A 52,466-nucleotide genomic window follows, 5' to 3' on the forward strand; every position below is an offset into this window, starting at 1 on the left:
GATTGAACTTTCGGACATCGATTTACATCATATTATGATGACTGATAGCTAGACATTCAATTACCATTTTCACTAGATACATTTTATAATATAAAAAAAGAACCAGGCATGCGACGGGACACGGTATGAGATTGTTCATATTATACTATATTGGTATCATAACCTACTATTCACACATAGTCCGCGATCCGACGCAGTCGGAATGCCTACGTGGTGGGTGGGTTTAATGGCGTTTAATTCGATTTTTCCCAATGATAACTGACAACTCGACTTGAATGCTCAAAATATGTTATTTGACTTTATACTTATTATCCTACAATACAACATTAGACTTTCGACGTCGGAGGCGCAGGCGGATTGTATTGTCAGATCTAGATTTAGGATACAGATTTAGTTACGTGATGTGATGATTGATAGCTAGACACTCAACTACCATTTTCGCTAAATACATTGTATATATATAAAAAGACAGGGCATGCAATGGGAAACGGTATTACACCAGTTTAGAACTGATAGCTAGACACTTAATTAACATTTTCGTATTTATTTACTCGACTTCAGTACTTTTCCTACTTTTTTAGTGTATCATTTCTTTTCTAGACACCCGATTAAAATTTCCGATCGAATTCCTGATAACACGATTTTCACCCGACCCCCTCGAAGGCGCCAAAGGCGGCTTCCATCAGCCCAGAAATCGAGGCACACCGACCCCCTCGAAGGTTAGGTTAGGACTCCCTCGGCTCTTTCCAAACCACCGGATTTTAGGTTAACTAAAATAGTGACTACTAGACTTTTTACGATATTTTCTTTACAGTCCCGTCTTCGATCTAGGGTACTCACTTAGACCGAATATCACTTAGACCGAATTTCACTTAGACCGAATTTCACTTAGACCTAATTTCACTTAGACCTAATTTCACTTAGACCGAATTTCACAGCAGAGCGAGGCACATCTAGTAAAAAATAATTCAACAATGCTAAAATATTATTATTATTATTGTTTATTTAATTAATAGAATACAATTTTAAACATTATAAACATACCATTTTTTAAATACTTTATACAATGTACAACTTGAACAACTAAATGTTAAAAATTGTTATACAGTGTACATAATATTATATATATATTCTATAATTTATTGTTTAGGTCATGTAAATATCTGTTTGATTTTGTTTTTATTAACATTATACCGTGTTATATAGTAAATAAAAAAAAAATCCAACAATGTTAAAATATTATTATTGTTTATTTAAATAATAGAATACAATCTTAAACATTATAAACATACCATTTTTTAATGCAAATACTTTATACAATGTACATTGTTGAGGATTAAAATCCATATGAAAAATACAACATGGTAGTGTTTCTCCGTTCAATTGACTAAGCCGTGGACATTCTAATTTTTCAATGTTGAAGACGGTAGCGTGCGGCATGAACTCTTCGATAGTTTTTTGTTTCTGCAAACCTTTGACGTAAATTCTATCAAATGTTAATGATTGAAATATTTTCTGTATTTCTCCATACTCGATATCGCCGTATTCCAATGATAAACCGTGTTGCAGCCGTTCAAGCCAACTTTTTACGCTTCGACTTTTTGTGTCTTGTTTTAAAGATGTATGTTTAAATATAAAGTGTTGATGGGTCCATGTTTCAGTGTCTGCTATAGACATTTATTTAATAAAATACTTGTTGTTGACTCCGAGAATGCAATGAATGTCCAAAATAGCCGAAGACATATTGTTAAGCTGACTCACCGTATGGAATATTGAAAAATAATTTCGTGGTACCAAGCACATTCACTTCTGAACACCGACTGAAATTATTTTTTAATTTCATTCTTATTTATCCATGAATTATGAGAATTGTTTAACCCTATCCATTTAACATATATCTGATTCCCCTTCTTTCGTATAATTTTTTCGATTAAATAATCATTAGGAAAATTTGTTTTAGATATTTCTTCTGTGTAAAAACAACCGGCTATTGGTTCATCATGATAATCGTGTAACTGATAAGTGGGTGGTTCTGTTTTGTTTATTTTTACTATTGTGAATATTTCTGTTGACCAATTAGGTAAAAATCCTTTTGTAAAAACTCCTTTCTGAGTGCTTATTCGAACTTTATCTCCAACATGAAATTTTACTTTCCTATTAACGATTGTGCGTTGTTTCAAAGTCACTAGTGCAGGATTTTCTTCCGCCTGGACTGGTGTCATCCCGATCGTTTTATGTTTTGAATTGTTGTAATTATCTATCAGAATGGGTAAAATAGATAACCATTTATGTGAACCCTGAGCAGTAAACTCTCTATACATGTTTGTTTTTAAAGTTCGGTTAAACCTTTCTACAAAACAAGCTTTCGTCGTTGAATATGTTCTATACTTTTTTATATTATGCTTTGTCATTAACATGTCAAATTTCAAGTTGTAAAATTATTTTCCATTATCTACCTGCAGCAGTTTAGGCGATCTACTTATAAGTATTTTTGACATGGCACCGGTCACTTCACAAGCCGTTTTTGTTTTTAATGGAATAGCCCAGGCGAATTTCGTGAAGCAGTCAATCACACAGAGAATATACTTGTATCCATTGTTTTTCTTTGAAAGTGGTATCATCTCGACCAAGTCTGCCTGCCATAAATCGTTTTTTCCGTACACATTTACTGTTCGTCTAGTATAATTTTTCCTAGCCGGTCTGTGAAGTTCGATTGCTATATCACGTTTAGACATTAGGTATTTTCTTTGTTATACCGGATTCATAGAGTTCTTCAAAAATAGATAATATTTCGTTTGAAACTCCGGTGTTTCCCGCAGATTGAGAGGCTAAAAAAAGTCTTAATCTATCAACCAACTCATTCGGATCATTCTAATATACTAAATTATGCGTTTGTAATTGCACACCGGTCCCCGAGGAAAATAGCTTACAAATAATTTGTTTATACTTTGCACCACCTTGCTTAATTTTTGTACCGTCCAGCGTTAAATGTGCCGATGTTTGAATAAGAATTGATTTATATGTATTTAAATCACTATCAGTATATTGCATTGGATATCTAGAAAACAATAACTCAACAAGCCCCGGTGTTAGCTGATAAGATGAATCATTGATAATTATTTCATTGGTTTTAAATTTTACTTCTTCATGACCTAATTTAATAACACCATCAGATTTTTTTCTTAGACCATATATTTTATCTTTCCCACATTCTTCTAATGACCGGTAAGTTCCCGTCCGATTATCGGTAGCTAAATCTTCAATTGCATTCGAAATGTCATTACCATTACCTGCTTCGGAAGTTTGTGGTGTTGGCGATTGGTTATGTAATTTGTTCAGAGGTTCGATTATTGGTTTAAATGTTTGTGATACATTAGATTGAATATCGGCATCACCTCTTTTTAATGCTTCAAATTTACGTTTAATGTTTTCCTTAGCAATAACTAATTCGTTCAACACTGTACTATCGTCTTCCATGGTTAATATCGTACTATAGTGTTTTATATAACGACAAACGTGTCAAAACCGTGTCGATACCGTCCGTTGTCACGTTCACAGTCCTTACTTATTACGACGAAATTGAATCTCCCCTTACTCCAACACAAAGTACAAAACTCTTTAAACTCGGGATAATTCATATCACCAGAGCAGTGTTCCATGTAAACGAGTTTTAAATTAGTCTCATCTTGCTTGAATAATATTATCATGTTGCTATTATCTCGAATAAGTTTTGGTATGCGTGCGAATGATTGCGCCAGATAGAACATATCAATGTTGTTATGTCTACAGCGCGTGTAGTAAGAACGTACAATATTCTGATTTTCACATAAAATATCGTCAAATATAAAAACAGAATCTGGTAATGCTTTTTCTGGGGGGATAACCTCATCGTTTTCATGAAAAGTGAATAACTGTACTCCGTCCACATCTTTTAAAATTTCACAAAGTATTTTATATTTAGGTTGATCGAGTGTTTTCGAGTATACATAAACGTTATGAAATCGTATACCATTGATATTAGTCAATAAGGCATAAATTAAATTCGTTTTACCACACCCAGAAGGACCAACAACTAAAGCACGACAGGTATTTGGTAAAAGCGCTCCATGTCTTGATTCACGAGTCGTAGGTGGGTCAATATTTTCCACTGTAAGTTTTATTTGTTGATCGACAAACTTCATTATAATATAATGATTATGTATAAATAGCTGTGTAATCTTTGTAATCTGACCATTACACGATGTCACCCGTTCGAAGAAACAACAAGAATAAAGGCGGAGGTATAATAGACACTCTTATAAATAAATTACCATTTGAACTTCATTTACCAGGTAATTATAAACTCTACCATACACACACACACACACACACACACACACACACACACACACACACACACACACACACACACACACACACACACACAACCTAACAATATCACTTTACAAGTTTATAGTTTTTATTTATCATTTTAGGTTATCAGTACTGCGGTCCGGGGACAAAATTGAGAAAACGGTTGGATCGTGGTGATAAAGGTATCAATCCTTTAGATTCGGCGTGTAAAGAACACGATATCGCTTATGATCACAACAAATCTTTGACAGATCGTCAAAAAGCAGATTATATATTAGAAAATAGGGCTTGGAATAGATTCAAGTCAAAAGACTCAAATTTAAAAGAAAAGGCTGCAGCGTGGTTAGTCACAACGGGCATGAAGGCAAAACGTAAAATTGGTGCAGGGTGTGGATTCAAAGCTTTATAGAGGCTTTTTATAGGCGGCTAAAAATGTACTCAAAAAAAATATTAATGAAAAAAACCTGATGAAATTAACAAAAAAATGTGTTGCGGCAGCTAAAAAAATATTCCGTAAAAACGGCAAGAAATCTCGAGTACCTCGTGTTATACCTATACTGAAAACTGGTGGTATGTTACAGTTGATACCAATTTTTGCTGGCTTATCTGCACTCGGAGCGCTAACAGGTGGCATTTCTAACGTTGTAAAAACCGTTAGTGAATTTAATAGAAATGAACCTTCACATTTGGGCAGAGGATTATATCTCGCACCTAATAAAGGCGGCACGTATAAATTGGAGAAAGGAAAACGACTATATCTCGCTCCACACGGAGGTGGTTCGTATAAAAGAAAGGGTACCCGTAAATCTTTAAAAAAAACTCCAAAATGGCAAAAAAACTAATTTCTACGTTACCCAAAAGAGCGCTGTATGATTACGAAATTATAAAACATGCGCGCATAATGAATCAGCGGTTATCAATTTGGACATTGAAAAAAGTACAGGAACTCATTGGGTAGCGTATAAAACAATTGGAAAACAAGTTACATACTACGACAGTTTTGGTAATCTACCGCCTCCACTAGAACTACAGTCGTGCCTCAGTGGATGTAACATACAGTATAATTACACTAGGCATCCACGTTATAACACATTTAATTGCGGGCATTTGTGTTTGAATTTTTTATCATGTACACGATAACATTAAATGGTAATTCCAGTGAAATGTCATGTGATATTTTTCCACCGTTAGAAGTAAAAAATACATCGCAGCTGTGTCTTTTAAGTCTGCAAACACATAATTCTATACCAAACGTAGAACCGGATTGTAATACGATTGGATTTCGCAATTCGCTCGGAAAATGTATAAATGTAACTATCGTTGGATCATATGAAATAATTAATTTGGAGTCAACGATTCAAAAACTCTTACCAAATCATGTTACTTTGTTTCAACTCAAGGCTGATGGCAGCACATTAAAATGTTCAATGGCGTGTAGTCATGATATTGATTTCACGATTGAACATAATATATCCAAAATATTAGGTTTTGAAAATAAAGTTTACTCTGAAAACACAAAGCATGAATCTGAACGGATAGCTAACATAATGAAAGTTAACTGTATAAAAATAGATTGCAATCTAATTTCTGGTTCATTCAGTAATGGTATACCGAGCCAGACGACACACGAGTTTTTCCCTTCTTCGCCGCCTGGACATAAAATCATTGAAGTTCCAAAACATTTAGTTTTCTACCGGCTTAATTCCACGTCTATAAGTAAAGTAAATATAGTGCTAAGAGATCAAGATAATAACTTAATCAATTTAAGAGGGGAGCCAATCACAATTCGTTTACAAATTAAACATAAAGATGGCTATTAAGTTCAACAGATATATAAAAAGAAATGTTATCACTTATCAAGAAAATCAATAGTTCTACTAGCAAGATTAATACGTCAAGACGTACACCGATTGTAAAGAAACTAACCAAAAACAATCTATCATTTCTACGCTCTTTAAAAGTTCTATAATCATGGATGAAATGTATTTGGACGTAGCTGGTGGATATGAAGAAGATTGCAAAATAACTCAAATGCAGTACCACTCTTTCCTTCCGTATTCGACTACAGCTTTATCCAATAACGATGAAATTAGAATATCTATTCAAAATATGGACGCTTACTCTTTGCCTTGCGAGAGCTATCTTTACATTGAAGGTAAATTAAATATATCTGCAGATATTACAGCAGAGAAGGGTGAATTCAACTTTACAAATAATGGCTTAGCGTTTTTATTTTCTGAAATCCGATATGAAATTAACGGAGTGGAAATACAAAAATTAAAATCTCCTGGAATATCTTCGAGTCTTAAAGGTTTTTGCTCGCACACTCCGAGCGAATTGAACAATCTACAAAATGCTGCTTGGGACGTAGATATGGATGCCAGTGAAAATAAACATTTCATGTTAAATAACAAATTCGCTGGTTGTATCCCGCTCAAACACTTGTTTGGATTTTGTGAAGATTATAAAAAAATACTACTCAACTGTAATCAACAAATAATTTTAAACAGATCATCTACATATTTTGATGCGTTGTATGTTTTGACGACAACTCCTAATGAAAAACTTAAAAAGTAGCCATTGAATTAAATAAAATTATCTGGAAGATGCCCATCATCAGAGTTAGTGATAAAGAAAAAATAAAACTGTTAAAAGTATTAGACTCTCGTAAACCAGTTGCGTGTGCGTTCAGAAATTGGGACTTGTGCGAGTATCCAGTTCTCCCTCAGAACACTTCTCATTCGTGGACGGTAAAATCAAGCAGTTTGTTGGAGAAACCTAGATTTGCATTAATCGGACTTCAAACCAATCGAAAAAATAATTTATTTAATCCATCAGGACGATTCGATCACTGCTATTTGAAAAACCTAAAAGTACATTTAAACTCTGAAGTATATCCATATGAAGATTTTCGTGCAGATTTCACAAACAATGTTACTGCTATATTGTACAAGACATATGCTGAATTCCAGAAATCGTACTACGAGAGAGAGTATAGTGACCCTTTACTTCCTAAAAATATTTTTCAACAATTTGTACCTATCGAAGTCGTGGATTTATCACGACAGAATGACAACGTAAAATCATCGACTATAGATTTACGAATTGAATTCGAAACAGACAAGGCCATTCCAGCAAAAACGGCAGCTTATTGTCTCATTTTACACGATCAAATTATAACTTATAACCCGTTTAATGGTGATGTAAGGAAATTGTAAATAGTTTGTAAAAATAAAAAACTTTTTTTAAAGAAAAATTATGATGTTCTTTTTATTTAATTATTCGCCATATTAAAATGTAATTATAAACATTTTTTTTTTTGATTGTATTACAATAAAATATTACATAATAAATTATTTCAAATAACTTAATCTACGGCTTGCCTTTGCCCTTTCACGCGCTACAAATGCTCTTGTCCTCGGTCTGTTGACTTCAGCCTAAAAAAAAAAAATGTTGTTTAAGTATACAAAATTATGTAAAATATATTAGTATTACCTCAGTTTCGGGTGAAGAAGATAACCAGCCCCTTACCAATTGTTTGAGTGCTTTAATCTTTAAATCTGCTATTAAGCAAGTACCTTGGACTGAAATACTCTCTTTCAATTTCTTGTCCTCAATGTGCTCCAGATAATCCTCAACATCGCTTATTTTTGTATCTTTGGGTAACGCCATTTCCTTTCCCAGAAACATTGAAATCTTACAGGCCTGAAGCAATGAAGCGGACCGAACATACATATTTTTCATCTGAATAACTTCTTCCATGGCATCGCTCAATTGTAAAATCTTTTTAACATTCTCCTTAGTCGACTGCACATTCTGGTCTTGCTGCAAGCATTTGATTGACAGAATGTTGACACCGTTGAATTCCTCTATTGACATCAATTTAAACTCCTTTAACAGTAAGTGCGATGGAAGTCTAAAGTTTACGTTGTTAAGAAGTGTATTTATGGATTGAAACAATTCAACACTTATTTTCACGCACTGAGAGTTACTTGTAATACAAACAACACAATTAAACAAAAGTTCCGGATCTAAGACAATATGTAAATAAACATTGCTATCAATAAAGAATGTGTTACAATCGATCAGATTATTAGCCTATATGTAACACTGAAGGTTAAACGCAGAAATTGTTACTTAATGTTACTTGTCAACTTGAAGAGCGGGTTACGACTGACTTGTCATATGGTCGTGTCATCCTTTTTATGCAGTGCTATCGAGCGCTTGTTTAGAGCGGGGATGATTCCCTACTCTTAAGTCAGGGTGGGAGTAAAAACTCATATGATATAAAACAGGGTTATGGAAGGAAACATAGTCTGGGTATTGATAACGTATTGAATAACAAATATTATGATATAAGGAATATTTATTATTATTATTATTATTATTATTATCATTAACAAGATTTTATTAATAATTATGGGTGGTGGCCCCCCAGGGACCCAGTTACTACTACTTACACATAATACAATAATTGTACGCTACTAAGGCGACGACAAAAAGCAGCGACACTGCGTGCGCGGTGTAGTGGTGATAATACCGTATCACCACATTACTCCCCCTCGGCGAAAAGAAAAAATTTTCAAACGGAATTAAGCGCGTAGGAATGGTCGGTGATCGGGTCTTCGCACGTGATGAATGCTGGTTTGAGACAGTCGATGGAAATCCAGGCTGTCGAATTGTCGCGTTTCACCTTGAAAGTTTTTTCGCGGCGTTCCAAAACGGCGAAAGGTCCCTCGTATCGCGGTTGGAGCGACGGCCTGACAGCGTCGATCCTTATGAAGACGTGGCTTACTTGGTTCAGGTCGGCGGGCACGAACGTAGCACGTCGTGCGTTGTGGTTGGTACCGGGTGGATAACGCAGTTGGCTCATCGATTTGCGAAGCAATGTCACCAGGTCGGGAACCCGCGGTTCGGGAGGCACGTGGTGGAACAACTCGCCCGGGAGTCGGAGTGTCGTACCGTACACCAACTCTACTGGGGTGTGCTCGAAACCGGCCTTGATCGTGTTACGAAGCGCGAGAAGCACGATGGGGAGCTTACTAGAGCAATCCGTTGACTCGTGTGCGATAAGGCAGACTTGAGCGTTCGTTGGAAATGGAACGTGCTCTGATACTTATATATAAATTACTACATACCATAGCCAACAATAACCTAAACATTGGGGGTGTAACAGACATTTTCATGATAGGGGTATAAAAATATAACTATAATCGGATTCTAAAAGTGAGCAGGAGATTAAGTACGGATTTTTTTAATATATTAATAAAAATCATCAACGGCGACGGAGCGGCGTGAGAATGCCGGACGCAGCGACAATAGTACATTATAAAAAATTATACTATATGTGGCGGCATCGTTCAGGGTCAAAGACGGATCATCGCACGTATGCTTGTCACCCGGTATCAAATATTATAGGCACACAATTACCATCCGATAGAATGATAGGAATATCGTTTGACGCACGACGTTGCACGGATAACGTAATGCGTGGGAAGAAGCGGATGCAGGTGCAGATGACCAACAGGGACCTGAAGGTACCACGGGAGTCCCTGGATGATATATAAGGGGGCCCAGATTAGGCACATTGAAGACGTGATCCATCAGAGTTAGAGTGAGCACCTTCATGTCACCCAGATCAATAGTTTTGTCATTTGGACTTAGAATATTTTTCACAAGTTTAATTTATTTAATTTTTTTAATTATTTGGACTTAGAATAATTTTCAATAAAAAACACTTAGAATTATTTCAAGAGTCTTTATTTTTTACAACAACCTATCCGTTACTCCATTATTCTACTGCTTGTACGTGGCACATTACAAATTTGGCGCAGTCAGTAGGATTTTTTCAAATTTTTTTTTAAATAAAATATTTATATTTATTAAATAGTTGTTCGTTTTTTTGATACAAGTTTGAATAACCAGTTGAATACTTCAGGGGTTTGCAACGTCTTTTAAAAGTTGATTCACAGTCTATTTTTGAAGTTTTAAATAATTTTGTAAAAAATATTGGTGTATTTTGGAAAAAAGTCATTTCTGTATGTTTTGATGGAGCTGCTAACATGTCTAGTTGTCATAATGGTGTTCAAATGAAGTGTAAAGACAAAAATGAAAATATATTTTATGTACATTGCTATGCACATTGCCTGAATTTAGTCTTAGTTGACTCAATTGGAAGAAAAATGCAGTACCTATTGTTTGATTTTTTTGGTACAGTACAACCAATTTTATTCTTTCCTAGAAGGGTCTTGTATGAGGCATGTTGTATTAGAAAAATTTGCAACCAAAATAATATAAAACTATGCTCACTTAAATCCTTGTCGATAAGTAGATGGGCATGCAGATATGAAGCTGTATCAGCTGTCAAGTCCAATTATTCTGCTTGAATACTTGCTCTCGAAGAAATATATAAAGAGACAACTGTACCAGAAGCTAGAGCTAAAGCTCGTGGTATTTAAATGCAAATGAAATCATTTGATTTTATTTTTTCATTAAATATGATGCACTCAATTCTTATGATAATTGTGAAAGTAAGTAGTAGCTGTCAGTCAATAAGTAATAATCTTTTAACAGCGGTATCCTTAGTGACATCACTAAAAGCAAACATTCAAAAGTTCAGAACTGAAGAGGAATTATTTAATAATATATATCAAGATACAGTTCAACTTTGCTCACAAAATAATATAATAATTCCTGAAGTGATAAAACAAAAAATATCTTGTTTTTTGTATAATAATAAAACTCAAACATTTCATCAGACAAAAGAACATGAAATTAAGATAAATTGTTATTATGTAGCATTAAATGACATGATAAATGGACTAAATACTCGATTTTCCCACGAAACATTAGGTATTATTTCAGCAGTAGGTAATACTCTTCGACTGATTCCTACAGATAATGATATACAATTACTTCAAGAAAAATTTAAAGTAAATTCTGATTGTCTTAAAACAGAAATAAAATTACTAAAAGAACTTCCAGATACTCATCAAAAGACTTCTTCTGAATCTATAGAAAATTGGATAGAATGGTTATTTAAGTTAGATAGACTAAATATATTTACTTATTTTTTTGATATTTTTAGTTATTCTAGTCACTAGCTGTTCTAGTGAGAGATCATTCTCAAAACTTTCGTTAGTGAAGTCAAAGTAACGGAATACAAAGAAAAAGGATAGACTAGATTCTTTACTGTTATTATTTGTAGAGCAAGATATATTAACTCAAATTGATTACAATGATGTCATTGAATAATTTAAAATATTAGTTCCAGGGAAAACACATTTAGTATTGTAATAATAATATAATATAAGTAATAATATGACGTATTGACATACTGTGTAAAATAAATGAAATTTTTTTATTAATCAAATAAATAATATGTATTGACTTATTCTATATAATTTTCAGCAACACCTACCATTCAATCCTGCGCACGCCTATGGTCGTGTAAAACAATTATATTATAATTTATGTAATGCAACTTTAGCAAATAAAACACCAGAAGAGGCGAGAATTTTAAGTCAAACTCTGAAGGATCAGGCCTTGGCGATTTACAAAACTTTGATTATAAGCAAAATTTTAACCGTGGTCAGAATAGACAAAATCCGAATAATTATAATAATTTTAATCGTAATAATAATATGCAATATAATAATAATTATTCTAACTCTATAGCTTATTATAGCTCTATAGATGTACCAACTTGGTCTACAGAATATTATTTTAATTTGCCAGATATAATATTTGATGACTCGCAATCAGGTGTTTGCAATGAAATAAAAAAAATGGTTGATATTACTCCTTTAAAAATAATTTTATAACTTTTTCCAGAAGATTTATTTGAACTTATTGTTTTTCAAACAAACTTATATGCTACTCAACATAATAAACCATATAAACCTATATCTGTTGAAGAAATAAAAATATTTTTTGGAATAAATATTGTTATGGCTATGAAGAAATTACCTAGTTATCGAGATTATTGGTCGACATCTTCCGATTTGCATGACTATTATATTTTTCCTTTTATGCAAATGAATAGATTTGGGTGGCTTTTAGGACATTTACATTTAAATGACAACAGTGTGCAACCAAAAAAAGGCGATCTTCATTATGACAAATTATATAAAATTCGACCATTATTGAATAGATTATCTCAGACATTTTCTGAGTATTCACACCAAAATGTTGCCGTAAACGAATCAATGGTTACATTTAAAGGTAGATCTATGATCAAACAATATATGAGAGATAAACCAATCAAGAAGGGTTTTAAAATTTGGATGCTTTGTGATAGTTCATCGTTTAATTTAAAATGTCAAGTTTATACCAGAAAATTTGACGTAATAGGTGCGGAAAAAGGTCTTAGGGCCTGAGTTGTCATGGATATGGTAGAAAATTTACCTGGAAAAAATCATATTGTCTTTATGGATAATTTTTTTACAAGTTACGATTTATTTAAAATTTTAAAAGACAATTTAATATATGCTGTTGGAACTGTAAATGCATTGAGAAAAAATCTACCCAAACTAAAAGATGATAAATTAATTTTACGTGGTGAATCTGATTGGAAAATATCCAATAATGGTATTGTTATGTATAAATGGAAAGATAATAAGTGTATTCATCTTTTATCCTCTTTACATAGTCCTAAAGATACTGGAAATGTAAATAGAAAATCTAAAGATGGAATTCAAAAGCTTGTCCTTGTCCAAAAGTGTTGATAGATTACAATAAAAATATGAACTTCGTGGATAATTTTGATCGTTTGAACAGTGATTATAAGCTTGACAAAAAAGTATGAAATGGTATTTACGATTAATTTTTCATTTTGTTGAATCTGCAATAACTAACTCATTTATTATATATATAGAAATTGAAAATATGACAAAGTTTATCAATAAAGATTTTCATAGAAGTATCTACAATGGTTTATTGGCTAACAAAAATATAAACATTGAAAATCAATCCTCACTGGCAACACTAAAAGCTCGACCTTCAGTAGTTTCATAAAAAAAAAACCAATTGTTATGGAAAGTGAACGTTTTGAATCATCAGCACATTGTAATAAACCGACGTTTTTAGTATAAAAACGTAGTTCTAAAGTCCAGTGGCCTAGAACTATATCACGCCACTTCATAGACGTAGATCATCCTATTCTCCATCACGGCATGTTCCATATAAATATGAGTCCTCATCATAGATTTAATTAGAGTTAGTTAAGAGTCAGTTAGACTTAGTCAGTGTTGTCACTTGCTCTCCGGTAGTTAAGTATTTGTGCTTACGCTAACGAAAGCCTTTTCATTTATCGTTTTAACAAGTTAATAAACGTATCAATTATCTTATTAATCTATTGCTAACTTATATACCTCATCTCTCCAACCTACGACGGAACGTGCATTCGTCGTAAAAGAAGCGTGTAGCAACCATCACTGGTTACTACATAAAATTTGGTGTCAGGTGTGGGGTCATACTTCATCAAACGAAATTTTTTTGAGTCAAATCAAAAAATAAGTACTTTGAGAGTTTGAGACCCACCGATGAAACCACGTTCACGACAGGAAGGAGAACAGAGAGCATTCAAGCAAGCGGTCTAGTCCAGGGAAGACAGAAATCAAATTCCAGAAGGACGGAAGTCAACTTTTCAAACGATCCACGGTTAAAGATGCAAGCTCTGTAAGTCATTTGAATAATATATTGTTATAGTATATTGTATGTCTGACAGAGATACCACAAATTGGCAAGTAGTATCATGTAACCCGGAAACATTTAAAATAAAAATGGTTAACCCAGAAAAATTAAATTTACAAGGGGCAACCGCATTGGTTCCTGCTTTCTCGGGAGGAACAGAGTCCGATTTAATTTCTTTCGTGGCTAAATGCGAGTTCATTTTTAACAATATTTCCGATGCTATTAAACCTAATATATTAGAAGCGATACTGGCACAATTAACGGGTAAAGCATTATCGGCCGTGAGGTATAAAAAAATTACTACCTGGGATGAATTAAAAAAATTATTTAAAACCGTTTTTGGATCGGCACATTCAGTATCTTACTTACAAGTACAATTAAGTCAAATGCGTCAGAAAGCAAAAGAATCAGTTAAAGATTTTTCTATTAGAATTGAAAAAACAGCCCATGAATTAATGAACGCGTTAACGGTAGGTAGGGACGCACCGGAATCAGAAATAATAGCGCAAACAGTGCGAGCTCACGCACTAAGCGTATTCATAGCGGGTATCCCACAAACTATCGGTTTATTATTAAAAGCGCGTAACATACAAGGGTTCGAAGAAGCCGTTTTAATTGCAATGGAAGAGGAAACAACAACAGAATTTTATAATAGCATAAACGGGTATAACAAAACACCGAATTATAAAAATAATAAGTTTGATAAAAAAAACACTAGAGATAAAAGCACGATTAAATGCCATCGTTGTGAGAAATTTGGTCATTATGCTAATGAATGTAGAACAAGCGAGCATAAATTAGCTACTTTCAGGAATCCGAATAATGGACAAAGTCCAAAGACCGAATTTAAACGTTAATATTCTAGTAAATTCTGTAAATATTGTAGAAAAGCGAATCACGATATAAGTGAGTGCCGTAAATTAAAACGTAACGAACAAGATAAAACCGTAGAAAGAAATGGTCAGGAAAATCACGATAGGTCTATCAGTGAAATACAATCGGGAAGTAACGTTCGTATTATAACACCAATAACACAGGAACATATTACGTGTTTTTCGGATAAATTTGTTAAAAACGAAATTAAATTTTTAATTGATAGTGGTTCGGAAATGAACATTATAAAAATTTCAAGTTTAAAAGGGCACATAATCGTGAATGAAAAAGATAAAAAAAAGATTAAGGGCATTAATGCAAGTCCAGTAGAAACAGTAGGATCAGTGGTAATTCCAATTTACATTAACAAACAACTTTTTACAGTTAAATTCGATATTGTATACGATGATTTTCCAATACCTGAAGCAGGTATAATAGGCATAACATTTTTGAAATTAAACAAAGTCGTCTTAGATTGGGATAAGGACATATTAATAATACCAGAAAAAAAAGAAATCGATAATAACGCGTTAATTATTCCACCGCGAAGTAACTGCGTTTTACAAATTAGAGCGGCCGAACAAATTAAACACGAATTTATTACGATAAAGAAATACGAGATTAACGAGGACGTAATTATAGCTAATAGTATCAGTCCGGTAAAAGGCGATAAAATTATAAGTAATATAGTAAATATATCGGAGTAACCATTTATTATCGATCAATTAACCACGAGTAATCTAAAGTGGGAACCTTTTAATGATTGTGTTTTTATTGCTAGCGAAGAAAAATACGCGGATAGTAAAATTAGGAAAATTAAGGAAACTATTAAAACGGAACACCTTAACAACGAGGAACGTGATAGTATAATAGACCTTTGTAGCCGTTTTTCTGATTTATTTTTCTTTGATGGTGATCAATTAGGTGCTACTGATATAGTTACGCATAAAATTAACACTCCTAGGTGCGTTAAACCGATAAATATACGTCCATATAGGTTACCACATGCATATCAAGATGAAATAGAGAAACAAATAAAATAAATGAAGGAAGCTAATATTATACGTGACTCGGTATCACCGTTTAATTTTCCTTTGGTAGTAGTTAAAAAGAAAAAAGATGCAGAGGGGAAACAAAAAATGCAAGTATGCGTAGATTTTCGGAAACTTAACGAGGTCACTGAAAACGAAGCGTATGGGTAACCAAATATTCTGGATATATTGGAATCATTAGGTTCATCAAAATACTTTTCGACTTTAGACCTTGCGAGCGGTTATCATCAAATAATGGTAGATAAGGGGGACACGCATAAAACAGCTTTTTCTAAAAAATCAGGTCATTACGAATTTTTGAGATTACCATTTGGGTTTAGTTCAGCGCCTGCAACGTTTACACGGGCCATGAAAGCAATTTTAATGGGTTTAGAGGAGTTATGTACGGCGTATCTAGATGACATCGTCGTCCATGGATCAAGTTTACGCGACCACCAAAATAAATTAGAACAAGTATTCACACGTCTGAGATCGCATAAACTTAAGTTACAGACAGCGAAATGTGCATTCTTACCAGTGCCGCAACTAGGCATTGTGGGGCCCTAGTGCAAATTTTATTACGGGGGCCCTCTTAAAAGGATTTTGTCATAACTTAATTTTATTATCGTAATAATTTATATGTATAATTTTTCTAAAAATATTTTTACTTTTATTAGAGAAAATTCTTAATAGAGAAGTCAATTTTTTTGTTTTCTTTATTATTGTTTTTAAACATTAAACCTTCATTAAAGTAGAGTAAGCATTAATAAATTACTTACTTTTGTGATTTAAACTTAATTTTTAAGCATTAACGCTGACACACTGTGATGACTAAAGAATGTCATAAATTGTTATCATAAAAACATTAAATATTTAAGCAAGTATATAAAATATTATATTTATAACTTATAAGATGTGTCTATAATCTATATACACACATTCACAATATAAGCTAAATATTAAATACTAAATATGAACAACCTTGCTGACAGAAAAAACATTATATTTGAAATTTTTATTTATAAGAATTATTATTATTATTAATTCTTATTTCTAGATTGGTAAATGACTACATAAATTGTGTAAAAATGTTTAGTTCTATACATTGTTTATGTCCTTAAGGCCTAAACGACAAACCAGGAATACTTATACCTTTAACAATCACTTGCACAGAACGAACTATACAAAAAATGCATCATTAAGTTAGCTAATAATATCCAGATTAATTTTTTAAAACTTTCACACTATTGAGTATTTTTGTAATTATATTACTAGATATTATCAGTAGTCACATTGTTGTTTCTATTTCTCAAATTATTATAATATTATTATTTATTTATTGTTTCTCCTTTTGATTTATTCATGTACTCATTATAATTATTTTTAATCTCAATTATTAATACACATATTATAAAATATTGAGCTTTAGCCTGTTTAAATAAAAATAAATAAATAAGTAGAGAGTTATAAGTACAACTTACTTAAAACTTCATAATATATGGTACTCATCAAATAAAATTCTCTTTTTTATATCAGTGGAAAAGGTAGGTACACATAATAATAAACATAAAACTATAAAACTATTGTAGTAAACCCAATGCACTGGTGTTATACTATATTAGATTACATTATATTTAATTGGGATAGATTATTAAATTATGGGAAATGTGTATTAATACACCTGCATTATAAGCAATAGGCCAGAGATCAGAAAAACATAGTTTTTCTGTCGATTGAATAATAATTATATAATTATATGATATTATTATGATGATATCATTATATGATGGTTATATAATTATATAATGATGATTATGTAAATCATCATATCACTCTAAAATAGAATACTAGTCCCCTGTACGTCATTGAGAACTCATATAAATACGAGTAGAGTATTTAGAAGTATTTAGAAAGGTAGTACTATTCAAGAAGGTAGTTAACTCCAATGTAAGACTATTGCTTTGTGGACTTTGTCACAGCCACATCGCCGCGAGTTTACGGTCATTCCCAGTACTTGTAATTTTTACATAGCAGCAAGCTATTTTACTTTTGTTTTATGTCATTATTTAATGTTTCATGTTGTTTAACTTAATAAAACATTTACTTTATTTCAATTAAAACAACAAGTGTTTTAATTTTCAACACCTACCTTTCTCACAACAACTCAAGCTCAACCACAGAACGTGCTACGTCGTTTAAATAATTAATTTGTACGAAGTCGCAGTGTCCTGCACAGCGATCACTACACTATTTAATACACAAAAAACCAAAATTTTCTTTAAAATATAATTAATTTTAAATTACAAATAATTAATAAATAATTACTATTTCAAAAAGTTCTTTTTTCGAGCTTTTTTGTTGGCGAAATCAATTACTTGATTTATATTCAAATCTTGAGTTCTATTACGTTCAATATATAGTATACTGATATTTGTAAGTCTTTCTTGTGCCATTGAGTTCCTCAAATAATTTTTTATAATTTTGAGCTTGGAAAAAGAACGCTCTGCTGATGCTACTGTGACGGGTAATGATGTAAAAATTACACAAGCAGTTAAAACATCTTTGAACAGAGATCCTAAATCATTTTCTAATATACATTTTGCTAGTTCTTTAATAGTTTTGATTTTTGAAAGTGAATCAGTTAATAATTCTTTTATTGATAATACTTGTCTTGTAAAATCGGAACTTATATCTTTTTCATAAAATATAATAAAGTCATATGTTGCCTTAACAAGATTTTCTTCACTGAATTGTAACATATTTTGTGGTTGTAAAAAGTTAAACTTATCAACAACCTTTTGTAAACCTAGAAAACGATATTTAAGTTGTACTAAAGCTGTATCAATTACAGGTAAAAATACTTTAACTTTGAGATTTTCTTGTGCTATATCATGTCGTTTATCTCCATCTAAATCACCAAAAAACGTTTTAGAAAATACTTTTCGTTTTGTAATGTTATTGACTGGTATGCCCCAACTATTACACAAGTCTGTGGCTGAATTAACAAGACACTCGTACTTATCTCTTAGATTTTCAATGGATGTAACAGCTGATTGTAAATATTGACATGCAATATGAAGATTTTTTTCAATTGATTGCATTTTCTTGGAAACTATATAAAAAGGTCTTAAAATTTGTTCCCATATAAAAAGAATTAATACAAATTCAAAAGATTCAAGTTTTTTTTTCAGACCTTTAGCTCTATTATTTTCTTCTTTTTTATCACTAGTTAAAATTATACTTGTTAATGATTTTAATACATCTTTGTATCGAAACTTTAGGGCAAAAACTGCATTATGTCTCGACTCCCATCGGGTGGTACTCACTTTCTTTAATACAATTTTTGCAACATCATCGCCTAAAGCCAAAGTTGCCCATCTAGGAGAACTACTGCTAAAAAATAAAAACAAATCTTGAATAATGTTAAAAAAATTTAACATTTTTGGTGTACTTTTTGCCATATCGGATAACACAAGATTCAAATTGTGAGTAGCACAGTGTACAAATGACGCCTTAGGAATTATGTCTGAAATTCTTTTTTGAACACCTGAGAAACAACCACTCATTACAGAGGCACTATCATAACCTTGGCCCCTGCATTTACTTATATCCAAGTTGTGAGTATTTAAGACTGCTTTAATTAAATTAACATGTCCTTCAGCATCATGTTTATCTAAGGGATAAAATCCTAAAAATGATTCTTTGATTTCTAACTTAGATTCTTTATAATCAACAATTGTGTACCGAAAAATAAAACTAACTTGGTCAATCTTGGTTATATCTTGCGTAGAATCAATTATGATAGAGAAACATTGAGCTGATCTGATTTCTTCACATATTAACTGTTGCAAGTTAGTAGCTAATATTTCAATTAATTCGTTTTGAATTTTCCAACTCAAATATTTAACTCGTGATTGTTCAGTGAGTAGTAAGCCATTTAACACAGGATCAAACTCAGCAAGAAGTCTAACAGCCCGAATAAAATTTCCTTCAGATGGATTAGTTTCAGACAATTTTCTTTCATTGCCTCGAAGGGCAGTGTTTCCAGCTGTTAAAAATAAAATTATTTTTATTAAACGAGTTAAAATGTTCCTCCATTTCTGAGCTTCTTTAGATATTAAAATTTCTGTTGATTGATCAATCGTTAAATTTTTTGACCAAATTGTACGTAATTTAACAGCTTCAATATGCTGAATAGATGATTCGTGTTTATTAATTTTCAATGTTAAATGTTGCCAGTCATCAATTCCGTTTATCCAATTAGATTTGAAATAAGAATGTTTTCTATCCGCAAACAACCAACACGATTCACACTATACTTTGTCAAGTATAATAGAATAACAGAGCCAGCCTCGGGGTATTTTTTGGCCAGACAAATTTGTAGTAAAATAATATTCGACAGAAAATTTTCGGCTTTTGCTGTCTTCACTGTCTTTAAAATTCGTGATACTAAGCGGAAATTTGATTTTTGGTTTGCAAGGACCAAACGAAATTATTTGTCTTTTTAAATTGGAATTTTTAATAATATCAGGAAACTTTCCACGATCAGTTGGAAATTCACAATTCAAATCCAAAGAAAAATCATCAGAAATACCTATAATGGTAAATTAAATATAAAGAATAAATTATTGTTTTAATATAATACTAATTGCCTAATTACAAATTTTAAATTAATGGGAAAAATCTATTTGACACCTTAATTTTCAACATTTAAAAAATAATATAAAAAAAATTCTTGATATAAATCAGAAGTTGATGAAAATAGTAAAATTGATCAGACTAGAGAGTACGATTAAGATTTCTTAGTATTTGCATTTGATCAACTCTAAAATGTAATAAAAATAGTTTTAAATTTATGAATATAAATAGGTAGTGGTGGGTAAAATAGGTTAGGTTACAGAAAACTGAAGGCATTAAAAATATAAAACAGTTTACAGTTAGTTTAATTAACAATTAGCAAGATACAAAATCAAATATTATGTTATAAATAAAAACATACCTAACCCACTGTGCAAAAGGAGTCACACAACTTCTGTGAGAAGTTAGATTTTGGTCACATTATCAATTTCTTAATATAACATGGCATGGTTATCTATGCGAAACAGATTAATGATTCTAATATAATATTTCAGCATTGAGAAGTTACCATAAGATTTCTATGTAACTTTAAAATGTATACTTCGCCGCGAAGTTTTATTTTAGTCGCATTATTAACATCTCAAAAACATATAGCATGAACATCTCTTAGAAGTTCAATGACAAAACTTATATAGTGTAACATCATTGAAACGTTACTTTAAGATTTCTATACAACTTTTAAATTAATACTTCTCTGCGAAGTTTTATTTTAGTTGCATTATTAACATCTCAAAAACATATAGCATAGGTTTCTCTTAGAAGTCTAAATTATATATATATTTAGTTCTGAAATTATAGTGATAAATAATAACTACCATGAGCAGTTAAAAACCAACTACTATACGTTGATCCATAAAATACCAACAAACGAGACAACGGTTGGTAAAATATATACGCCGAACTCGCGCGCGTGTGACGCGGCCCGTGAGTTGTATTTGTTTGGGTTCTAATTATAGTTATATTTTTATATTTCCCCATGTTTTAATATTATATTATCGTAATATTGTATTATCACATTATATTGTGTGTCGGACTCGGACAGCACTACAGCAGTCAGGATAAGTTGTACAGTTTTGTTAAGTCGTGCATTTTCTATGGTGCAGAGTGCAGACGCGTACGTTACAGTCGCACGGTACTACGCACGCAACTCTTTCACAGTTTCGCTGTAATAAATTATAATTAACCTATTTTTCAATAATAATCATACGATGCAGCAAAACAATAATAATACTACTCCATCAAATAATTACAACCAAGCAACTCTTGTAAACCATCAGCAGTTACAGCAGCTGCAGGCTTCATCATCAAATCTAACAAATAAAATGGTAAGTATGAATATACCTAACGTATTTATGCGTATTAATAAATATAATAACAAATATCACCGTATTATATTATAATATGTATTAGGTACATATTATAGCATAATGTCAAAATAAACTATATAATTCCATTTTGTCATGCATCATGCGTTATAATATATACACAGACCTACACTAAAGCATGGCATTTGTTGTCTACGTCTTACAAGTTTGTAACATACCAAATTTTACGGCTTTACGCTCAGCAGATCACGTTTAGCCCCGTAAGTTTAAAATTGATGGTGATTTCATAAAATTTAAAGGTACCTAACCTAAGATTATTATATCTGCAATGTCATAAGCTTTTTGTTATACCTAGGTACTTGAATTTTAAAACGAGTTATGAGTACCTATTTTAAGATGTACAAACAATTTACAATTTTAAAATAGGTACTCTAACTCGCTCTGAAATAAAAATATAGATACCTACCCAATAAAAAGTTTATGAGATTGTCTAGATAATAATCTTACTTTAAAATTGTATAATGAATTAATTCACTTAAATTTGTAAAATAACAGAGCTTAACGTGATCTACTTTGAGTACAATTTATTGCTAGTGAGGTATGCGCATGACAAAATAAAACAAAATAAAATATTTTGTCATGGGTAGGTATGCGTTTGTAAGACAGAAAATGCAAGCGGGTGTAGCGCCCTCTCAGGCGATAAAGCTTTTAGCATGGTATCTAATAATATATGTATATTATATTATATATATTTACATCTATTATAGCAGGTGCATAACCAGGATTTTTATATTATGATAATTAAATACATGTATAGGTAGGTATAGTACTTAATCTATTTATAATCTTAAATTTTAAATATTAATTTATACTTTAAGAGATAGCATAAAGGGTAAATAATTAATTTTCTGAGTAAGATTATAAAGCAGCATGTACTTAAATGTTAAAAATTAATAATATATATTATATAAATATATATAATACTAAATATATATTTAGTTAAAAATTCCATGTGCCTGATATTTAAAGTTACTAGGTAAAATGGGTAAATGTAATAGGTATATTTTATTGTTTTTTTTTTTTTTAATAATTATAAAAATGTAATCTATATTATTTTCAGTGGAATGTCATAATATTTTTAAAAACAAAGGAGTGTTCTGTTGTTCCTAATAACTGGTTATTTAAAAGAGATAATGGTGATATTATATGCAAATGGCCTAAACAAAAAATGACAAGTGCATTAATCAACAAATGTGGAAACCCATCTAATGATTGGTTGGATTACGATGTGAAAATGATTGGTCTACCATATTATGGTGATATTTCTTATTTTACTTTTTATTTTTCCACATCCAACCCTTGATGGATGATGGTATAAGGGGAGGAAAAGTAGAATATACTACATATTATATTAATATTTTTTCATATAACTATTAAAAATACATATTTATTCCTACCTATAACCATTATAAATGTAAAACCTATATATTTTTAATAGACTCTATTAGCAAGGCCAAAGAACGTGAACAGTTATTAGTAGATGAATCTATGTCTGAGTCTGAACCAATTAACCCAATAAATTTAGGAAGAGGAAAAAGAAAGAAAGTAGCAAAAAAACTATTTTCAAGTTTTTCAAATTATGATGGAAATGAGTCTCCTGTAGCTAGTACTGACGGTAGTATACATACAAAAATTAATGTTTTTAATTTTTATACTCAAAAATTGAATTTTTCAACTGACATCTCTTAAATAATTAATTATTTTTATAGATTCCAGTAGTGATGAGTTATCCCCAATAAAAATATTATCTCCTAAAAAACGGATTATTCAGGAAATACAAAATACACCAACAAATATGTCTAGTTCTTTAAATTTAACAAAGTATATGTCAGGTTAGTATTATTTTCTGATTTAATATAATTTATTGTAGCATAATAAATATATATTTTTATAACATGTCTTTGACTTAGAAACAATATAAGTATATTATAAATACTTAAAATACTTTTATATTTTAGATGCTTTTGAATCATTAAACGGTTGCAACTATCCTGCTATAAATAATGGTATGTACATATGTATATATGTTCATAAAAAAATTTTCTATAGATTTAAATTAATTTAAAATTATATTTTTTTATATATCAGCACTTGATGGCACATCATTGTGTATGGAAAGTCCTCAAAATGGAATTATGAACCATATTGAACTCGAAATGAATCAAAATTCTGATCAAAATGCTACAAATATTATTAATATTTGTGATTTAGATAAATACACAAATAATACAGTTTGTACACAAGCAAATAATTGTAATAATATTGATGAGAACACAACACTAAACCATGAAAAACAAATGCATCAAATTCTTGAAACTGTCTTATCTATTAATATGTATGTAAAAAGAATAGATTCTAGACTGTCTAAAATGGAAAAAATAATTACTGAAAAAGCTGTACAAGAAACACAACCAATTGATGATGAATTTGTTTGTTTATTTCCCCTTACATTAATTGATGATTTAACTAATATTGAACTAAAAATCGCCAATAATGAAGATTTTAGTAATAAAATGGTTGGAATTATAATTATTTATTATTATTATTATTGATAAATATAGTAGTTTCAATTTTAATTTCAGAAATCTTATATGATGGTTATTGGAGGAACTGATTCAAAGAATTTGGTTAAAAGGTTATTATAAAGGATATTTTCAAATGAATTAGCAAAGAGATGTTCATGGACAGGGTTTGGTAGAGATCATCACACAAAAGAACATAACTTTAAACTAAAAGATTTAAAACTGATGAGATATATGTTGGGTAATTTATATTAACCTACATAAACATAATATGTTGGGTTTATTACTGGTATTTTAATATAATTTATTTGTTTTCATTAGATATTGCTAGAGCTAAATTTAATTGTACTGAAAGTGACTTTGAGAAGTTTATAAAAGATTGGTTCAGACATGGTACTCAGCGTCACAAAAGAGATATGGACAGGCTTTCTCAACCTCATCAATAAATTGCTATGAAAACAAAAAGTATAATTATAAAACAAAATGTGTATATTATAATAATACATTAAATATAAATGTTTTATAATGTGTTACAGAATCCAGATGTATATATAGTTTACAGTACCTACAGCTGTTACAAATTTATTACTTCAATAATTATATTCCTTTTATGCTATTTCTTAAATGTAAGATGTACTTTAATTCAATATTCAATTTAGTCTTAGTGTTAACTATTTAATATAATAGATACCTTTTTTTTTTTAATAAAGACTTAATATTTTTTTTTCCAGAAAATTGAGCGAAAAAAACGCTGTACATTGGATTCAATGTCTCAGAGACATTTTCAACGTTTTGTTAAGTCCAAAGTTAGTGACACAAGAAAAACGGATAATTTAAGTATATTGCATTCTTCAAGTTCAACAGATTCATCTTTAACATATAAATCAGTTCAACAAGTTCAAGAAAATGCCTCAACTTCAGAAATAAATACTAGTAATGATAATATTTTAATTAATACATTTTTTCCACCAGATAATAATATTATCTTACCAATTGATATTGATCTCAATTTTGATGAAAACCATATTATGTCAAATAAAAAAAAAAACCCTAACAACTAAATTATCTGAATTAGCTGCAAAATACAATGTTTCTCACAATTGTATGAATGACATACTATCAATATTTCGGTCAGAAGGCCATGATGTTCCAAAAGATGTAAGAACGTTATTAAATACTCCTAAAAAATATAATATTATATCAGTAGATCCAGGTTCATATATTCATCTCGGTATAGACTTTATGTTTAGATCGATTCTCAAGACTTATAAGAATTGTTTCAACAATGCAGAAGTTATGATTGAATTAGGCTTAAACATTGATGGTCTTCCGATTGCTAAAGCTTCAAAAAGTGTATTTTGGCCAATTTTATTGTCTATTGTTAATATACCTTGTATGTCAAAACTAGTTATTCCTATTGGTATTTATTACAGTAATAAAAAAAAACCCCATTCTATAGAAACTTTTTTAACACCTTTTATTGATGAACTTCAACTAATTTTAAATGATGGTATTCAAATAGAAAAAATACATTTTTGTTTTACGTTAGTTCAAGTGATTTGCGATGCACCGGCGAAAGCCTTTATATTAAACGTTAAAGGTCACAATGCTTATTTTGGCTGTAATATGTGCACTGAAGAGGGTTCTTATGAAGGTCGAATGACATATTTGGGAGTGAATTCGTCATTGCGAACAGATAATAGTTTTCGTCTAAAAATTGATGATGATTATCATAAAGGGTTTTCACCTTTGGAACGCTTACCAATTGATATGGTATCAACTGTTACATTAGATTACATGCATGTTGTCTGTCTTGGAGTGGTAAAAAAACTTATTAAGTTTTGGGTTAAGGGAAAGAAACCAAATAGAATTGTCCAAATAAATTTAGATGATATAAATTCTAGTATCGAAAATGTACGACAATATATTCCTTCTGATTTTGTTCGTTTGCCTAGACCTTTAGTTGATTTTGATTACTGGAAAGCAACTGAATTCCGTACATTTGTTCTGTACACAGGGCCAATAGTTTTAAAAGGCAAGTTAAAAAAATCCTTATATTCCCATTTCATGCTATTGCACTGTGCTATTCGACTTTTAATAAGTCACAATACTTGTTATTTATTTAATGATGAAGCAAAAGTATTATTAACTAAATTTGTTATTGATTATCCTATTCATTATGGTGCTGAGTTTGTGAACTATAATGTTCATAATTTGATTCATTTACCTGATTGTGTAAAATTGCACGGACCTCTTGATAATTTCAGTGCCTTCAAATTTGAAAACTTTTTGCAAGACATAAAAAAAAACTAAAGAATTCGAGGTTTCCTTTACAAGAAGCTTGTAATCGAATTATTGAACAACAAAATATAAATAATTCTCAAGTTATCATATCACTAGATAGTCCTCCAATTTTTAAAAATGAAATTCCAATGCAACAATCAGTATTTAATCCTTTTTTTACATATTATAAGGAAGTAAAAGTAAATAGCAGTGTATTCAATTGTAATAAAGTAAAAGACAAATATATTATGTTAACTTGTAAAACAATTTCCGAAATAAAACAAATTATAAAAACTTCCGACGAACAATTATTGTTTAATATTTGTAAATTTAATCATATTTCTCCATTGTATTTAACCCCTGTAGACTCGAATAAAACTACTATGTTTTTTGTAAATACTCTTAATGTATCTGAATCTGTTAATATTAACTTGTCTGATATAGCATTCAAATGTTTTTTTATCAAAATATCAGAATCTAAAGCTATTGCTATGACATTATTACACTCCTTTGGGTAATGTAGTTATTAACAGTATGCTAACAATAAATCATTAAAATATAATAAGTACATTCATTCATATGTGTTACAAAATATTTTTAATATTGGTATCTTTTATTATTTTGATTAGTGTATATAACATACATTGTTAGGTATTTGTTTTTTTCTTTCTAATTTTAGTTGTTATTTATTATAGGATTCATTTACTGGATTATTCTGTTATTTTTAATTTAAACATTATTAATAGCTAATGGATGACATTTTACAATTTTTATATTATATGATCATTTTGTAGTTTTTGAGTATTTACTCATTATAATTTATAAGCACACCTTATACCTATTGTATGATTTTTTTTTTTTTTTACTACTATTATTTTGTATAACACATCTTTTGAATTATAAAGTATTATATATTGTAACAAGATAGTTCAATATAGTATTCTACTAAATATATTAATTATGCTATAAGATTTAGATAAGATTAATACAGCTAATGGATGACATTATACAATTTTTATTTTATATGATCAATTTGTAGTTTTTGAGTATTTACTCATTATAATTTATAAGTATACCTATTGTATGATTTTTTTTTTTTTTGAATTATATAGTATTATATATTGTAACAAGATGGTTCAATATAGTATTCTTCTAAATATATTAATTATGCTATAAGATTTACATAAGATTAATACAGCTAATGGATGACATTTTACAATTTTTATTTTATATGATCAATTTGTAGTTTTTGAGTATTTACTCATTATGAGTATACCCATTGTATGATTTTTTTTTTAACTACATACTATTATTTTGTATAACGCATCTTTTGAATTATCTAGTAGTATATATTGTAATGATAGTTAAATCATTATACTTAAATATTAATTATATTACAAGATTTATACATTTTAATAAAAAATTGTTCTTAGCTGATTAAACCTGTTTTTTCTTTTAATATACCTATTCAAAACTGAAAAAGTATAAGTATTAAGAATGACTTGTAATATAAATATAGATATTAGGTATGCATAATATCAACAGATAAGTTGAAAAGTGTCTATTTATAGATGTTACAATGTGTTGTTGTAAGGAAATAAAAATTATAAGTCCAAGGGAAGTTGCATTTTGAACTTCCCTTTAACAAAACTATTACATTTCTATAGAATGTAAATAAAATAACAAGATTATAGAAGTTACAATGAGTAGTTGGAGGGAAGTTCAGATTAAACCTCACATTTTAACTCTCGGTAACTTGGCATTAGCATTGCCAGCATGGTCTCTCGGAGGTCTCTGGGATAAATTTTAAACTTCACAACATTATGCATAACTTCTATGTGATAAACCTGAGATGTATTTTTGCACAGTGGGAAGTTATAAAAGTCCTCTATTTTCTAAACACATAAATATTATTAATGTTTTGGTACAGGTATATATCCACTAAAATACATTATGTTAAATAAAATTAAAGTAAGTTTAAAATGAAAAACAAAGTTTATTAAATAATAATTTAATAATATATACCTAAACAAATAAACATATGTAAATATATGTTGTTATATATTAACTGTTTTTTATAAGAAAAGGTGTTTTAAATTAAAGAATATTACCCAAATTAAATTGAATCTTTGATATACAAAGATATTGATCAGTAAATTATTTAGCTAAAATATTTAAAGGTAACATATTTACTATTTTGTTATAAATAATAATATAAAATATAACTTACCCAAATTCAATGATTTTACATTATTAATTTCATTTTTTTGGGATGATAAAACTATTTTATTTATAGATGTATCTACTTCTGCTTCATCTGTTACATTTTCATTTGTAACCACAAATGATTCATTTTCTAAAAACATTAACATTGATAAATATTTATACTGATTTTTTAACACTCAAATTCTGTTAATATATAACTTACCAAAATTCAATGATTTTACATTATTAATTTCATTTTTTTGAGATGATAATATTATGTTATTAATTATAGATGTACCTGCTTCAGCTTCATCTCTTACATTTTCATTTGTAACCACAAATGTTTCATTTTTTAAAAACATTAACATTGATAAATATTTTTACTGATTAACACTCAAATTCTTTTTACATTTTAAATCAAATAATTATAATTTATATCTATCCATGCATTTTTGCTTTGCATGATTTAGTTTAAAAAAATGTCATATCTCAACCTATCCAAACACTAATAGTTTTGGAGTTATGACTACATAAATAGGTAGGTACCTAATTAAAATTACACGCCATACCTAACATATTACCTATACTATACCTATACCGTATTTAGAAATTTTAGGCACCTAGTTATTAAAGATTATAGAAAAATTATTGAGAATTTCGAAAAATACTTTCAAAGATACTTATTTTAATTTTTAATCCATATTTACCTGAAGTTACTGATGTTTTTCGAAGAAATTTAGTCATTGAACCTCGCATTAAATCCAAACTGGCGGTTCTTTGTTCTTTTGCCTTGCGTTTAGCAAAACCACTTTCATATACTCTTCGTGACGACATAATAATTATTTATTTAAAATTATCATATGATAATCAAATAATTTATAACTTTACAAGTAATAAAGCACAACCACAGAGACGATAAGCTCAATGCACAACTTACTGTAAAACTCAATAGATTTTAAGAGGAGACTCAACACTCAACAGTCGATACTCGAGACGGTAAATACTGAAACTAAACAGTAAACACTTACACATAGTCACATAATACTGGAATATTAATATTTTATATTATACATAAATGCGGGTGCCATGCCAGTGAAAATACTGGAAATCCCATTTATAACCTATATTCGTCATAATGCCATATCGCACACAAAAATATTATAATATAATACTTCATTGAATATTAGAATGTGTATTGTAGCCATAAGCCAGTGTAAGTGTGTAACCAGCTGTAGGCTGTAATATATTATTGTACTTGTATGTATGTCATTTTTGTTATCGATAGAAATAATATCGGGTTTTCTAAAAATAATTCAATATTAACATCAAATAGTCTTATCTCTTTCCCACCGACCACTACGTAAACCATTGAGGCACCACTGCTAGCTGGATCAGACAATTAAAATAATATAAAAATATAAAATCTTGTTATAACACTTATAACAACGTACTACGACTACGTACAACAATATAGATTGTAGACACACAAATACGCAATACTGAAAATCAAATGTAATATTTTGTATGATCGTAATAGTGTAATTATGTACATGAAATGAGAATTTTTTTAATTTTTTTTTTTAGACTTCTATAAATTTGGGGGCCCCAATTAATTATAAACTGAGGCCTCTTGGTGGTGCTGAGCACCCCTGGTCCTCCCGCTAGTTGCGGCACTGATCGTGCATAATATATCTAATGTACATTGTGCGAAAATTATATTTTTAATATCAGAATTTTGATATAGTGAAGTTATCATAGAAATATATAAACACATACATTGATTTTCAGTTATCTTTATAATATCGTATGAATATTACCTATCGAATGTACAAAAAATTATATAAACTGAATATCAAATATATATCAATATATCGCATTTGCTATATGGGGTAAAACCAATACATTCCTCGCTTCTCTCAGAAACTAATTAAAGAAATTATTTTTATGTTGTTATGTACCTACCTGTTTTATCATATAAATCACCTACTGACAAGTCATCAGGTAAATCATTTTTCAGGAAGTCGAATAAATTTGTTGAGAATTGATCAATCATTCCTTTGGATGATTTTCCACCAGGAAAAAATAATTCTTAAGCTAGACCAACCACATCAGACTTGTAGAATGATTTTTGTACTCGCACTTTTCTGGTACCACCACCATTAACAGTTCTCACCTAGGAATATTTTACTTATAACTAGGTAGTAGGTATGCATTGAAAAACATATTATATTAGAATTTCCATGGTAAAATAGTTCTTTAAAAAATATTTGAAAATAATATGTATGTTGAAACACAAAAGTATTATGATTTATGGAGAATTAAATTTAAGAATCTTAAGAATAATTTATAAGAAGTACTGATTATGATATTTTTTGGGTAAATAAAAAGAAATAACAAAAATTACTTGAAAAAATAATCATGCATTTTTCATTGTTATAATGGGTACCTGTTTATACGCAAACATTTGATAATTAAGCCATTCAATTTCAACATATCTCACTGTCGATCTATTTTTCAAGACTAAGCTATGTTAAAGAAATAACATATTCTTTTTTAAAAAAATTCATTAAAAATACTTGACATTATTTGATATTAAATAATAAACTTACCTTTTATTTAGAGTTTCTGTTTTTGACTCATGTTGCGTGCCAGTATCAGATTTGAATCCAAATGGTTAATTTGAATGAAAGTTAAACTTAATAACGTAATATGTTTTATTGCATACAAACAAAATACATGTAACAAATAAATAAGTGGCTGAGTGACGTGAAAGTGCTCAGTTGTTGATAGCTTTGGTACATCTGCCGTTGCTGGTCTTCGGGCTCCCTTATATATTGTGGTGCGTCTCTTGTTTACGTCGTGTTGTCGCCTTCTGGGTAAAACCAGGCGTCCTTGTTGTTGTTGTTGCAAATTCGGACACGAATTTGAGAATGTGCAATAACATCTCAAATGCATCATTAGTGCACTGTAATTATTGGTGCGCTTACTATCCCGACACGTGTCATGGTCATAGTAGCATCCGCATTACCCTTGACACGAGGCATGGTCATACTAACTTAGCCTTGTAATCTCGTAGATATCTTATAGATATCTCGTAGCCCATAACACCTCCCCACAAAAAAAAAGGTTTATGTCTGCAAGACAGAAATCTTTACAATTTTTCTTAAATGCACTCAGTTACACTTACAATTTCAGTTTTACATTGGTAACTTAATAATAATATTAGTTATATCAAATTTTAAATAAATAAGAATACAATATAAAGTATGTTAGTACAGTATATATTATTAATATATATATTTTTTAATATTTAAATCTCCTTCACCTTGATTAATACAATTAAAATAATAAAATAAATTTGTGAATAATTAATTAATATTACACACGAACGTTACGTTCTACCCACATACCAAATTAAATGACTGAATAACTAAACTTAAACATAGGATATAACAGTATTTATATTCTAAAAATGTTTTATTAAATTCTCGTATTGTTGCTTTTTTAACACATAGTTGAATATACACTTGGTATATTCCACGTCATCCAATCTCGGATCATGTGCATACGTAGTCTTATGTTTTTTTATACATATTCTATCATGCGTTTCTACTAAATTCAACAATCTTCCTGTTTTATCAAATTTCCCTATATCTATTTCAAAAATAATCTCCCTATTGCTCAATTTCTCAAACTGAATAAAAAAATTCTTATTAAAATACTTATCATAACATGTAATGTTTAACATTGGATAATTTAAATTTAACCTTTGTAAAATTGTTTTATCCGAATGCCCATTCCACACTACTATTATATTATTTTCCTTATTCCCTTGTTTGATATAATGATCAATATACTCTCTCGTTAGATTATTTCTTGTTGAATTTATACTCTGTTGTAACTGATCTAAACACGCATCTCGTAACTCCGTTTTACACACAAATATTCTTTTTATCTCTTTAACTGCTACTTGCAACTCTTTCTCAATCATAGGTCTAGCTTTTTCGTCAATTGGTAGTAATAAAGGTCTACCTTCTAACTTACTAACCTCAAATCCCTCCAAGCTATTTGACATAGCACCAGAGATAACTACTATACTCGTTCGTTTTACCATTGAAAATTCAAAGTCCATGATTATGAATTTATGTGTTTCTTTTCTGAATAATATAAACAATTCAATATTAGTTAATTATATCCTATGTTACATTTTATATATATTTATTGACTATTATATTATACTTATTTTTATATTATTTGTTATTATTTATTATTTTTTTTTTTTACGAATAATAATGAATTATTAATATTAATATTAATATTAACGTGGTGATGGTGGTGCGCTAAATGGTACTTCATCATATATTTCTGAAGCAAAATTTCCCCTTCTTACATTTCGTATTTGTGATCTATAGTTAGCCAATCTTCTTGGTATATCAATTACTTGGCGATTGCTAACGTATCTACATTTTAATAGTATGTATATGGCTATTATTAATATAATAGATAGTATAGCCAAAATTATTGTAACATACAAAAGATTTGAATGTATGAACTGGTGTTTTTGACTTTGTTCTCTAATAACTTCTTCGTCTATCATTTGCTGAATCTCATCAAGTGATTTTGACACACTGTGCAGATCTGTTAATTGTATTTTTGATATATTATTCCATACATCGCTCAATTTATATTTATGTATATGTTCAGGTATTTTATTAAATATATTTTGTATTTTAGTATTAGGTACAAAATCTTTATAATTTGTACTCGAAATATCTTCTATAGGAGTCAACACTGCGTCACATGTGAATACTTGACAATTTAAGTCTAATATAGTTATTGCACCTGAAACCTTAACTTCTTGAACAAAAGATTCCGGTAAATCTGTGCAACTTATTGTCAAAGTATCATCTCCAGCATGTATCCGTGTGTTTTTGTTAAGAATTCTGTGGTAAATGTTTCTAAGTAATGGAAATTTGTTGATACTACATCCCGTTTGTAATGCATCCGGTGTTTTAAATATTTGCATTTCACATGGTGTATTATCATTGTTATCTAACATTGGCTGTGTAGCCTTGCATATTCTGTATATTGCTGTTTCAATGCAATCTTTTATCTCTTTTTCCGTGTAGGTAGTAAATTGTTTTCTATCCTTAGTTATTGCAACGTAAGTATATGTATTTGTGGAAATATACCATGAGTCAACTCCATCTTCAACAAATTTTATTGGTATAGGTATTATATTACATAATGAAAGTTCTACGTCGACAACCAATGGTATTCTTGTAATAAATACCAATTGTTCATTTTCATAGTATACGCTTATTTTTGTTATTTTTAAAAATTCACTTAATTCTGACGCTTCTGTTCCCATAGGTATAGCATATTGTTTTTTAATTGTTCGTTCTGCTGTTTTCAATGTTGATGCAAGTTCTTGTGGTGTCATAAGACTTGGATGTATTAACCCCTCTCTTGCAGCTGTTATTATCTGTTCCAACGTTGAGGTTTCATACGCATACTGATTAGTTATTATAGTGTATAGATTATGGACTTCGTCAGCCAATAGTAAATCTAATACGTCATCAGTTATATTCTGTAATTGCATCATTCTCTCATGTAATTTTTGTTCTTTAGTTGATATTTCTTTATATAGTGCCTCTGTTTGATTTAGTGAACTAGCAATCTTTTTAACTGCTGTTTTTACTACCGTTGTTTGCGATTTCACTATATGTAAAATATTAGCTCCTGTTTCCTCTGTTTGTTTGATTGCTTCTCTAGTTTTCTTTGCACATTTATCATCACATACACCAAATAATGTATACATTGCGTTACCAACAATGTTTATTAATCCCCTTTTGTTTCGTTTATTTTCTTGATATACATCGGTTTGATTAACACTACCTCCTAACGACATATACAATCGTTCTTTTTGATTAGTTATTTCATCATATAAATCAGTTATTTCTATTTGATATTTCCCACACAAATCTATATGACGTTTGTCAGTGCATATATTTGTTATATTTTTCATTTTCAACCCTAATAAGTCATACTTTGTATTATATTCCTTAAGTGAAAAATACGTAACCAGTTTATACTCTGCTCCTATCACCTTAGTGGGGCCTAAATTTTCATAATAAAAAACCTTGGATTGTTCATAGGGATATGTATGTATAATATTCCGATGAATTTATTTCATTAGCACTGTTAAGTCCAACCATCATCACCAATCTAAAAGTAAAATTATATCTTCATTATAGTACCTACTACTTAATAACATTAGTTATATGGTTGTTAGTTTATTACATATCATTAATTATTATTTTTTTTTTTTACAAACTCCCTTAATCTATTCATTTATACTATATATTTTAATTAATCATTTGCTTTATCATTATAATACCGTTTTACATTATTTTTATGTACGGTAATGCCTCGTCGGCCACGTTGTATTACTATATTTTCATCTCCTATTACTTCAATTACTTCATATGGTCCTAACCATAGTGAATTAAGTTTGTTTTTATGTGCGTTATCTTTTAAAAGTACTAAATCTTTCACGTGTATATTTACAGGATTCTCATTTTTGTCATATCGGTCCTTACTTTTTACTTTGTGTTCTATTAACTTCTCTCTCGCTAATTTATGCGACACTTGCATACTCTGTTTCAAATCATATAAATAATCATCATAATTATATTGTGGCTCTGGCTCGGATTTTAATTTAATTGGTATTTCTAACGTACGCTCGTACACTAACGCGTATGGTTGAAAATTAGTTGATGTATGTACCGTTGAATTATATACAAAAAATGCATATGGTAACAAATGATTCCAATTATTTAAATTCTTATCCACATAATGTCTTAAGTACTCGGCCAAAGTTCTATGTGATCTTTCGAGACCTCCATTTGTCTGTGGTCTAAAAGGACTAGTATTAACTTTATTTATTTTTAACAATTTGCAAACTTCCGTAAATGTTTTGCTAAGGAAATCCGTTCCCTGATCTGTCAATATCGTTCCCGGTATTCCATGTACACACACGAAATGTAGAACAAAAGCTTCCGCGACCGTGTTTGCCTGATGATTAGGTATTGGTACTCCTAGCGTGTATTTAGATAAGTCATCTTGCATTGTTAAAATATAATTATTACTAGACAAGGTCGTTGGTAATGGACCTACAATATCTAAAAATATTTTTTCAAATGGTTTTGAACTTGTTGATGTAATAGCCATTGGTTGCTTTACATGCCGATTTGAAATTGTATTTACTTGACACGATGTACAATTTTTTACGTACTTTTTAACATCATCTTTCATACCTTTCCATCTAAATTGCTTCTGTATGCGTTTAATAGTTTTATTAACACCTAAATGACCTCCTAGTTTAGAATCGTGAAACTGCTTTAATATAGTTACTTTCTCTCTTCCGTATATTCTACGTTCGCACATATCATAATTTCGATCTTAGTATTACGAAATATGTATCTTAACATTGACCTTACTTTTTCCCACTGTAAATCATCATTCATACCTAGTTTATTCATTGCTATTTTATCTAAATTATTTTCCTCACAAAACTGTTTCAAGTTCACTAACGCTATATACATATTCTCGTACGTTGACCTCTGACGATCTTTATTTTTCGTTACTAAAAATATTATAAACCGGTCATTCTGTACTACATACGGCGTATCGCCTATCACTTTACTAACTGGTAAAAATGAAGTAATTCCAAACTTACGTTTTATTTCGTAATTTATTCCTGATGTTAAATTATATTGTTTCGCTATTTCTGTCACTATATGATACTCTACTGGCGACTCCAAAAGTGTACCTATAGCTTTTTTTTCATTGCTATTAGTAATTAACTGTGTTTCCATTTTCCCAAGAAATTCCTCGTACGACTGGTTTTTAATTTCTTGTATCGAATACATACGACTTAACGCATCTACATTAGAATTTTGCACCCCAGGTTTATATCGTATCTCATAATCATATTCTTCAAGTTATATTCACCAACGTGCTAACTTCGATAATGGATTTTTTAAGTTGAAAAGCCACGTCAAAGGGAGATGATCACTAAGTATTATAAATTTCCTTCCATATAAATATGGTCTAAACTGTTTTACCCCAAAAATTATAGCTAGACATTCTAACTCGGTTGTGGAATAATTATTTTCACTTTTATTCAATGTCCGTGACGCATAAGAGATGGGGGGCTATAATAATCCGGAAAGTATATGTCCGGACCGTATAATTCCGGAATGTATTTATCCGGACCGTATTTCGACGGAATCCAAAAAATATAAACCGTATTTTAACGGAACGTATAGTTCCGGAAAGTATATGTCTGGAACGTATAATTCCGGAACGTATTAATCCGGACCGTATTTCGACGGAATCCAAAAAGTATAAACCGTATTCTTCCGGAACGTATATGACCGGAACGTATTTTCCCGGACTCTTAAAACCGTATTCATTCGGACCGTATTTGCCCAGAACGTATTTGTTCGGAAAGTGTTGTAAATTGCCTATATTAAACCCCTTGCATAACACCAGATTACAATTAATAATCAGTTGGTGTATTTTTATTTTAAAAAAATTGTTTGTTTTGAACTGTTTTTTTCTATTCAAAATGGGTTTTAAACAAAAAAATTGTTTGAGTTTCAAGCAGTTCAAACAGTATATTTAAAACGTTTCAAAACAAAAAAACTCAATATTCACTTGGAGTTATACTGTTTTAAACATATTACGTAATACGTTTTATTCGTTTTAAACAATTAACGAATTATTCAAAATAAATGTTTTGAATTTATGTTTTAAACATGTTTAAAACAAGTTGTTTAAAACTTGTGTTGTAAACATATTTGTAATTACGTAATTAAGTATTGTCGATAAATCTGGGGAACCAAAATTGTTCGACCATGACGCTACCCGAACCGTAAGTCCGGGGTAGGTTACGTACGGTCATGGTTGGCGCCGACGTTTGTCCGTCGATTATTTTGACGCGTATTCGTTTCCATTATTTCGACGGCCAATAGCTCCGAAACCAAATGTGCTAGCGGTTTTCTTCCGTGATTCATTCCGGTTTCTATTTCGATTTACTATACGGTGTGAATTTTTTAAACCGATCGGACCGCGGAATAAAAATTCGATTTTCGGTTCGACGGCTGCGATTCATGTGATCGTCACGGTTAGACTCCCCGGGAATGAATGGTTAGCGATCTTATTCTCCGTACGCTGTCCTCGGTCTTAACTTCAGCACCGTTCATAACATCGACGCGTCGGGCGATTTGTCGGGGCAGACCCGCCGTTCTATCTACCTAAGCCACGGCCAACATTAATATTCCGGGCGGGCGACTATCTAGCTGAACCACAGCCTCCCGGGCGTGCAAGGATCGCGGGACCGGCCGAGCACGGTCGAGCGTACTTCTCCGGCTGGCCAGGCACCGAGGCTGTGGTTCAACTAGATAGTCGCCCGGTATGTGGATAAACATATTTTATCGTCCCCGGGTGGACTTCACGCCACAGTATATGGCCAAGCCACGGTAGAAACTTTTAATTTTAACAACATTTTTATATGATATAATATGTACATTAACCCAACAAGAAAACCAACTGAACATAGATAGGTACTTAAAATTGTCACCAAATAATTAAAATAAAATACTATAATTTATAATCATATGTACCCAGTGTCGGTCTGGCTAATGATTGGACCCCCACGACAATAATTTTCAATAGGCCCATTTACACAAAAAAAAAAAAGAATTAAAAAATGTTTTTTACATAGGTAGTTTTACTTTTCGTGTAAGCGCGATTAATAAAATTAATTCATAACTATTACAATACTAGAATCCAAAGTCCAAACTTATGAACATAGTATTATAATTATGTGATAAATAAATAAATAAATGGTTTGACAATGGTTTTGGTAAAAAATGTATTGGTACTTTTTTATGTTTAAATAGATACTAAATAAAAATAAAAATAGTTATTATTATATTAAAATTATTATACATCTACGGTATATTTAATGATTGGAAAGTCAGTTACTCTAATTCGATATATAGATATTCTAGTACAGTTTTTCTTGTATGTGTATCGTATGAATAATAGCCTCCTTTTGCCAATGTCTAAAAAAAATAAAACGTTTAAAATCTGTTATGTAGATTTATAATATGGATAAAACACAATTTTAAAATCGGTTTAATTTTAAGCAAACGAAAGCAACTTATATTTTCAAAAATCACCTGTATAATAATATAACTAGTATTGTAAAATTGTATATGGTTTACACACTTTTATAAGTAATGCTAATCAAATAGGTAAATATTAATAAAGAACACACACAACTTGAATTTATTGATATAATATTATCATTGTATAAGAATAACGATGCTCTGAGCGGAGATGGTTTGTCAGTCTGGATATTTTATATTGAAATGTATTTTTTTTTTTTATTCGTTTTTATGGTGATAAACAAAGCGTTAGAAAGTAAAATCCAAATTTTAGCGGTTTTTTGTAATTTGTCGGTGGTTTTTCCGTGTCATTAAATAACTATTGAAAAAATCAAAAAGTTACGTCCCTAGAGTACCACCTTGATCCAATTTACTAAAAGATAAGATACTACATATTGAAATCAACATATAGTAGAAATTTTGTATACATGATAAAAAAAATAAAATAAATAAACACCATTGTAAAACCACTAGCTTCAGACTTCATAGCTCCGCTCAGAGAATTTAATATAGTTATGTTATAACTTATAACTTTTAAAATATTTCCTAAAATACATTACTTCATTCATTGTTGATCTTAGATAACTTTTCAATTTTTAACTTTTTAAGGTTGAAAAAGATCTCTGGCAATGTACAAAACTACAAAATATTTGATTAAAAAAATAAACTCGGTATTTTTCAACCATTTTCGGTACCAAACTGATAACGGGCCGGGAGAGGCTGTCTGTACCTACTGCCTACATGATAAAATGTTCAAAATAGGCAATTTAAATTTGAAAACTTTTTTTTCTTATTATTGATCAATGAAATCTAAATTCTTGAACAATTAATACAAGGTTCTTCATAATAGTTGTTATGAAGATAAACAATGAAGATTTTAAGTTCAGATTTCTACAAAATTAGTCAATATCACGAACATTTGCAAATCATTTTTCGGTTCAAAATGTATAAGATGTTTAATTGTTAATGCTTGGAAATTTAAAACGAGATATCTCATAAGTGGGTAATATTGTGAATAAAAAATCTAAAAAAATATATAAGCACAGATTTTAGATTCTGAACGAAGTGATGAATGTATTGATTTTACAATGATGTGTGTTTTTTTTTGTTTTTTTTTTTTGTATCTGTGTACAGCATAACTAGTCGAAATAATGCTCCAATTTCAAACTATGGGGGTGGTTTCCGATGTAAAAGTGAATATCCTTGGTGCATTATAGAGGTAAAAAGCTAACATTTTCCAACAGTTTTCAAAAAAATCGAGAAAAACCAAAAAAAAATGACGGAAAAACGGGAATTTTTACGCAAAACCAGTTTTCGACCAAATCGATTTTTTTTATGGTTGTAATTCAAAAACTAATCACTGTAAATACTTGAAATTTTCACCAAATGTTTATGTCAGTGTTACCTATATACAGTTCAATTTTCAAAAAATTTTGACTTTTTTTGAGTTATTTATAGACCACTGAAATTTTCGATTTTTTTGAGAAATTTTTTTTAAAGTGTCGATAAAAAATTTTTGGATGACCAAAAAGTTTTGAAAATTTAATACAAGGTTCCTTATGAGTTGTTTTTATTGTAGCTAAAAAAAATTAAAAATCGTTAGTCACAATTTTTTTTTATAAGAGTTAATAGTTCAAATTTTTACGAAATCTGTCGAAAACGCGAAAATTTGCAAGTAATTTTGAAGTTGAAAAATCATAAAATTTATGTGTTCATAACTAAGGATTAAAATTATAACACTAAGTTTTCCATAAGTTTTCCTTCAAGTAGCTATAGAGAAAACTCATAACATCATTATAGAAATATTTTAAGCGCGTTTGAATTTTAAATTTTTACGAAATAGCGTAACGATAACGATTTATCCTCAAACACGATTTTAAATATTTGTTATTATTCAAAAAGTATGAGTCATAGATACTTGAAAATTTTGCCAGTTATTAAGATTCGCGTTTTCTTTACGTGATTTAATTTTCAAAATATTTTGACTTTTTTTGAGCTATTTATAGACAACTGAAATTTTCAATTTTTCTAAAAATTTTTTTTTTAAGTGTCGATAAAATTTTTTTGGCCCAATGAAAATACTTGAAACCTAACCCACTTGCCCGCTTTTTTTATAGTTATTTTAAGTTAAAACTTGGAGAAAATTAGATGTTCAAACGAATATTTATGATATTTTTTATTTCGTTATAACTCAAAAACATTATTTTTGGTGACTATTGTAACTTTTACTTATATTATAATATTGTATATGTTAAAGTGAAAGACGACATTTGGTGAATGTTGACATTCACCGTTGAATGTTGATATTCACTGCTGTTTTTGGTGAATGTTAACTTATTGAATAAATATTCAAAATTTACCAACAGTCACCGGTGAATGTCAACATTCGCAACGATTATCGGTGAGTGTTGACATTCCCAATTGAGTTTTGGTGAATGTTAACATTCACAATATTAAGTTTTGATGAATTTTATAAATGTTTAGTTAAAATTGGCAATGCTGGATAATAATGAATTAAAAGTTAAAATTAAATTAAAACGTTAAGTTAATGTTAATTAAGTAAATTAACTCATTAATTTTGCAAATTAGAAAATTTTAACTTTAAACTAAGTTAAGTTACTTTTTTTTTCTAAGTTAACGTTTAACTTTATTATTTTAAAACAATTTAACTTAACGAGTTTAAAAAAATCGTTAACTTTCCCAGCTTTGAAAATTTGAGTATAGACGTTCAACGATTGGAGTTTGATGTATGGTGTCGCACGTAAAGATTGCGAATGTTTAAAGATATGATATTCTTCACACAAAACTATATTTGAGTTGAAACGTATAACAGTTTAATCGTACGGTGTTTAATGATCTATATAATATTATCAGAGATGCGTTTAACGTTACGGTATCTGTCTATCTGTTTGTACCCACTACCTATCTCTCTCTCTCACACGAAGCTTTTGCTTAATCGCGTAATTGGCGATACGTCCGTCATCGTATCTAATTTAGTAGTGATGGAAAATACGTTTATATCTATCAGTGTCGACGTATTTCATTTGGTTAACTGTTGTGAATCGTGATTGAATTTGTGCTACGTTCGAGTTACTACTAATTTTTCACGTGTATAATGGAGAACATACTAGAAGTTTTTTACGAAAAATTCAACGCTATTTTAAGTAAAAAAAGAAAAGATAATAATTTTTATTTGAGTGCTGAAAAATATAACAAATGTGTTGAAGACGTTCTCAAGTTTAAGGGGAAAGAAAGTAAGCAACGCGTCGTGTGCAAGTTATTAAAAAGATATGATGTCGTTAAAATAATGTCTCATAACCAACTTATTGTTCCATTGAAACCCGGCGATACAAAAATAATTTACTTCGTAAAAAATGAAGATTTATTCGATATTATCCATGATGCCCATATCAAAACAGGCCACGGAAGACGAACCCGTGTAATTAGTGAATTACAAACAAAGTATAAAAATATAACTTATGAATCAGTTACATTATTTTTGAGCTTGTGTGTTCAATGTCAAAGGAAACAAAAAGTCCCAAAGAAAGGGATCGTGGTAAAGCCAATTATAAGTCGTGAACTCAACTCTCGATGTCAAGTTGATTTGGTCGATATGCAAACGTGTAAAGATGGTGAGTACAAATTTATTCTGAATTATCAAGACCATCTCACTAAATTTATACAGCTTAGACCATTGAAGAGCAAAACAGCAGAGGAAGTAGCCCTCACGTTGCTGCCAATTTTCCTCACTTTCGGTGCACCAAATATTCTACATTCCGATAATGGGAGAGAGTTTTCTAATAAAATTATAATAGATTTGTGCTCGAGGTGGGAGGGTGTAAAAATTGTTCACGGTAAACCTCGTCATAGTCAATGTCAAGGTTCCATCGAAAGAGCCAATCAAGATTTTCAAAATATACTCAGAGCCATGATGCACGATAAGAAAACAACAAAATGGTCAGAAGCTTTACCATTTGTTCAATTCGCAAAAAACACTGCTTATCATCAAGGAATAAAACAAACACCGTATGAGGCAATGTTTGGTAGCGTTGCTAAAAGGGGCCTAGCAACAAGTTCATTGCCACGAGAACAAATAAAATACATTGAGACCGAAGAGCAGCTTGAACAAATTATTCAGTCAATAGGTGAGTACCTACAAATGTAATTTAAAAAAATAAAATGATATAGATAATGAATTAATTATTATTATTATAATTATTATTAGATGATGATAACACTGAGCAAGTGGAACAAAATGACAATGATCTACAACAGCTTGAAACAATTTTACAGTCAATTGGTGAGTACCTACAAATTTAATTTAAAAAAATAAAATGATATAGATAATGAATTTAATTATTATTATTATAATTATTATTAGATGATGATAACACTGAGCAAGTGGAACAAAATGGCAATGATATACATTCTGCAGAGAGAGTGTTAGGTAAACTATATTTATAATAAATAAATAATTAAATACAATAATAATAATTAAATATATTTTGTTATAATATCTGGTTTATTAAGTTGCTAAAATTACTTTAAATTACTTTAAATAGCAGAACTATTTAAAATAAAAAAAAAATTGTCAACAATAAAATGATAAGTTATATTCAATTTTATTTAGAAAAATGTCGAACTTCAAATGGTTAATAAATAATTTATCAATTTATTTTCCAGTTAATGAGATCCAATATAATAACACTGAGCAGGTGGAAGATAATGCTGAGCAAAGTAAACTAGATCATGAATTAAAAAAAAAAAAAAAAAACATGATTCAAAATAGAGCAGCAGCAAGAATGGGACTTGAATTACAAGCTGAAAGAATGCTACGTTCATCAAGACAAAAGTTTACTCCAGCTAAACCTGGTGATACTGTTCGTATCCGAGTTCCTGATGTTGACCGAGGGCGTATGGATCCACAGAACATATTGGCAGTTGTCGTAGCTGTCGATAATAAATTATACACACTAGGCACAAAAGAGGGTGTAATAAATCAATTATACACCCGTAATCAATTTGCTGTATGTAAAGAACAAATATTAACACCTGAAGAAGTTGCTACTAACCAATCCGTGTCCTTAAGGAAAGCTTCCACTTCAGTTTCTCAAACAGGTGGACAGGGATACATGAGATGCAATTGAAAGGCAAAGTGTGTATCGAAGAAGTGTAGTTGTAGATCTTCAGGAATTTTTTGTAATTCAAAATGTCATAATAGTTTATCTTGTTGCAACAAATAATTTTTATAATATAAAATAAAATAATTATGTTTAATTATTAACCCTTTGAGTGCCGAATTAATTTGTAAAAACTATTTTATCACAAGGTATTAATCTTTTTTTTACAAAATGTTAACATTCACCAAAACTCAATTGTGAATGTTAACACTCACCGATAATCGTTGCGAATGTTGACATTCACCGGTGACTGTTGGTAAATTTTGAATATTTATTCAATAAGTTAACATTCACCAAAAACAGCAGTGAATGTCAACATTCACCAAATGTCGTCTTTCACCTTAACATATACACACAATGAAATTGTATAATGCAATGTTTTCTGCAAAATGTAATGGCTCATGGCGTGTACCCTACAAACTCCTGTTTTTTTATGAATGTACATATAATCATACAAAAATCATGATATACCATTGTATGTAGGTACACAGGCCTGCTCAGAACGTGTTAACGTTGGAACAATACCTATCTCTTTCCGGCACGACGGGACAACGTTTATCCCACCAAAATATCAACCGATCCAGCACGGCGGTACGAAAAATAACCCACCTCTAAACGTATTTAATTCTAATTCTCTAAATGGATATTATTTTCCCTATACTTTTATAATATATTTGGTTACTGATATTAAACAAATTTAAAAATAAAACAAGACGTATTTATGTGTTTTTCGACTATTTTTACACTATAATGAAATTTCGATGTTATGAAAAATTCGTTTTTCTGACAAAAATAATCATTTGTACATATTAGTCGTTTCCGAAGGTCGAATCACTCCGGACTTGTTTTATTACTTAGAGAGCATTGTATTTTCTGCGTATATGTAATAATAATGAACCAATTATAATTAGTTTTTGTGATAAATTGATATTTGTAGCGGTTTAAAATTTAACCCTCGGTGCCGGTTGGGTCGTTTTTGTTTTATTTTATTTCGATTACTTTTTTGAATTATAATGAGTTCTAAACTGAGTGAAAATAATAATAATAATTGTATATATGTATATAATTAATTTATATATATCAATACGGGTATATGTGTATAAAATATAATATGAAATACCTATACTATAAAGCATATAGGTACTGTACAATTCTTATTTTTGAGTTTTGAAATTTGTCATTCTTTATCAAGACTTCAAGGAGGATTAATGTTGGTAGTTTAAAATTTTGAATATTATAATTTTATATTATTATATCTGCTCAAATATATACAAACTTTTACAATGAATCATGATGGATACCGATATGATAATAATGGTAAAAAAAATGGAATCACGTAAGTACTTAATCACACATCATATTATAATGAAAATATATTATATATACACCGAATTTTTTTTAACCTTAGTTCATTAAGCTAATACACATTATAACTATTACATTTTTTTATAAATAATTTTATGTATACATTATATATTATTTTATATTAGATTCTGAGCGGATGTGTTGATTTTACAATGATGTGTTTTTTTTATAAAATTTGTTTCCGTGTACACGATAAGTAGGTAGTTGAAATAATGCTTCGATTTCCAACTTGGAAAGTTTTACACTACAGTGAATCTATATTGTATAAATCACAACAAAAACCCTTCGTAAACTTCGTGTAAAAATGGCTAAGTAGAAAAAAAATATTGGATCATTAAGTACTATAAAGATGTGATATCATGAATTAATGCTAAGTATATTGAATTTAAGTACCTAAACGTATTTTGTTTCAATAATTTATTTAGGTACTTGGCGAGGAATTAACAAAGTGTGATGAACAAAATAATTAAATGGCCAGTGCCGTATATCCCAGTAACACAAAATGTTTTTAGACCAACGAGATTGTGGTAATTTTATTGTAAGGTGATTTTTAATTTCAAATTCGTAGAGTTTATCACCTTATAATAGCATTGCTGCGTTAGGTATTTATGATTATTTTTATAATATTATTATTAATATGTATATTATTCTAAATTTTTTTTTAAGAAATAATTCCTCGCCAAGTAAATAAATTATTGAAACAAAAATACAAAATACGTTTACTTAAATTATACAATGCATGGTAATGACCCGCCGACCGCCGACCGCCGACACTCGTCATTTACTTCCACCTAGGCCTCGAGCTGCATATACGAAATCGAGTACATAACTAATTGGCAAAAGAATTTGAAAAACTTAGTAATTTTAACGAATTTGACCTACAACCCTCATAATCAAAAATATTTGATTTACGTAAGAACAACTTATGAGGAATCTTACATCAAAAACTGTTAAATGCTATTATGTTATGTTATGTTATGCTGTTATGTGCTTAAATGTGTGTGGATTGACTGTTAATACTTTTGTTTTTTAACTCACGATCCTTTTTATTATTTTGAAATACATAGTAGGTACCTAATACTATATTATACAGGATGATTTTTTTGTCAAACAACACTCATTATTTCCAAAAGTATTCATGTTTTTGAAAATATTTTTTTTACATAGTTTCAAATTGTTAAAAAGCAATGTTTTTATAAAAAAATTATATTTTTAAATATTTTTTATCCTTATAATTTTTTAAGTTTTTTACTTTTTTGAATGACAACATAGATTTTTAATTTCATATTCCAAAGCAGAATAATTTTCTGAGTATTTCGAGACTTATATGAATTCTTGTAGTTCATAAATATTGTATATTGTTATTCAATAGTTATTACAAATGTAGCAAAAGTACCATGCACTTTTGTCCTGGAACCATGAAAAAGATGGTCGACGGAACAATTATAGTGATGAGGTCTCACTCTAACCATGAGCGTGAAGATGATACCCATCAATTAGTAGATGCTTTAAAATCAGTACTAAAAAGAAGAGCTGCTGCTGAAAATATTTTATTAAAAGAAATTTACGACGAAGAGTGCCTAAGGTAAATTTTAGAAGTTTTATTATTGAAAAATTAATTATAATTGCATATACTTATTTATTGATTTAGGCATCCAATAATAGCTACCTTATATCCATGGCCTACAGCTGAATCTTTAATGCGTTTGGCCCGTAGGTCAGCAATGCCTAGATTGCCTGGGAACCTTCAGGAACTAGCATCCTTATTTGATAATGGACATCTTCAAAGATACAATTGTTGTGACATTACGATATTTAGGAGCTGTATTCGTGACCTTGATGGTAAAACTAGCCTGATATTTGCATGTCCAGTTTTGTCACAAAGTTTTTGTGGAACTGGAATTGAGGAGTTTCATGTAGACGTTACTTTTAAAGTGGTTCCAGTAAACATGGGCTATCAATTATTGAGCGTGCATGCTATGATACAAAATTATGTAAGTATATTATACCTAAAACAAAAATTTAACTTACAATTGTTTTTATTAAATTGATGTTCATTAATTTATTTATTTATCTATAATCAATACCAATTTTTATCGCACTAATGGAATCGAAGTCTAGGAATTCTTATGACAGTGTATTTCGATATGTTAAAGATAATCTTTTAGCAAACATTTCTCCAAGGATTATAATAAGTGATTATGAATCTACACTTAGAGATGTTCTACAAACATATTTCCTGAAGCTCGAACCTAAAAATGATTTTATATCTTTTACATTAGTTGGTTTTGGAAATTCTAACACAGATTTCACTTTCTTTCATCAGGTTTAATTCCATTTTCTGATATTATGTGTCCCAAATATACACATTCACGTTTTAAAAATTCACATTTATCTGGTTGTAACTTCAAATTGTTAATTTGTAATCGCTCAAATACTTCTACTAACTTCTCATTATGATCATACAAATTTTTCCCGTAAACAATTATGTCGTCTAAATATACTAAACATTTTATTCCTATTAAACCAGCTAAAGCTGAATTCATAACTCTTTAAAAAGTTCCAGGACTAGTTTTCATGCCTTGAATCATACGTTTAAAATGCCAATGACCTTGATTGGTTGAAAAGGCTGTTAATTCTCGTGATTCTTTTTTTAATTTGTTTGATAAAACCCACTAGAAGATCGAGAACAGAGAATAATTGACATTGTCCTAACTGGTCCAATATTTCTGTAATATTAGGCAGAGGATGGAATTCATTTATGGTGACTTCATTTAATGCTCTAAAGTCTACCACTATTCTAAACTTTTGTTTACCTGAATTGTCAATTTTCTTTCGCACTAGTAAAAGAGGAGAGTTCCAAGGACTCCTTGAACTTTCAATAATATCGTTATCCTCAAGTTTCTTAATTTGCGTATTTATCTCATCTTGTTGTGCATGAGGAAGTCTATAAGGTCTTCGGTATATAGGCGGTTGGTCGTTTTTTAATCTTATTATATGAGTTCCCGCGTTAGTGAAGGTTAGCATGTCCCCTTCCATATGAAATATGTTATTATACTTCTCGCATATTTTATAAATAGATTTTTTCTCATTCTCATCCATATGATCGGTTCTTATTATTTGTCTCAAACGCGTTATACGTTCATTATAATTATTTTTTGTTTCTACCGTATATATCTCATATTCACTATCATAATTTATCTTATTTATATCGGTTACATCTATGTCTTTTATCTCCTCAGATATATTAACATACTAACTATTGCTTTCCCTTTATTCACAGTAGACACTAGACACCGTACTACTGTAATATACGTCCTTCGTAATTTGTTGTTTGTGTATGTATATACTTTTACTTTCCACGACTGGGTCAGCTATTGCTATTTCTACGACGGTTTCCGTACGTGGTTGCAATTTAAAAATCACAGAACCGCAATGTTCTTTGTGCAAGGTTGCTTCATCATCTTGAATAATTAACCTATTTTTGGCTACGTCCACCATTACTTTGTTTTTTAGTAAAAATTCATGTCCTAATATACCGTCCTTAGGTATAGGAAATTGCATTCCCACTACATAAAATTCTATGTCTATATTTTTGTTATTTATTATAACTGGTATTTTTATTTTGCCTAATGTTTGTATTAACTCCTTATGAATGCCTCTTAAATTAATTTTTTGTGTTTCATCTATATTTAATTGTCCTTGTAAACAATTTATCTTAAGTATATTCACCTGACTACCTGTATCTATTAATAAATTTAACTCGTTTGTTTTGCTCGCAGGTGATATACATGTTATGTGATTGTTTTCTAAAGCAGCGACGATGTGGTAACATTGTGCATTTCCTCCGCGATTATTTGGTTTATCGAACGAGTACCACGGTCCTCGCCCGACACGTTCACGTTTCCTGAATTGCGGTTCCTACTTTCATTATTACTTTTTTTTATAACATGCACTTATATCATGGCCACTTCGTTTACAATATGCACATGTGGTTGCGCGTGCGTTATAATTTGTTGGTGGTTGAGTAAAACTATTCCGATTAGATGGACGATTATTATTACTTGCAGGCTTATTTCTACATTGAGCTGCATAGTGATTACCATTACAGTTATAGCATTTAATAGGTGGTCTATTAAAATTATTTTGCTGAGTGTAATTATTTGTCCGTCCTTGATAACTCGGTTTACTAAAGTTATTTGGTTGGAAATTCCTATTACGACTATTTGTATTATTATTTCTTGTATTATTCACACGTTGGAAATTATTATTATTTTGTCGTAAAGCATTATAATTGCCTTTATTAAAATCGTTCCTGTATCCGTTATTTTCTCTTTCTGAATTATATTCTACTTCTTCTGCCTTTGCCAATTGCTTAGCTACCTCTAATGTTTTAGGATTTCGTGCCTTTACAATTGTTCTTATAGGACTTATTAATCCTTTTATAAAAATATTCAGTGTTTGTTCTTTTAAAGTTTCGTGAATTACTTTTGCTTCTGATTCCTCTTTATTAAGTGTACACGCATTACATAATTTATAATACAATTTCTCTACTCTATGGCAATAATCATTGACGTCTTCACCATGACGCATCTTAATGGAATTTAATTGTATCTGCAAACTTGAAGCAGTTGTCGTATCTTCAAAAGCATCCGATAAATAACTCTTAATGTATACCCATTTAGTAACATTTTTATATTTTATCATTTCTAATGCTCTACCGGATAACCTAGTTGTTATATATTTAACTAAGTCGGTGCGCATTTTTCTTCAACCAAATTTACTGCCATATCACATGCATTTGTGAACGGATAGATATCGTATTCTCCCGTACACATAGGTATAAGCTTAAATGCTTCCTCTAATTTTATGGTAACCATTTTCTTTACACGCGGTTTTCTCCCGAACGTTAACTCAGTATGTTCAAAATCGTCCGTAACCTTGCTACGTGTAACCTTTTTATTGTCTAAACTTAAACTTCTCTCCAAGCTGTATGTTATTTTCGCGCTCTGGCGTTCACTTGGGCTTCTAAATAGACTAGGGCGTTCTTTCGGGCTTTCAATAGGGCTAGGGCTTTTACTAGGGCTAGGGCTTCTACTAGGGCTTCCCAAATTAATCAATTGTTGGGTTTTATTTAATACTTCTAAACTCAAATCTGGAGTTTCTAAAGACGTCTTATTCGATGGATTAGCTACTTCCAAAGGAGATGTACCTGTGTTCTCCATAAATTGCTTTCACACTCATTTGATACGTTTTACAATCAACTATAATAATATAACTCAATAATAAATCTCAATAATATATGCCCTTTAATAATTCTCAATAATAATCTCAATAATTCAACAATATGCCCTCAATAATAATCTCAATAATTCAACAATATGCCCTCAAAAATAATTCTCAATAATAATATCAAAAATTCACAATATGCCCTCAATAATAATTCTCAATAATAATCTCAATAATTCACATATGCCCTCAATAAGAATTCTCAATAATAATCTCAATAATTCAACAATATGCCCTCACAATAATATAATAATTCAATAATAACTCAAATAACTCAATATGCCCTCAATAATAATATAATAACTCAATATTTCTCAATAATAATTCAAATAAATCATTGCCCTTTAATAATCAAAAAAAATTCCTAAATAGTTTTTTTACGACCTACTTAAATATATTCAGTTACTTAAATGATATTTCTTAGGTTTTATATTTTTGTAACATATATCCGTGTAATAATTTAATTAACGATTCACTCACAATAATGCGACGTTCGTTGATGTTGTCATCCTGTCTGATACTTTCTGCAACGTTGAATTGAATGGTCTTCTCTTCTGGAGTTATCAACGAAGAAGGTTGTACAAGTCTTCCTTGTTGATGGTAGCCTTTGACGGTTTGCCTCCTTGAAAAGTGAATCCTACCGACTGCGCCAAATTGTTGCGTGCCAGTATCAGATTTGAATCCAAATGGTTAATTTGAATGAAAGTTAAACTTAATAACGTAATATGTTTTATTGCATACAAACAAATAAGTGGCTGAGTGACGTGAAAGTGCTCAGTTGTTGATAGCTTTGGTACATCTGCCGTTGCTGGTCTTCGGGCTCCCTTATATATTGTGGTGCGTCTCTTGTTTACGTCGTGTTGTCGCCTTCTGGGTAAAACCAGGCGTCCTTGTTGTTGTTGTTGCAAATTCGGACACGAATTTGAGAATGTGCAATAACATCTCAAATGCATCATTAGTGCACTGTAATTATTGGTGCGCTTACTATCCCGACACGTGTCATGGTCATAGTAGCATCCGCATTACCCTTGACACGAGCATGGTCATACTAACTTAGCCTTGTAATCTCGTAGATATCTTATAGATATCTCGTAGCCCATAACACTCATCCATGTCATTATTTTTTTTTACCTAAGACATCAATTTATCAAAGAGAGCACTTTTTCTTTTTGATGTGGATTGGCTTGTTTTGAATAATTTAACAATGCTAAACGGTCACCATATTTAGGTAAGTACATTTTTAATGTGGTATCTTCAGTAGACATTGTTTTTAGAACATCTATGTCAATCTGAAATACAATTTTTCAATTACATTTACTTATTAATTAGAGGCTATTGTGATTATCTAAACACAAAATAACTGTATATTATACAAATTAGAAAAATAAAGATAACATTAGAGGAAATC

At 30.1% G+C, this 52,466-nt stretch overlaps 5 protein-coding genes and 1 pseudogene across 5 annotated transcripts; 3 read left to right on the plus strand and 3 right to left on the minus strand.

Moving 5' to 3' along the window:
- The first annotated feature begins 6,324 nt into the window (after positions 1-6,324).
- LOC126555111 (uncharacterized) lies at positions 6,325-6,930 on the plus strand. The gene has a single exon (XM_050210074.1). It carries the CDS (start codon positions 6,325-6,327, stop codon positions 6,928-6,930), a length of 606 nt encoding a protein of 201 aa, XP_050066031.1.
- A 29-nt stretch (positions 6,931-6,959) lies between these two features.
- Positions 6,960-7,571, plus strand: LOC126555112 (uncharacterized). The gene has a single exon (XM_050210075.1). It carries the CDS (start codon positions 6,960-6,962, stop codon positions 7,569-7,571), a length of 612 nt encoding a protein of 203 aa, XP_050066032.1.
- Positions 7,572-7,706: 135 nt separating this feature from the next.
- LOC126555113 (uncharacterized) lies at positions 7,707-9,226 on the minus strand. Its single transcript, XM_050210076.1, has 3 exons — positions 9,149-9,226; positions 7,849-8,451; positions 7,707-7,790 (listed from the first exon to the last, which is right to left on the minus strand). Exons 1-3 carry the CDS (start codon positions 9,224-9,226, stop codon positions 7,707-7,709), a joined length of 765 nt encoding a protein of 254 aa, XP_050066033.1.
- A 9,048-nt stretch (positions 9,227-18,274) lies between these two features.
- On the minus strand, positions 18,275-21,890 carry LOC126555114 (zinc finger MYM-type protein 1-like; annotated as a pseudogene).
- Positions 21,891-33,301: 11,411 nt separating this feature from the next.
- Positions 33,302-36,432, minus strand: LOC126555115 (uncharacterized). Its single transcript, XM_050210078.1, has 5 exons — positions 35,773-36,432; positions 35,437-35,643; positions 34,330-35,047; positions 33,516-33,621; positions 33,302-33,443 (listed from the first exon to the last, which is right to left on the minus strand). The coding sequence occupies exons 1-5, from the start codon at positions 36,430-36,432 to the stop codon at positions 33,302-33,304; spliced, it is 1,833 nt and encodes a 610-aa protein (XP_050066035.1).
- Positions 36,433-42,531: 6,099 nt separating this feature from the next.
- LOC126555116 (KRAB-A domain-containing protein 2-like) lies at positions 42,532-44,371 on the plus strand. Its single transcript, XM_050210079.1, has 4 exons — positions 42,532-43,369; positions 43,450-43,524; positions 43,606-43,671; positions 43,908-44,371. Exons 1-4 carry the CDS (start codon positions 42,532-42,534, stop codon positions 44,369-44,371), a joined length of 1,443 nt encoding a protein of 480 aa, XP_050066036.1.
- Positions 44,372-52,466: the final 8,095 nt, after the last annotated feature.

The sequence above is a fragment of the Aphis gossypii genome, unplaced genomic scaffold, assembly GCF_020184175.1.
Source record: "Aphis gossypii isolate Hap1 unplaced genomic scaffold, ASM2018417v2 Contig00711, whole genome shotgun sequence".
NCBI classification, from domain to species: Eukaryota; Metazoa; Arthropoda; class Insecta; order Hemiptera; family Aphididae; genus Aphis; species Aphis gossypii.

Excerpts from the sequence above, each read along its gene's own strand:
- LOC126555111 (XM_050210074.1), top strand. The coding sequence starts at position 6,325 with ATGGATGAAATGTATTTGGACGTAGCTGGTGGATATGAAGAAGATTGC.
- LOC126555112 (XM_050210075.1), top strand. The coding sequence starts at position 6,960 with ATGCCCATCATCAGAGTTAGTGATAAAGAAAAAATAAAACTGTTAAAA.
- LOC126555113 (XM_050210076.1), bottom strand. The coding sequence starts at position 9,226 with ATGAGCCAACTGCGTTATCCACCCGGTACCAACCACAACGCACGACGT. Across the intron at positions 8,452-9,148 it reads TGCCCGCCGACCTGAACCAA|GCTAATAATCTGATCGATTG; the intron begins GTAAGCCACGTC and ends TGTTACATATAG. Across the intron at positions 7,791-7,848 it reads CTTCTTCACCCGAAACTGAG|GCTGAAGTCAACAGACCGAG; the intron begins GTAATACTAATA and ends TTTTTTTTTTAG.
- LOC126555115 (XM_050210078.1), bottom strand. The coding sequence starts at position 36,432 with ATGTGCGAACGTAGAATATACGGAAGAGAGAAAGTAACTATATTAAAG. Across the intron at positions 35,644-35,772 it reads TTTTTGTATATAATTCAACG|AGTATGCAAGTGTCGCATAA; the intron begins GTACATACATCA and ends GATTTGAAACAG. Across the intron at positions 33,444-33,515 it reads TTCATACATTCAAATCTTTT|ATACGTTAGCAATCGCCAAG; the intron begins GTATGTTACAAT and ends ATTAAAATGTAG.
- LOC126555116 (XM_050210079.1), top strand. The coding sequence starts at position 42,532 with ATGTCTCATAACCAACTTATTGTTCCATTGAAACCCGGCGATACAAAA. Across the intron at positions 43,525-43,605 it reads AACAATTTTACAGTCAATTG|ATGATGATAACACTGAGCAA; the intron begins GTGAGTACCTAC and ends AATTATTATTAG. Across the intron at positions 43,672-43,907 it reads TTCTGCAGAGAGAGTGTTAG|TTAATGAGATCCAATATAAT; the intron begins GTAAACTATATT and ends TTTATTTTCCAG.